At 48.2% G+C, this 72,089-nt stretch overlaps 1 long non-coding RNA gene across 2 annotated transcripts; it reads left to right on the forward strand.

The window, feature by feature from the left end:
* The first annotated feature begins 10,517 nt into the window (after positions 1 to 10,517).
* On the forward strand, positions 10,518 to 56,325 carry LOC147727574 (uncharacterized). Of its 2 annotated transcripts, XR_015309492.1 has the most exons (4): positions 10,518 to 10,631; positions 35,001 to 35,107; positions 35,731 to 36,095; positions 55,417 to 56,325. It is a non-coding gene; the product is annotated as an uncharacterized LOC147727574 (long non-coding RNA). The 2 variants fall into 2 exon arrangements; XR_015309491.1 differs by lacking the exon at positions 35,731 to 36,095.
* Positions 56,326 to 72,089: the final 15,764 nt, after the last annotated feature.

A 72,089-nucleotide genomic window follows, 5' to 3' on the forward strand; every position in this document is an offset into this window, starting at 1 on the left:
AAGAAAAATACGTTTAAGTTGCACAAAAGACAATGGTGCCCTAGGGGCACGTCAAACCATATACTAAGTAAGCGGATTGAGAAAGTCGATAGAAGGAATGGAGCTGTCCAGAGGCTGTAGGTTCGCTGGGACTACACTACCCTAACCTTAGGTAAGGAGCAGGAGGCCCACGGGACGCGTGTGCAGAGTGTGAACTCACCCGTGAGATGCGTAACAAAGTCAATGGACACTACAGAATACAAAAAGGTAAGTATTAGATAGTTTCGACTAGTTAGGACTAAAACGACGGGATAACTGGACACTAGGAGAGTCAATCTATCCTTGAGCACCGAAATGCTCTTGTTACCTCACCCACGGGCTGCGGGTGCATAGGTGCCAAAGTGTGTTGGGTTTCCGCGTTGAAGTCTATGGAGCCTTGAAGAAAAGATGCTGCAGGCGACCAGGAGGAAGATGTCCGGAGTGATCCAAGGGTGGAACCAGGAAGGAACCAGATGATGTCGTCGCGATCAGGTGAAGAGTGGACGCTTGACTCTGCAGCCACGTGGACCAGGAGGTGTCTACGACAACCAGGATAGAGGCACGAGCTGTCCCACGCAGGCTCTCACTGTCGGCGGTGTTGGTTCCGGATTCGGCATCAACAGGCCTTGGCAAAGGCAACCCACGCGGTGAGTGGAAAAGGCATCTCGTGCGGACCAGGAGGATCCGGGGTGCTTCTCCTTTGCAGGGAAGCAAGGGCCCGTCTGGAGCAACCAGACCAGCAGTGTGATTTTCAAGGATCGTCGTCTAGGAGGCTACTAGCCAGCCAGCAAGTGACCAGACAACGCGTCTGTGGTTCCGTGAAAATGGTCCTCGTTACGAAAGGTCATGGTTCCGTCAGGATTTTGGTGATGTCGGACCGCATTTTGTGAGTGCGGCTAATGTGGAGTGAATTTGTCACGTTAGCTAGCGAATTCATCGTGTATTTGGAGATTTAGTCTCGAACATGGGTTCCATTTTGTTTAGGCCTCCATTTTGTCTTGAGAAACAAACAAAGGTGGAGAGGGTCTGAGGGGGGTACGAGATTAAAAACCTGACAACACCCTACCCCTATTGAACTAATGAAAACACATACAAGGGGTGCTAAGGTCAGTAGTGGCCTCAAATGTCTAACGTGTACTCAAAAAGTAAAGGTATAGACTGCAAGGGTGAGAGAGCAAAGCAGAAGTGAACCCATCAGCCCACCCATTGGCAGAACTTCATCATCTGGGTTTTAGAAACACCAGCCTGGTATCCACTAGGTGTCTCACCTTGAGAGGAATGTGAGTACAACAGGTAGTGTATGGTACACCAGTGATGGAAATCTGGGTAGTAGTGTATGAAGAGTTGTGGGAGGTGTAGAAAGTTGCAGTGTACAAAGCATATGGGCTATTGAGAAAGTGGTGAGATAAAATTGACTAGCATGGTGCCTAATAAACCTTTATTCAGACGGTCACCATGGTGCAAAAATTAAAAGCAGAGTGTGAATGGATGTAAGCATATATTACCATTCATAGATGAATCAATCGGTCGACATGTTTCAGCCTAAGAAGGCTTTCTTCAGGACCTAATACGACACTACTGCAACTGTGGTAGTAAAGATAAAGGTACATACCATGCCAGAGACAATACCCTACCAGTCTTATGTGAGTAAATTGGTAGGAGATGAAGCCATGGCTTATTGAAACCAACTGCTCCTGAAACACATAAACAGTGTATACAGACAAACGGGTACACATGTTGTGAATACTAACAAAGAATTAATGTGAAAGATGAGACATGAAGGACCACAGAGACATTGCTCTATTACTATGAATTGATTAGTTAATTAATCACTCACCCGCAATTTTGCTAGGAGATGGCCTCACCTCGCCTGGCGCTCGCTCAGGACAATGAGGCCCCGCTCTAGTAAGAAATAAAGAAAGGAAAAACACCAACATAATAACTAATTATTCTGGGAACCTATCTATTTCTTAGACCACTTAGTGTTTAAAAAGGCAAATGTGGCAGAACAATAGTATTCACTGGCCATATTTAGTCGATGTTGAGATGTTAATGGAAATAAAAATTTCAAAAGTTTCTGGTGACAGTTTTCCTGTAAGCTATTTGATATAAAGTAGTTCAGTGTATAGACTCACCATTCATATCGTAATGAGCAGGCAAGAGCAGACAAAATATTAAATCTACTCATGTCTAGTAAGTAGGTTCATAAAGCTTAAGTAGATTCACGATGTATAGCTGAAGAACATGAAAAAATGGAGAAATAGAAAGCATGCCAGTAAAGTCAGAGAGATAGCAAGTATGCCAAAAAAGTCACTCGTGGGATACAGCAACAAGCTAACAGCCAAGAGCTATTGAGCACTCACCTGTCCGTCGGTACCTCAAATCCCTTCTGAGTCGAGGGGAAGGTAACTCGACGGACAGGGAGGTCTGTCTAAATGTCAGTGCGGCGGACCAGATAGTAAACACTAATTAGCGTCATCCCCGACACATAAACAAGGCCAATGCGTGCCTCACGGAGAGCTGGATGTGTGCAGAGGCTGAAAAATGCGTCCAGACAACTGATTGGGTAAAGACGTGTACAGGCAGTATTGATTGGTCGAGTCACTAGCCAATCGAGGAACAAGAACCTCGAAGAGGACTCATCCACCATGCAGGAAAACCACATCGTTTTTGATTTATTTGCTACAAGAAAACACATTGAGAAGTAGCTTCAAGATATTGTATTATATTTAGTTGTGACGCGAGCGCGTCTATACAGTGCCGATCGGTAAATGCACCTAATTCAAGGCAGCGGCGCACGCAACCTGCTAAACGGGCCAGCTTCGTCTATCTCATATGCGTGTAATACATCCGCTACAGTGTGCGTAGTGGCCTCCGATATCATGTTGTTGCATACACGGGAAAAAGAAATGCAGGGAGTGTATGGGCTACGATAGCGGACAGACCGGCTGATAGGAAAAGACTAAAAGCTGATAGGATCAGAGGCTGGCCAATCCTGTCGCGCAACCTGTCTTGGGCGCCAATGAGGAAAGCCCCGGCAATGTCCTGTGTTTGCCGGAGTTCCTCAGTACGGGGGATCCTTGTTTATATAAACAAAGGGACTGAGTGTGTTTACATCTCTGTGTTTTAAAGAGCCCCTTGACGGCATCCATCTGGAAAACCGCGCATCTTCAAACAACATGGGGTGGTTAGTTTAACCATAGTCTGAAAGGGGTTATCAGACAGTTGGTGAGAGTGAACTGCATTGAGGAACTGATACTCTTATTTGTGTAAGTGCGCTATCGTTAGAGGGCAGTGTGGCGTACGAACAAAATAAGAAATACTCAAGGCATGTAGGATAGAGGCTCCGAAAACATGGAATGATTGTTATGAACATAATCTATAAGAGATTATCAGACAGTGTGCTGAGCTCTCTAGATTTGGATCCATGGGATCTCGTCATTCAGCCCTCCTGTTGCGCAATTCAGCCTAAAAATCCACTTCTGTTCCTTAACGAACAGATAGTGTGAAACATCACTGATGTGTGGTGGAATGAAAGGTTTTTCAATCACTATCCACTCCAAGTCTTCAACGTTGTGTCTCATGGTAAGAAAATGGTTAGTGAGACGTGTTGCCTGGTGATTACACCTAATGGTGCTCTTGTGCTCCAGTATCCTGAGTCTCACCTTTCTTGTTGTCATCCCTATCTATCGTAGGGAACACGGACAAGAAATCATATATATCACCTTTTCGCTGTTACAATTAGTGTGATGTTTCAAGATCCAGGGACGTGCTGTGCCAATATCCACTGTTAAGGTTTTCTCAGTTTGGGGACATACGGAACAGCAGCCACAGGGATGATGACCCTGAACTGGCGGAAGATTCCATAGGGTGTAAGTAGACTCCTGTGGAAGCATGCGCGGCCTGGTGTGTACTAGGCCATGACGGAGATTTTGACTCCGCTTAAATGAAAACATAGGGCAGGGTACTGAAACTCCAGTGGTGTTCAATCAATCAATCAATGACATTTATAGAGCGCGCTACATACCCGTAGGGTCTCAAGGCGCTGGGGGTGGGGGGGGTGCCGCTACTGCTCGAACAGCCAGGTCTTCAGCTTCTTCCTGAAGGAGAGGTGGTCTTGGGTCAGGCGCAGGTCGGTCGGGAGGGAGTTCCAGGTCTTGGCCGCCAGGTAGGAGAAGGACCTTCCTCCTGTAGTTTGCTCTTCGGATGCGGGGGACGGCGGCGAGGGCGTGGTTGGCTGATCGGAGGTGGCGTTTGGGAGCGTAGAAGTTGACTCGGCTGTTGAGGTAGCTCGGGCCTTGGTCGTGTAGGGCTTTGTGTGCGTGGGTGAGGAGGCGGAAGGTGATTCTTTTGTTGACGGGGAGCCAGTGAAGGTCTCTCAGATGTCCGGAGATGTGGCTGGTTCGTGGGATGTCGAGGATGAGTCTGGCTGAGGCGTTCTGGATCCGCTGGAGTCTCTTCTGGAGCTTGGCGGTGGTACCGGCGTAGAGGGCGTTGCCGTAGTCCAGTCGGCTGGTGACGAGGGCCTGGGTGACGGTCTTCCTGGTCTCGGTGGGGATCCACCAGAAGATCTTCCGTAGCATGCGTAGGATGTTGAAGCACGCCGAGGAGACGTTGTTGACTTGCCTGGTCATGGAGAGGGAGGAGTCCAGGATGAAGCCCAGGTTGCGTGCATGGTCTGTCGGTTTGGGTGCGGTGCCCAGGGCGGGAGGCCACCAGGAGTCGTCCCAGGCGGAGGGTGAGGAGCCCAGGATGAGGACCTCCGTCTTGTCCGAGTTCAGTTTCAGGCGGCTGGTCGTCATCCACTCGGCTACCTCTTTCATCCCTTCGTGCAGGTTGGCTCTGGCGGTGGCGGGGTCGTTGGTCAGGGAGAGGATCAGCTGGGTGTCGTCGGCGTAGGAGATTATGTTGAGGTTGTGCTGGCGTGCGATGGCCGCGAGGGGGCTCATGTAGACGTTGAAGAGGGTGGGGCTCAGAGAGGATCCTTGAGGGATGCCGCAGATGACTTCGGTGGCCTCTGACTTGTACGGTTGTAGGCGGACTCTCTGTGTTCTTCCGTCGAGGAAGGAGATGATCCATTCCAGCGCCTTGTCCTGGATTCCGACGTTGCTGAGGCGCTGTACTAGGGTGCGGTGGCAGACAGTGTCGAATGCCGCGGAGAGGTCTAGGAGGATGAGGGCCGCTGTTTCTTCGTTGTCCATCAGGGCTCGGATGTCATCGGTGGCGGCGATGAGGGCGGTCTCGGTGCTGTGGTTGGCTCGGAAGCCGGACTGTGAGGGGTCGAGGGATCCATTCGTCTCGAGGAAGGCGGCCATCTGCTTGTTGACGGTCTTCTCGATGACTTTGGCTGGAAACGGGAGGAGCGAGATGGGGCGGTAATTCTTGAGTTCGCTGGGGTCCGCTGTGGGTTTCTTGAGTAGAGAGCTGAGTTCGGCGTGCTTCCAGCTCTCAGGGAAGGTGGCGGTGTCGAAGGATGTGTTGATGATGTCTCGCAGGTGGGGTGCGATGACAGCGTCAGCCTTGTTGAAGACGTGGTGAGGGCAGGGGTCGGTCGGTGATGCGGAGTGGATGGAGTTCATCGTGCGGATGGTGTCTTCGGTGCTGATCGGGGTCCAGGCGTGGAGGGTGGTGGTGGGGGGTGGTTGTTCGGTCTTGGTGTGCGTTGGTTGGTTGTTGAAGCTGTTGTGTATGTCCGCGATCTTGTTGTGGAAGTATGAAGCGAGGGAGTTGCAGAGGTCTTGCGATGGGGTGATGTCGTTGTTTCCTGCGCTGGGGTTGGATAGCTCTTTCACGATGTTGAAGAGTTCCTTGCAGTTGTGTGCGTTGTTGTCCAGCCGGTCCTTGAATGCAGTTTTCTTGGCGGCGCGGATCAGCTGGTGGTGCTTCCGGTTGGCAAGCTTGAAGGAGGTCCTGTTGTCCGGTGTAGGTTCCCTTCTCCAGACTTTCTCGAGGGCTCGGCAGTTCTTCTTGGAGCTCTTGAGTTCGTCGGTGAACCATGGGGCTTTCTTGCTGCCGGGTCTGCTGGGCGGGGTCCTCAGCGGGGCGAGCTCGTCCGCGCAGTTGCTGATCCACTTCGTGAGGTTGTCGGCGGCCTGGCTGGGGTTCGCTGAGCTGGCAGGAGGGTGCTGGCTCAGGGAGGTGGCGAGCTGGTCTGCTGTGATCTTGTTCCAGCTTCTGCGGGCAGCCTGTTGCTGGTGTTAAGAATTCGCCAATGTTTTCTGATTATTTTTTGTACTTGAGTCGAATCTGTGCTGAAGGTGGTTACAAACGTCAAGTTTGCCAGAGGAGGTTTTGGAACTGGTGGAGCAAGCAGGGCATCATGGTGATTGTTGGAAGCCCTCTGACCTCCTGCTGCTGCGAGTCCTTCCAGCGAGGGAGGCCTGGACAAAGGGTTTCCTGCCTTGGGGGTGCTAGCACCACCCCAGACAGGATTTTGTGTGTTGAGGTAGGCCAGGCTGAAAGGAATACCACATGCCTGGGGCACACAAGGTGTCCCTGTGCATACCCCGGTTCAAACCGGTTGCTGGGGCTCTCCAGCCCCATCTCTGGTGCGAAACCTGACAAAGGATAGGGGGTGTAACCACCCCCCTTCCTGGTCCCACCCATAGGAGGGACCTAGTCGCAGTACAGCCCCCTTTAGGAGAATAAAGGTAGGAGCTGGTCCCATTCCAGATTAGATTATCCTTAATTGAATCGACAAGAAGAAACTCTGGACTTCAACGTTCTGCTTTTCAGAAGACTGAAGAAATCTCCCTTGTGGCCAAGGAGTGACCACCCTGCACAAGCAGGCACCATCAAGCGTCCTAGCGGTTCACTTTGTCGTCCTTCCTGCCAGAACCAGACTTCAGAACCCAATGAGATCCGGACTTCCAGACCTCTCCGACCTCTACCTACATCTGCAGCACAGCTGAGATCCGTGGGTGCGACGAGACACATGGGACCGGCCATCTTGAAGAATTTGCACTTCGCTTCCAGCACGACTTCAGAGGCAACTCCGAGAAAGTGCTTTGGGGATTGAGAAGCCCCAGCCCCGAGCAGCTCCTGCACAGAAGACCAGCCCTCCAGCATCCACGAGATCTGCGTGGGGCCCTTTTGCTTGATTGCTGCTCGACGTGAAGAACCGGGCTTTTAGAACCCAGTGGCGCCAGGGGCACGCCCAAAGTCTTCGGATTCACCTGTCTTGGTTTACAGAGACACGGAATACTTCTGGGTGGCGTCAGAGACCAAGTTTATTAGCTGCAGCTAGTAAACGTGATCCTAAAAATACTGCATGGTAGTGTTTCAGGAGACTGCTCAAATTCGTAGAGCAAGACATCCCTTTTTATACAAAATAATCACATTTTATGAGGATACACTCCCACTGCGCCAAAAGTTAACCAATGAAACACATTCTCAAACAAAGTATCACATGACGAAAAGCTCAGTTTGCAATGTCCCAACCCAAAGTTATTCATTGGGAATGTCCTAAATCCAATTTCCACAAGCAGGACAAACCCAAAATTGAAAAGCACAATGCATGTAATAAAGAACATAGGAAAGGAAACAATGTCTGATAGTGAGCAGGATTAAGCATGTGTAAGGTGACTAAAAGTTAACGATGTCCTGAACAATGATTGGTAATCTCAGACAACGATCAAGCCAGGGAAATTGACTCGGCAGGGTCAGCTTCAGGCGAAGGAATCAGGTTCTTGCAGTTCACCTCGAAGCCAAGAAAGACCCTGTTAATGTGTAGGAGTACGTGAAGGCCAGGTTGCTTCGTTCGTTTGACCACATTTGTCGGCCTGCGTGATGGCAAGACAAAATGGAGCATGGTGGCAGCATCCATTTTGTGATGCTGAGGCTCGAATTAACTTTAACCGGGCTTCACAGTTACATACATGTCGTGTGCCTCTAGAAGAGTGGAATGCTACCCCTGTCGCCAGAACTGGTGAGGGGGTAGTATTCCAATTTGTATGACACCTTACTCGACATGTTTTGATAATGCTATGCCAAAGTTAGCAATAACTGTGGGGATTATAATGCACTTAAGAGTATATGGTATAGCATTATCATGGAAACAGCTAAAGGACTTTGTTCCGAAAGCTGCAGACAGGCTCAGCTCATGCTAGAGCACCATCTCACATAATTCCAAGTACTCTGCCTCCAGGATTGTTAAGGCCTGCCATAGGAGTGACTTATAGGAGTATATGTGTCCATTTTAAGGTTAGATATAGGTATACTATATCTAAAGCAAAGGGTGATTAAACCACCTTGCCCCAGCTGTGTTACCAGCCAGTTGTGTCAGTTTTGGATGGCCAGCCAGGTGTGGCATAATACATGCTGCAGCCCCTGGTAGGCCTTGGGTACACTTATGCCCTGGGTACCTAGGGTACACTGTACAAGGACTTACAATAGTGACCCAATACCAATTGGTTAATGCACCTAAGGTACATGGAGTCCATTTTAACAGAGAGAGCAGGAAGCCTGGGGTCCTGGATAGCAGGATCCGAGGCCAACTATGTCGAAAACCAGCAAAACACTAGGCAAAAAGTTGGGGGCAACAATAGTCAGATATCCATCTTCCTACACTGAACTTTCTCCTCCCATAGCTCAAGCCCAGCTTTGTAGCTGGTAGAATTTAAACCTAGATACTTTCTTCTTAGTTATATTCTGAAATTGATCCCACAAGGAAAGTTTCCCACCTTGAAGGATCTGACCCCATTCAATAACATCTACTTACCTTAGATCTACAGACAGCCTGTCTTTCAAACATTTCGGGTGTCCGGGGAGTTCCAGATTGGAGCACATCTTTTACAGTGTGGGAGATTCATTGTTTGCCTGATCTGAGCCCGCAGTTGGGCAGCCGCCTGCAGCACTTCTAGTCTCACTTTTTTAACGTATCTTAGGTCACCACGGGAAAATGACGCATCGCTGCGCGAAAGCAGCGATGCGTCACTTCTCAGCGCGCACTCCGTGCGACATACCTGATGCGTCATATTTAATGTATGACGCATCTTGTCGCAAGGAGTTACAGATACGTCCGTATTTCTGACGTATCTGTAAGCGCAAAAGTGACGCATTGCTGGAGTTTGTCATAAAAGTACCCAACTCCTGCAATGCGTCCTTTCACATGGGGCAAGCCCCATGTGAAAGCGCCTGTGCCAGTCTTACGCCTGCTGTGAGGCAGGCCCAAGATTTTGACGCAACGGCGTCCTAGAAGTGACGCAGTGAAATCTCATACATTTCACTGCGTCACTTCTACGAGGCTTTTTGCAAGGGAACGCCCCCCCTACATACATTATACCTGACGCAGGTATAATGTAGCACAGGGGTTTACAAAGTGACACATCTGCTTAGATGCGTCCCTTTGTAAATAGTGTGGAACAGGAGGCATGTTTTACGCCGCCGATGCGTCATAAAAAGTGACGCATCGGAAGCGCAAAACTGACGCAAGGCCTCAATAAATGAGGCCATAAATTTTTAAACACATTTAGATCCTTCACATTCCACTTCATTTAGCATGGCCTCCCATAACTGGTCTACTCCAGACCCACACTTAATCCGACATAAGGGACTAAAAAGAATGTCAACCAGTTATGGCAAGTGTCTTTTCGTCTTTTATATAGCGTGGCTAAACCTGCATATCGTAGAAGAAACTCCCTTTTTTCACTCCACAGAGCTTTTTGGTCACCAAAAAGACTATCGAAATGGAAGGGTTTAGAAGAGGCATGTTGTAAGAAGTATAGCTTACAGAATGCTGACGTTCGTGCTCTGTCCCAAAATTCAGGACTTTTGGAAAGATGTTAGTAAATTTCTGAATGCCATCCTTTATATCCAAATCCAGATAAGCCCTGAACTATTGATTGGAAACAGGATACCATCAGGGCTATGGCAGCAATCTGTTGTTCTGTTTCTTAGTGCTGGGGAAAACACAGATCTGTAAGCAGTGGATTCAACGTGTGCCCTCCTCAAAAGCAGAATGGCTTGACTCTGTGATATATGTATACAGGATGGATATGAGTTGACCCCTTGCCAAAAAAAGAGTAAAGTTGTGAGCCCCATATACCATCTGGCTATAGACACTGACACATGGACGGCACTGTTTTGGGGGCGATGGGCACGTGTGGTGGCTGTTGCTTAGCAGTCAGTACCACCACACGTGTATCTAAAAGTGCAAGCGCACCTGCTTGCAAGGAAATTCTGCACCACCTAGCCTAGTGGTGTTGCGCCGCAGACCGTACAGTTTAAGTGGGTCTCAGGGCCGTCAATCTAGTAGCGCGCGAAAGCGCTACCAATGACGGCCCTGGGCATCTTTTTTTGCCAGCCCACGCGCCACTACAGTGACGCCTCGACTCCAGAGTCACTGCTTTCCCTTTGCTTCACTTCATGAGGAGGTGATGACCTCTGAAATGGCTCCTAGCTTGAGCCTGAGGTCACAGCCGGAGAGGCGACAGCGAGGTAATCAATCATGTGGCCCGCTGCATCAAGACAAGCGCGCCCGACGACCCAGCTTGACGGCCATGACGGCCAGTGCAGCTGAGCCAGCCAGAGCGAGCCTGATGTGGGAGGCCGGTCGCTACAGGGAGAGAGAGAGGCGAGCCCTCGAGATGGCCACAGCTGCAATTTCTTTTAAAGTAAGTGTGTGCTTAAATTTTCTGGACGTTAGAGAGGGGCTGAATGGTCCAAAATGATCTGTGCCCCCGGCTTTACTCTGTGTCACCGCACGAAGTTTTGATATGCCAACTCCGGTGCACGTTTTAATTTGAGAACTCGAGCTTCTATATTTCTTGTTTCTTTTACCCATTAGTTCATATTAACTCAGGTGTTGATTTACAGGGAATTACATGTTTCTTTGACTCATGCAAGCATTACCGTTTCTAAACGTTCATCACTATCTGACTAACAGCAGCTGCATGTCATTTCGGTTTCTGTTCAGCAGATAATTTCACCCATTTTTTAAACTTCAAGCACGTTTGTGAACAATGCGCACTTAAGATTTGTGGCATATTACTGAAGCACGGTATCACGAGTATTTTTTTAATTTTCATGTTGACAAGTCACTTTTTGCGGCACACTGAGGACATTTTTAGTTAGACAAACATTCTTTGGAGGTTATAGTGTCCTTACTTTTTTGCATACTGCAGTGTCACAATTTGTTTTCACTTCGTGGTGGGCCAGCCAACAACTGTGCTTTACTTAAGTCACGATAGGCAATTAAATGCGGCTCAGGAGAGGCTGGTGGGTGTCACTTGAAGGTGGTGCCCATGCTTGTGAATGGCTAGCCTAACTAAACTGTGCATCAAAAATACGCTAGTTATTGAAGCACACGAATGGAAAGTGGAGCAGGACGTTTTTATCTGTATATTAACTTATTCATGCTGGCAGTTTCAAGCCATTCCTTGAAGAACTTAAAAACAACTGTGTAAGTATTGAGAGTGACTCATTTATAAAATGATAAACACTACAGTGCCCTAGCTGCTGGATATGCCTTAGACTTCTCTGTCTCTCAGCCTGAGGCTTAATGCATTTCAGGTGCTTTGCAGCATTTTTATAATTTGCTTTTTGCTCTACTTTAATTTAATATATTTCCCTCCTTCATTGATGGATTTTGCTCTGGAGAAAGTGTCAATCATAGTCGTTGAAATTGTACTCATAATTACACTGAAATTCTGAAAATGTCACACGTAGCAGTCTGAAACCTTGGCTGCTGTGACGTTGACAGCCTAAACAAGGTAAGTTAAAATGAATTAAATTAGAATTTTTATTCCTCTGTCCTAAACAGCTGCAGTAGGAACTTAACTTAAGGGTGGCTGTCAGTTTAAGGTATCACTTTTTGGATATGGGTGACACTGACAGTTGGAAGGATCTCTAGTTTTGACCTGGGGGCCACAGGTGGGCCGGTGATGGTGCTTTTCAAAGGAGTCTCGAATGACTGCTGTATGCGGTGCTGGCTGACTGACACCACATGAAGTTACCCGGAGGTAAGCGCCTGGTGCAGGCCTTTTTGGAATGCATGTGGTAGATGAGAACGATTGAAACTGCCTTCGCTCTGGGGAAAAATATGTAAATAGATTTTTTTTATGCTATGGACTTTCTTGCAGCTCCAGCATGTGGGGGGGACTAACCTAGTTAGTCAGTATGCAGTGACATCATAGTGTGTGCCATCACAGCCTGTGATGTCACAATGTATGACCTCACACGTGGCATCACAGTAAGTGACATCACATATCATGAGTGCATTTAGGCGTATTATGAGATTTAACAAATTAGATTTTGCTTTGAGTTGTGCTAAAAAAAAGTGGTGCAATCCTGATGCATAATCTGAGCCTCAACTAATTTTACACATTTTCTATGCTTATTGGTTACAAAGTCTGCATTTTCTAATATTTTCATGGGGAAAGACATCTGCTGCAGAGGTGCCCAGTATATATCATGGAATAATATTTGGTGAGATAACCCAGGCGGTTAAAGTATTTCTTGGAGACATTTCTGTTTTGTGTAGTCCCAGATCTGACTTGAAGTAGTATTGAAGGTTAATGTGCTTGCAAAGCAAAATTATGTAATATGAAGATGATAGTGTTTTTTAATGTAGCAAGGTAAGTGGGTTACTGCTTTGAACACAGATCCTTTCATTACTTGCAGTTCATAAATAGTAAGCCTTTCAATATAGCACAGAGATGTATGTATGTATGTGTGTTCTTATATAGCGCTCGACTTACCCTAGGGCATCTCGGCGCTTGCATTGGGAACCCGTCCTGGCTTTTCCCTGTGAGATAACCCGTACTGGGCATCCCCAAGGTGAAAGCTAGGCATCCCGCCGCAGGGGGGCCGTAGTGGAGATTAAGCAAGCCTATTTCCCAGAGTTGCAGAGTGTGAACCCGTGATTAGAGTGGCCACCGAAGCGAGAATTATCGAGTCCGTGGACAATTGGGCTCAAGACCCTGCCGCGTCGGGAATTGAACCCTGGTCCCGGGTCTGACCTCTGCTTCAGGGTAAGCCTCCTCTAACCAGTGAGCCACACTTCCCCATGTAGGATCTATGTAGGATATGTGACTGCTACACCTTTTAACCCTCACTGACTCCTGCAACACATCTTGTACACTGATTTACACACAATCATAATAGTGCTATTTAAATTGTGTGTAAATACTGGGACAGACCAACACATATGACATTCTTACAGTTCATGCACTCACATAAGGGACCTAACAAAGTCAAAAGCATGCCTCTCTTAAGTACCTGTGAAGAGATAACAAGCTGTGTGCTTTTGTTTCCCTCTGTTGCATTTACATTCAAGTGTGCGTTTCCAGGCCACTCCATCAAAAGGAGGCCTAATGGCCCCTTAACTTGGCCTTTATCTTTGGCCCAGCTGGAGGGGAAGATTAAAAAAAGAAACCCTTGCTGCCAGCGCGTTGCTGAGGGGAATGAAAATCAGACAATGTGCAGGTGCTGCTGAACGTGTCCAGGAGTCTGAAAATGACACCGGCACAAGTTCAACATATTTCTGTGTGGCCCAACTTCTTGGCAGGGTGGAAGACGTTCACCCTGTGAAAATAGTGGGTGGACCCACGCAGCACCTCCGCTCCGACCTTTGCTTTCGCCTGCAGTGGAGCAGAGTGGTGTTGTAACTTGAACCCTGCCAATCCACCCGCTGCTCGCCGTCCTTTTACCCCAGCCCCCCGGCCAGGGGCGGCAATCTGAGGGATAGCCCCGGGTGCCAGAAGCTCTAGCTACGCCTCTGGCTATAGAGGACGACAGTATGAAACTTCTAGGAACAAATATGAAGTGAATGAAACTGGCTAGTTTCATGATTTGCTCTTATGTTTTAAGCAGTTTGAGGACACAATATGGCAGTCGTACCCTTTTTACTAAGCTGAGGTCTCTAGTTTTTTCCTCAAGGGCAGAAGACTATGGCAGAGGGAGAGCTTGAAGACCAGCTGGAAGTGAGCAAGGCAAATGAGGACAAAAAAACGTGAAAAAAACCCAGATAGCATTCTGCTGACTATGGGTACTAATCTCTGGACGCAATCTAAGAACAAACTGAGACACAAAATTGCTCAATTTTTCTCTTTCTGGGTTCTCGACATCACTATACTGTCTTAACACCTGAATGAGGTGTTCTTAGTAGGAATGTACTGGCTCTTTATATTCTTTCATACTACAAGTTATCTTTAACCAATCAATCTCTTTCTGCTGGGCCTGATCCTTCAGGAAAGGTACTATATGATAATACTTCGGCATGACCTCGGGCTGGAACATTTGTCTGAGCTTTCCCAGAGGCTCTGCGTTTGGCTATTGTACCGCCGCTTTACATTCCGTCCACAAATCACAAGGAGCCACGAAATTGCAGTTGCAGACCTGAAACAGGTTTCAAAGGCGATTGGCGTAATCAGCGAAGTAAATTTAATATGCCAGGCGCAAACCAATCCTATCATGTTTATAGGGGAGAGCACGTGCACTTGAGCACTGATTAGCAGTGGTAAAGTGCCCAGAGTAAATGTAAATGTATTTGAGCTTATATAGCGCACAGCTACCCACAAAGGGTTTCCCGGCGCTTGCTTAGGGAACCCGTCCTGGTATTCCCCTGTGAGATAACCCCGGCAGGGTATCCACAAGGTGAAAGCCAGGCATCCCGCCGCGAGGGGCCGTTGTGGAGATTAAGCAAGCTATTGCCCAGAGTCGCAGAGTGTGAACCCGTGAGTCGAGAAGGCACCGGAGCGAGAATTATCGAGTCCGTGGAATTTTTGAGCCCAAGACCCACCGAGGCGGGGAATTGAACCCTGGTCCAGGGCCGATCTCAGCTTCCGGGTCTGCCGCCTCTAACCCCTGAGCCACACTTCTCCACAGAGTCCTAAAGCCAACAAAAAGAGGGTCAGAAAAATAGGGGGAAGATGGCAAAGGTATGGGGATAACCCTGCAAAAAGGGCCAGGTCCAACAGCCGTGATTAACTATAGCGTCCATTGATGTGCATTTTGCCCCCATGAGCACAAAAACCTGCCTAGGCCTCTGCACTGATAGTCTAATGAGAAGCTTAGGGACAGGTGAGAATGGAATGAACCTATTTTGTGTAAAATGCAATGGATATAAGGTTTGCGCCTTCTTTGATGTTTAAGCACATTATAAACAGCCTTAATCATAACTATAAAATGCCTCAAAGGGAAAAACGATATGGTTGCCATAACGTACAGTAGTCACTTGGCCGGTGGTAAGTGACAGAAGGAGGGACTTGGGTGACCAGAAAAGTCACAATCTGGAACATTAGGCTTTTGCAGCTGAGCTGTGCTGCAACATAGCCAAATTTTGGTTGTATGGTGGATTTTCTTACATACATTGTGACACTGTGGATTGCACGGTGTCAGACATAGAGCACGCTGGAGAATATCCTTGTATATAAAAAAAAATGGACTGTTGTTACAAACTGCTACAGGGGCGCTGGCAAGAATATACCACTGCCATATTGCATTCAGTATTCTGCAACATAGCCATGTTTATACCTTGCTGCTTGTCATTCTACACGCACACAGATTACCTGCATGGCCGGTTATTAGTGTCTATTAGGAATTAAGGTTATCGCTTAAAAACAATGTCAAATGCTTTGGAGATTAATTTCCTGTCAGGACAAAGAGTGATAAAAACAACCCGCGCGTTCTTTCATGGAGATACGAGCCACAGCATTAACAAATAAAACAGTTCTATACAAAAGAATGAAAACGCATTTTACTGTATGCATCTATTAAGACCTAAGATGACAAGCAGGCCGCGTATTGATTCGAGGCGCATATTTTTAAGGCAGCCTGCACGGGGAACCCTACCTGACTCCTTTCGAGAATGAGGCTACGGATATCCCCTGGGGACAAGGGAGAGAAATCACGCTCCGAAGAATAATGAACTTTCCCTGGAACGAGTTGGATAACAAAGGAGGATATTAAAGTAGATTTTCACCCAGACAAGCCTCGCAAATAATGCGCAGGTGGCTTTGTAATTTGAAGTAGAAATGCTGAAAAAGGACGGGGGACAAAAGATGCTTTTATCTTTCTTACAATCAGGCGGATATGCATTAACTCTGATTAGTGCTGTTTAGAACATGGTTGCCCAGGGATTCAAAATGCAGATGAAAATTGCAGTCTGCACGTAGCTCGAGCGCTGATAATCTCACAATTTTTGGAGATGAAATTGGCAGGGAGGGGCGTTGTTACATAGCTTGGTGGAATAAGCAAGCATTGATAAAGTCAGTGGGTTAGGCATTTGTAAAGTGTAAACACACACACAAGCGCATGTAGGCGTAGGTGAGCACAGATCGATGTATGGGTATGGATATATGAAGCAAGGCACCTACACATTCGGGCAACTTTCTTATCATTGCCGTTTTCCTCTCTTTCACACTCATAAAGATATATGCACCAGTATCAGCGAAAATAGTTATAGGACTATATTTACAAGGTGTAATTGCAACCAAAACGTCTATTTTTTTTAAACGTTTTGTTGGTGATAACTCCTTTGCCTTATTTACAAGCCGGCGTTAAGCCATTTACTGTGGCTTAAAACTGTCATGTCAATAATGTCCCTATCCATGCTGCACTTAGCGTGAAAGGGGCAGGCTACGGGTGTTGCGGTGGGCGTTTTGCTGCAACACCTATTGCTTTTTGAAGCAGCTCTCTATTTACAAGACTGGTGTAAATATGGGGCAGCGCCAAAATTAAGACCAGGGTAAACCCGGTCTTAAACTGGCGCAAAGAGGAGAAATTATTAATTTCTCCTAATTTTTGCTGTTTCTATGAGCAAATCGCCATTAGTGATTGTTCATGTGCAGGAAGGGACACCTTCCTGCGCACGATCAATCATTCCCTGCAACTCAGGCACCCTTGCAACATTAGGGTGCCTAGGTTGATGCTGTAGCTGAATTTAGCGCCAGCGCTAGGGGAAACGCGGTGATAATGACGTATTATTGTAAATACGGCGCATCCCTCCGTTTCAGATTGTCGGACCACAGCGTTACCAATTGTGGCGTAACACAGCTCTGCGACAATCTGTTGTGAATGTACCCCTAAGTATCATATTCAATTAATTCGTAATAACATCACAGGCAGTGATGTCACAAGAAGAAATATCATTACATTTTTATTTTTTTTCACAACAAAATTTATTAAGTGATTAGGCAGCGTAAGACACGTGGCTCCCCACAGTCAGGAGATCACCACCAAGCATCATGATACAGTTTTATCACTTGTATTTGGTTCAATCGGAAGAAGGAGAAACAGGTCTTAAGAATATAAACAAAACAAAACCCCCCTCCTCCCCTCCCCCGCCACCCAACCACCCTTACCCCCAACTACCCGGCTACCCACCCCTTATCCCTCCCTAACCCTCTGCACGTGAGAGTTGCAAGTACTGTACATTGTGGTTGTAGTGTGTTCGGCATGACACAGTTCATGGGCCCATACAATATTTCTCTCCTACGGTTCTTCCTCATGTTCCACTGGGGGATCCAGTTCCAACCCCCTATAATCCGCCCACCGCTTCCAAATTTTAAAGTGTTTGCGGGGGCATCCTCTCGCTTCAAACACCGGGCGTTCCAATCCCATGAAGAAATCCAATCCAGCCTTCCATGCACACAGGGGGGGGGGCTCGTACTCCCTTCCATGCCCGGGCTAGGTCCCTCTTGGCCACGACCAGACCCAGGAGCAACAAGTGATGTTTATATATATTCCCACCAACACCCTCCAGTACATGAAGCAACCCTAGTCGAGGGGTGCGGGGAAGATCCCAGCCCAGCACTTCTGACAGGCAGCTCCATACGCCCCTCCAGAAACCAGTCAGTCTAGCACACGTCCATACCGTATGCAGCAGCGTACCCGTTGCAGCCCCGCAGCGCAAACACTCCGGAGAACCAATCAATCCCGCTTTCCACAGCCGCTCACTGGTATAATAGGCTCTGTGCAAATACTTAAATTGGATGAGCCTAAGCTGCATCGCAACAGCAGTCCCTCGCGGGGACTCCAGGGCCTCCTTCCAATCATCCTCATCAAGGGGACCAACATCTGCCTCCCAGGCCTCCCTGAGGGGAAGTAGGGTGGACGAGCAGTGGGTGACCAGCGTCTGATAAATTCGAGAGACTTTCTTATCACCAAGATCCCCCATAAAGACCTAAGCTTCGATTGGGCTAAATTCCGGGAGCGTCGCCATGTCAGCGATGCTGGGCGCGAGCGCATGGCGAAGCTGCAGGTATCGGAAAAACTGGGTCCGTGGCATGTGGAACTCAGTACTGAGCTCTTGGAACGATTTGAGTGTAACCCCGGTCAGCACATGTCCCAGTGACGAGATCCCAATTGCGTCCCAGCTATCGAACCCCGCAAGGGATGCCAGTTCTGGGAGCAACCCGTTGTTCCACAACGGGGTCTCCGCCATCAGTTTACCCCACCAGCCCGTGCGACGCAATTCTTGTCGCCATACCACGAAAACAATTCTCGTGACACACGGCAGTGTCCGCCGCAGCTGAGCAGAGTACAGTATCGTGTGCAGTGCAGTGTCCCCCATCAGCGAGCGTTCCAGGGCATACGCCGGGTCCCCTCTGTCTCCATACCTCCACTCATTAAGCACCAATAATTGGGAGGCTTGATAATAGGACAATAAATCCGATGTGGCAAGACCGCCGCAGTATGTGGACAGGAATCATGTCCGCAGCGCCACCCTGGCTACTCCCCCGGCCCAGAGAAATCGGCTCAAGACTGAGTTGACCTGTTGAAACCACCGGGGACTGATCTGGTGAGGATAGCTTTGCAGTTGGTATAAGAGACGTGGGAGCGCAACCATTTTGAATATTGCTGACCTACCAAAGATTGTTAGGGGCATCCGAGACCACTTCTTCACGTCTATTTGAACCCTCTCCCAAACCGGTACAATGTTACGCTCCCAGGCGATGTCCACGGACTCCGAAAGAAAGACTCCTAAATACTGCAATCCTCTGGTCGCGATCTGCAATCCCGACGCCCAGGGGTCCTCCACAACACCACCTCCCAACACCCACAGAGTGGACTTGCGTGGGTTCAGACAAAGGCCCGACACTTCCCCGAAAATCCGCATAATTTCCAACACCCGGGGTCCGGAGTGACGCAGATCCGTGAGAAAAAATAGGACGTCATCTGCATATAATGCAATTCTGTCCGTGAGGTTCCTGTTCCATACAAAGCCCCGCATCTGAGCATCTATACGTACCCAAGAGGCCAGCGGCTCCATCGCTAGGGCAAAAAGGTAAGGGGATAGTGGACATCCCTGTCGGGTCCCCCGACCAATCGGAAACTTCTCGGAGACCGCCCCAGCGACGCGCACCGAGGCCGTAATGTCAGTATAGAGAAGTTTGATGTATGAAAGGAACACCGGGCCCAGGTATAGACGAGACAGGAACGCAAACAAGTACGTCCAACTCACCGAATCGAACGCTTTATCTATATCCGCTAACAGCAAAGCCGCTTGTTCCCCTGTGGCTCCCATTGCATCGACTGCCGCTTGCGCCCGTCGGTTATTGTGCCTCGCTGCCCTACGAGGCATAATGCCGGCCTGGTCCGGGTGGACCAGATCTGTCACATACGCAAGTAGTCGGTTTGCTAGAGCCTTAGCCAGAATTTTAGCTTCTATATTCAACAAGGATATCGGGCGGTATGAGGCGGGGCTATCTGGGGGTCTGCCCGGCTTCTGAAAGACCACAACTTCGGCGTGTCGCCAGTCTGGTGGCAATCTACCCTGCGTTCGCGCTTCCTCAAGTGCCCGTCAGTAATGTGATCCCAACTGGAGCTGAAACTTTTTATAAAATTTGCATGGGAAGCCACTGGGCCCAGGTGCTTTCCCGGTGTTGAGCTGTCCCAACGCAGGTGTTGAGCTGTCCCAACGCATCACTAAGTTCTTCCGCTGTAAGGGGGATATCAAGAGCCTTCCTGGTCTCCTCGGAGACCGCCGTCGGGGGCAGGTCGTCGATAAATTTAGCTACATCGTCCGCCGATAGGCACTCTCTCGGAGCATATTGCGCCGCGAGAAATCTAGCAAAGGTCGCCGCCAGCTCAGCCGGGTCTGTAATCGCCACCCCATCTTCCGAAGTGAGGCCCGGCAGAGCAACTGGTTGGAACGCACGCTGACACAGCCGATGAAGCATGGTGCAGGACTTATCCCCCCACTGGTATATTCTGCTCCGCGTGGCCAGCCACGCTTGTCTAGCCTCATCAAGCAGGATAGTTGCATAAGACTGCTGTGCCTGTAGGAGCAACCGCACCGCAATCTCGTCACCCCCTCCCCGACCTCGTCGTTCCAGGGATTCCACCAAAGCCGCAGCCTCCACATTCGCCTCCCGGCGTCGCCGACGGGCTGCCGCACACCATGCAATGTCCACACCTCGTATAGTGGGTTTCAGCGCCTCCCACACCACCACAGCGTCGATATCATCCACCAGGTTTTCCTGCCAATAATAGAAAATTGCCCCCCTCAAATGTTGGACATAGCCAGGCTGCTGAAGGTGCCACGAGGACATCCTCCACCGGAACGGCTGTGGCTGCTTAAGCAACTCGACTCTGACCGCCACTGGGGAATGGTCTGACAGCCCTCTCAGTAAGATCTCAGCCTCTCGCACCCTGCTCAGGTGGACACTGGGCACAAATACATAATCCAGCCTCGAGAAGGAGCCATGCACGGCGGAAACTTACGTGTACTCGCGCACCTTGGGATGCATATGGCGCCACACATCCACCCAGCCAATCCCTTCCACCATAGCATTCAATCGGGTTGTCGGGGCTGCTGTCTGCACCTCCTGCCGTCTCTGGCGATCCATACACACATCCATCACCTCATTCCAATCGCCCCCAACCACTGCCAAGGACTCAGGGATATCCTCCCACACCGTGAACAGCTTCTCGGACAAGGCCCACTGTAAGGGTGGAGGGGCGTAAACACTACCAAACACTACAGGTTCAACACCTACCATTCCTTTAATAAAAACGTAGCGACCCTGTGTGTCTGCCCACTGCTTCTCATGAACATAGGCCAACCTGCGATGCATCAGAATAGCCACTCCCCTGGACCCTCTAGAGAACCCGGCATGGAAGACCTGCTGGTACCCAAACCTCTGCAAGCTAAGCACCTTGGAACCCATCATGTGTGTTTCTTGCAGCAAGAGTACATCCGCCGCCTCCCTCTTCCCCCATCGTAGGATCGCCCCCGTTTGATCTTATCGAGCTGAACTAGCCGGAGTCTGGAGGAGATGGCAATTTTTCGGGGAGAGGCCACCGCAGCCCACTACTCCTCATCATCCAGGCCGGCCACGTCATGGTCCCACTTATCACGTTGTCGTGTCAGGGGTCGGTCATATTGTTGATAAGCTTTTTGTATATGAGAGATTTGGCAAGTCAGATATGGCAAGTCACCACCTAAATCCCTATCCTCTAAGGGGATGGAAGACTGTACCCCTAGGGAGAGCCGAAAGTAGTGCATGTCAGATTTGGAGATAACGGAACTGCTCTGAGTTGGCCATCTCAAATTCTTGACGTAGTTGAGAAAATGGCATGACGCTCCCTGACCTCCAAAGGTCTCCGATTTTGGAGATACCGATGATGTCCCATTTGTCGAACCCCAAAGAACGTGACAACCGACCCAGCTGATCACAATTCCAGAGTGGCTTGGCAAGAGTAAGCTTGCCCTCCCAACCCAGGCTCCTAGTGGCATGCCTCCATATTTGCACAGCATGTTTAGTCGGGCCGGACAAGGCGTTTTTCAGAGACTTCATATAGAGTGAGCCCAAAAACCCACCCCCGCGAAGGAGCCACCGATCTATCCGAAATGCAGGGTCATCATGCCGCCTGTAAGTGCATTGGTTAATGGCCGCGAGTTGCGAAGCCCAGTAGTATTTTTTCACGTTAAAGAGTCCGATACCCCCATCGAACCATCCCAACGTGAGTTTGTGTGTAGCAATGCGGGGTGGCTTTCCCTCCCATAGCAGATCCTGCACTGCGCCCTCCAGTTCTTTGAAATATGACGGTGCGACCGGAAGGGGTGTGTTCTGCAACACATACAGGAAACGGCGGATGGACATCATCTTGAAGAGAGATGCCCATCCCAGGAGGGTCAAGGGGAGCGATTTTTCAGTGTTGGATGTCGGATTTAAAACGCGCTAGCGGCGACTGGAGGTTGGCGTCATGAAAGCGTGTCAGGTCTTTAGATCCCCCAGATATTTAAAGCCATGCACTGCCTCAGTCAGCTGGCAGCCACAGGGAAGTCGAGGCCTCTGCCCACTAAGGACGTAAAATGCCGACTTAGATCAGTTGATCTTATAGCCTGTAAATCGGCCAAAAATGTGAAATATGTACTTCACTACATTAAGAGATTTCGCCGGGGATGCAAGGTAGAGCAGGAGATCATCTGCATACAATGATATGTGATCTTCCCAACCATGTGCTCATTTGAGGCTGCAAATGATGGGTCTTGACGGATCCAAGCCGCTAGCGGTTCCAAGGCCAGGGCAGAGAGAAGCAGCGATAAGGGGCATCCCTGCCTGGTGCCCCTACCCAGAAAAAAGACTGGGGACTTCCGATTAATCACTACCACCTGCGCCAGTGGTTGGCAATATAGCAGTCGCACCCACTTAGTACATTCCGGACCAAATCCTAGCCTGCGAAGCACTGCAAACATATATGGCCATTCAATGGCGTCGAAGGCCGAAGCAACGTCTAATGACACCACCATGGCGTCTTCCCTGATCGTTTCTTACCATTTTTTGATCCTCGGGAAGGATTCCCACCTCCTTGCTTTCTTTATACATGCCAGTGAGAAAAGCGGTGGTCAAGACCACCGTAAGTTAAAATAATTCTACGGGGATCCCATTAGGGCCCAACGCTTTCCCCCCTCCGCAGGTCATGGATGGCCCTCTCTACTTCGGTTACCCTAATATCGCGGTCCAAGTCGAGACTCTCCTCCTCTGTTATGACTGGCATTCTAATATTACGCAAGAGGGAAGAAGCCTCTTCCTCCGAATAGTTTGTATTTGAAGAGTATAGGGAGTGGAAGTATTTGCCAAATGCGTCTGCAATGTCCTGCGGGGCTGTGAGTCTTCAATGGGAATCTGTTGCTATTTTTGCCACCACACGCCGATCCTCCTTCTGCGGTCCAGCCAGGCCAACTACCTGCCTGCCTTATCACCTACATCACAGATTGTACTTAGGGTAGCATGATGCAGTGCCTTTGTTGCCTCCGTGGCGAGGTCTGAGAGTTCCTTAGTTTTAACTCTAAGCTGTTGGTGCACTTCCTCCAAATCTTGTAATCTACCTGCACTCTCCAATTCTAGGATCTCTTCCTTCATACGCCTCATGGCGGCCACCTTCTCCTTACGCTGCCCTGTGATTTGTTCCAAAACCACCCCACGAACAACCGTCTTATATGCCTCCCAGAGTGAGACGGAGGAACTGACTGAGCCCAGGTTTTCCTGGAAATACAGGTCAGTTTTGGTCAAGACTTTATCCCTTATAGGGGGGGTTGTGAGATACCACAAATTAAGCGGTGCCACACGGCCTATCGTGGGTTCTCCTACCTCCAGTCTACACAGAACGGGGAGTGGTCTGAAATTCCCCTGGCCAAGTGTCATATTTCGTTAACAGTGTGTAGATGATGTGTGAGTGTGAGTACATGCATGATATGGTGCCGTGGGAGCCTGACAGATGTGTGTATTGGAGTTCCTCTGGTTGCTGACATCTGCAGACATCCGCCAATCCCATTGCACCTAGGGAGGTATGGATTAGTTTACGGGATAATGGCAGGTCTTTATGGGGCCAGCGGTCCAGGGAGTCTGAGACAATGGAGTCGAAGTCCTTCCCGATCAATAAACGCCCGTCCGGGAGGCCCAAGAGAAGGGCGCCAAGATCAGTAAAGGCCTGCGTATGGATGCCCGGCGGACTATAAACTGAGACCAGGTTAAGGGTGGCACCCTCCCAAGTTCCAGACAGGGCCAAGAACCTTCCATACTGTATCAAACTTTAAGGGAAGGGACTTGCAAATAAGGATTCACACCCCCCTGGAGCCAGAGCCAAAGGCAGAGAATGCGGCCCGTTGGAAACCCCATCGTGACATGGCCTTAAAGCCGTTTCCCAACAGGTGGGTCTCCTGGAGAAACACAACATCTGGCGAGTGTCACTTCAGAAATTGGAGAACCACCCCTCTTTTGATTTTGTCCCCCAGCCCATTCACATTCCATGACAGCAACGTAAGTTTCTGCCTACCTGTAGTCCTCATCACTCGGCCTTGAAATATAAGATACCTCATGAAGGAGCATATCAGGGGGAAAAGAAGGAAGGAGTTTCTAACACTGCTAAACTCTGTGATCATCGAAAGTGCTCATACCACCGTTTCTGCTGCAATCAATATCTGACTCCAGAATGATAGGACCTTCCTGGCCGACAACCGCACTCAGACCATCCAAGCTGAGAAAACATGCCCAAATGACAACCATTTCAAAACTAAAACCCAAATACCCAGACAACATTCCCCAAATCCCCCACCCTGCAGCCCTGCTTGGCGGTAACAAAACCTCCCGCCCCCCAAACTAGCACAGCGCCTATCGCCCACCCTTCCAAGAACCTGACGGGTGGTGTAGCCAGACCGAGCCTCGGCCTTGAGAAATTTAGAGTTAGTCAATAAACAATATAAAGGGCCCAACAGGTGTCTAATGCGAACAGAACATAACAGAAGGAGAGACCCCACACATTATCGGCTAATGACCACATGCGAGCAAGGAAGCAGACAATATTAAAATGGAACAGGTTGACAGAGCTTTCTTCAGCGTTCTAACCCACCACGGCAAATACTTGGCACGGTTAACAATAAGGAGTCAATAATCACATTCCACCGGCACCTTAGAGTCACTCAACCTCCCTAAGTGAATTATACAGACCAGTCACTCAACACCACCCGCTGTTGCAGTCGACTCATGGAGTGGTGGGCCGCCACTGGAGGCCCGGGTTTCTCTGTCCATCCTTGTGCTCCGGGCCTGGTTGTTACGGCGGCCCGCTGTGCGCCAGCCCTCCAGCCAGTCCCAGGTCTCCTCTGGGCTGGCAAAGAAACAAGTTGTACCCTCCGATTCCACCCTCAGTTTGGCCGGATACATCATGGCATACTTCAAATTTTTGTCTCGGAGTGCCTTCTTCACTTCCAGGGAGCTCCGTCGCTGTCGCTGTACCGTGAGGGTGAAGTCCGGGAAGAAGGTAATGCAGCTGTTTTGGAATTCCACTGGCAGGGCGGAGCGGGCACACTGTCGCGAAAATTGAAGATCCTAGCTAGGAGTGGTCGCGGGGGACTCCAGGCCTTAGTCGACCTCCTTGTACTCGGTGCGCTCGTTCCACTGAAAAGAACTTGGAGAGTCCCCTTGGCTTGAGGTAAGTAGTGATCAGGTCTTCCACGAATAGGTCCACCGATGGCCCCTCAATTCGCTCCGGTACACCAATAATGCGAACATTATTGCGTCTGGAGCGTCCCTCATAGTCATCCAGCTGCGCCTCCAGTTTTGTGGCATGCGTTTGCAGCTCTTCCACCTTTCTCTGCAGTGCTGACGTGTCTTCCACCAAGGAGGTCGCCTTGACTTCGGCGTCTTTTAGTCGCGAGTTCATGGAGCCATATCTTCTCTGAAGTGGGAAACCTCGGTGAACACAGTATCGATATGCGACTCCAATGACGTTCGAACCGTGGTGATGGCTTCGAGGATGTCTTGCAGAGTCGGCTCTTTCTGATTTCTGCCAGGGTCAGGTTTGTCAGGAGCTGGCGACCCCCCTTTGGGGCTGGCTCCAGGGCCACCCTCCCAGCCGTACTTTGTCAATTTCACCTGGAGCGCAGCTTTTGAACTGCGACCCCCACCATGTTGTGCACCAGACCTTTCAACTGACCAGTTGTGGCCGGCGCAAGGCACCGCGCTGGACAGTCAGCAGCAGGCTCGCTAACTTTTGCCTCTGTATGCAATACTGCCTGTCAATGGCCAGAGCCCCAGTAGCCAAAATCACACCTCCAGGGCCCCTCTCTGCACTAGGGCGTTCGCACATGCGCAGCAACTTGCACCAAAAACCTGCCCTGACGATGTCCCGTGAGCCAAGTCAAGTGAGGGGGTGTAGAAGTCCTACGTCACAGGTGCTCCAGAGAGGTAAGCAGTGTTTCCCTGCACAGCTGCTTTTTTCTTTGCACATTGCACCCAGGTGAACGTGAGAGGCTACAGTGCTGCCCCAATGTAGCAAGCTTCTCAAAGGGGGTGCTTCAGGCCAGGAAAGTGCCCCAGGCACACACCCAATCACTTCCAGGGGTTAATACTACATTCGTGCAGCCGTGCTCCTATATCTCCTGCACGGCAGCGCAATGAGCTCCACCCTCTGATGTCTGCGTATGGTGGGGTCTCGTAGAAGCCTGTCACTCACTCTGCTGGCCTGATGATACTGCACTCCTCCATTCTGCCTGGGGCCACCTTCCCCTCCTAGTCTCTGAAGTACCTTAAACACCTCACCGGAGGCCAATGCTGGGGACTATATCCGCAGGAGCTGCCCACACCTGCCAGCCCGCCGGAAGTCCACACCGTTCCTCGCTCTGGAAACGCCCGAAGCACCAGCGGCACTCCTGTGGATGTAGGAACGGTCCTGGTGCTGCCGTCGGAGTCTGTGGGGAGTCCCCTCGCGTGCACGCCTTCACCTCACGCCGCAGATGAGACCGCTGGTGGGGGTGCTCCGCCAGCAACGTTGTAAGTCATGGGGCCTCGCAATCTTCTTTCACCTTCAAGACGGCCCGCTGTCGTCGATCCTGCCGTTTCTGCCCAGTGCCACAGATCGGGCAGCGGAAGGCAACAAAATGGGCAGGAGTCCCTCTGACGTTGGAAGCTCGCAGTTGTGGCCTTGGATAAGGCGAGGTAAGCGGATATGGTGCAAGATATATTCTCCGTCGGCAGAGGCGACAGACTACAAGGCCATCTTGTAGTTCGGCTTGGCCACGCCCCCCTTTAAACTGCTTTTAGTAAGTAAGCTAAATTAGTATTTTGCTTCCTAATGGTGTTCTGAAAGCGCAAAAGTGTTTCACTTTGCAGTTCGTTGAGGAATGGAAGGGTTAACAGCATAACCCCCTCTTGCTTCATTTCAGAAATGAAGGGGATGCTGCCAGTAGAATAGAAGTATGGAAATATACTGAGGCCAGGTTAACCGCTTGCAGTGTTTGCAAATGCAAGCAGCTTCAGCGCTTGGGCACTCGGGGACACCTCCTGCACTTGACTAAGGGAACACAGTCCCCTTTATAAAACAAGCATTGGCATAGCCAATAGGTCTCGCCTTTGGGATCTTAGAAGTGTTTAGCCATGCAGCACAGTATCCTGGGTGCTGTGCCAACAGGGATTGAAGAGCCATACAATTACTACACAATGGGTCATGATGTTTGATTCAGGAATACATACTTGCCTGAGGAAACATTTATGGACACACTCCAAGGCTTTTTAACTCACAGACAGAAAGACAAGTGTCTCGTTGCAAGTCAACAGCACTATAACATTCTGTGTGCAACTTCATTACTAGAGTATTGAACAGCCTATAAAGGTGATTGAAAACTTTCAACAATGCAAAGCACATACAATTTGTTGGTTTCTCATTTATTCCCTTAAGAGATTAAAAAAGTATTATTGGACATCTCAGGTTGCATATAAAACAAGCCCCAAGCTTTGACGGTCAACCTAATGCACGCTGGGAAATGTAGTGTGTTTGATTCCACTGAGCCAATGAGAGAGCAGCAACAGTCATGCTGGTGTTTATTTTGCATTTTAAGAGGTTTTTCTTAATTACATATAGAGGAGCTATACTGAAAGTCCCGCTCATCTTTGTTATTTTTTAAAAGAAACCTCATCAAGTATAAGAAAGTAATCTTCAGGTGCACAAACATGATTCATCACTCAGGTTCCTGCAGAAGGTAGACACTGCCAAGGAAAAGAGACCCACCGCACTAGTGCGAGCAGGACACACTACAGGCAGAAGAGTGCTACACACAGGCTTGCTTCATCAAATGAAACTGAGTTTCACCTGCGCTGGTTCACAGGGTTAAAACAGATCTGAAACTTGTAAAAGGTAATACAAGTGACCTGTTTTGTACCCCTAAGAAATCAGTGCTTTGCCACCAATTTCTGCATGCCATTGTCAAATTCCTGGACATTTTCTAGGGACTCATTGTACCAGGTAACTTTTCTCCTGGGAACACCTGCAAAATTGCACATGCTATGTAGAGTTACAACATAACCCAGTTTACAATTTTGGAGGAAGCTTCTACTTACAAACAAAAAGATATTAAAAGGCCCCCTGGACTGATAGACCGAGACTATAGAGAAACCACATCCATACACAGGAACCTACACATGAAAATGCATCATTGAAACGTGTATTTTAAAATTTTTGACATCTAAATATTTTGTGGAGAGGCCCTTACCTAGGTGTGGGCTGAGAGAGGCACAAACATTGAAGATCTCTTGGTTTCCAGAACTTACAGAAGAATGTTGAATTAATCATACAATGTGCGAATAAGTGCACATATATAAATAAAGCACAATAGCCATTGCAACTGATCTAGGGATCTTCGGGAACCAGCCCACTTCCCAATATTTCCCTTAATTTCAAAGCCCAGTCTCTGGTTGAAAAGAAATTGAGCAACAAGTGTGCAGTGAGGCTGGGAGCATAAACTAGTGTTTGTCATAGGAAAGGCATGGGGATAGTGTGACAAGGCAGGCTCATGCAATGCACCACCACATAAACCCCTGCCGGGTCACAGGTTAACAGCTATGGACATTGAAATGGAGCACTGAAAAAGCAGTGAAGCAGACGAAGGGCGGAAGATGGCCTCACTTTTCACAAGGACACTCACAAATAAAGCAGCCATCTTTGAAGTGCTATTTTCAGTTACAGAGCACACATTTACAATTACAATCTGCTATGGGAATGGAAAGGATTTTGGACTGCCCAAATGCAGGGACAGAGTACCGAAGAGCAGAGACAAAAGCAGTTATTAATTTTCATACAAATGCATTTTTTTTTAACTCTGACCGGGAAACAGCTGTAGATGTCTTGAAAGCCTCAAAAAAAAAAAAGAGTAGGAGGAGTAGAGACTAGCAAAATCGGAGATGGAGTGTGAAAACAAAGAAAGCCCGAAGTTCCATAAGATTTACTGCCCTGTTTACAGAAACAGCAGTCCGGGAACTGGGGCTACTGAAAACATCCAGCACTTTTGTGGAGTGCTCTTACACAAAGGAAAAGTATGCCCTTTTCCAGTTGCTGAAGTGGCACAAGTGGAAGGGTACTAGTAATGTGATGCTGCTCCTTGGGAGTGAACAACCCAAGAAAAGGAGGGACAAATAGGAAAGATTAACTACTTGGAATCAAGGATTTTTAAAGGACACTGAAACAAACAAATGAAAAGCAATGAGTAGGCTTGAAACCCACAAAATATATACAACATGTCTGTGCTGTCTCTTTGTGACATGTTGTATATACATTATAGGCTCAACCTAAATAGTGTGGGGCTCTTTGCACCTGCTCTCATCCCTGACTTGTCCCCTAATAGTTTGCATGTTTTTTGGGGAAAGAGTGTATTTTGCTGATGGTTGCTGTCAAACTGTGATGATGATACCTCACTTTGACATGAGAAGCCCTCTATGATATAAAAACTGCCCTCCCACACTAGATAGTGTCATGCTTCTGAGTATTCTCTTCACAAATGCTGTATGTGTAGACTAAAGAAACTGCCCTTTAACAACAAAGCTCAGTCTACTCCCAAAGTCTACTCCCAAAACACCAACTCAACCATCCTCTGGGTACTCCTTGAAGGAAAATTTCATATCAACCTTCAAAATGGTGCACTTAGCTACTCCTCATTCTACATTTACGCCTCTCACTTCCGTAAAGACTCAGTCACCTTCTTCTACAAATAAGAGACTCAAGCATGACCCTTCTTCACCAGAAAAAAAACACCATCTACTATATCATCAGAGATTTTATTGGAAGAAATTAAAGCCCTTTGCCCTTTTGTTGAAGAGATCAACAAACATATCCAACATCTTGATGAGAAATGGTCCCTCATTAAGACAAGGATGTCTTTGGTGTAGCAGCAGGCCAGTGACTTGCATGATGAAACTAATAAAATTGAGATATTGTAGAAAGAGGTCACCCAATTCAAGAAACTATCAGAAGACTTGGAAAACAGAAATGGGCAAAATAATCTTTGTATTTATGGTCCTCTGGAAGGTATAGAATGAGATAATTCAGATTTTTTTGGTATCCTTTCTTCCACAACTGTTGGATTTACCTCCTTCCATTAATAACAATATACAACAAGCACATCGGCTGGGTCCTCGTCTTTCTTCTTCTGTGCCATCTACTAAACAGAGATATTTTTTTGGGGGGGGGAGTTCACAGATCTTTTGAAAGTTCTTACTGTGGCCAAATCAAAAAAACAAATCACATGGTCAGGCAGGAAGATGGATGTATCAAATGCTTCAGCTAATAGCTGAAATCGAGTAAAGAATGAATTGAAATCCAACATCGACTCGCCTTTGGAACAATTTCCTTATTACTGATTGTGTATCTGTAAAATTTGTATATTGAGTGTGCTGGGCTACTATGTATGTGTATATTTGAGGACGCCAGGTTCTTTTGAACCAGCTTCTGAATTGAGGAGGTATAGGGAAGTGTGCCTCCAGTTTGTGTTTTGCACCTTTTGTTTCTTCAGTACTGATACTTGCTGAACCTAAAACATCTTTACCCTGAGGCGGAAGCCGGGGCCCTTAGCGCTCTCTTGCGCACTCTTTTACCTAATTTGAATATTAGCAGGTCGGATCGGAACACTACTAGAAGCACAGGCTCTATTGGGTAGTTTCGCTCGAGCACACGCTAGTTGGTGCCGAGACCCTTTTAAAATCTGTAAATATTTTAAAACTGTTGTTTTAAACTCGGACTTGCCTTACTTGCAGCGAGATAGCTTCGCCAGGCAGCATCTTCGGGACAGGCGCTGTTAATCGCCTCACCGAACGGACCCGCCATCTTGGGTAGGGAAGGTCGACGGTCCAGTTGACCGCCCCTCCCGCCCTCCCTGGATATTTAAGGGCGGTCCCCCACATCTCTGGGATACTTGCTGAACCTAAAACATCTTTACCCTGAGGCGGAAGCCGGGGCCCTTAGCGCTCTCTTGCGCACTCTTTTACCTAATTTGAATATTAGCAGGTCGGATCGGAACACTACTAGAAGCACAGGCTCTATTGGGTAGTTTCGCTCGAGCACACGCTAGTTGGTGCCGAGACCCTTTTAAAATCTGTAAATATTTTAAAACTGTTGTTTTAAACTCGGACTTGCCTTACTTGCAGCGAGATAGCTTCGCCAGGCAGCATCTTCGGGACAGGCGCTGTTAATCGCCTCACCGAACGGACCCGCCATCTTGGGTAGGGAAGGTCGACGGTCCAGTTGACCGCCCCTCCCACCCTCCTCCCTCCCTCACCATGTATAAAAATAACGGACTTGCACGTCCGCGCAGCGGGCGGGCGCAGCGGGCGCGCCGGCGGCGCGCCAAAGGCGCGCCAAAGGCACGCCCGTCTGTGCCCGTCCGGGCAAGGCCGGGCACAGGGCCACCCACTATGCCCGTTTTGCACGAGCATCGCACTAGATATTCAAGGGACTACCTCCTTCAATTCTGTGAGGTAAATTCTCCCCCTACCCCGATCCCTTTAATTACCTTCCATAACGATGCTCCTGTGACCTCCTCCAACCAGACATCCAACAGCTTCAGTCTGGCCCTATTGAACTGCAGATCGGCTGTCAAACATGCGTTAGAGATAAAAACACTTATTCATGACCTACAACTTGATACTCTTTTCCTCACGGAAACCTGGCTAACGCCCCATTCAGATGCTGATATTGTGAGCATGCTACCCAAGGATTACCTCATACACCATCAAAATAGAATAAAAGGCATAGGAGGCGGATTAGCGATTATTTACAGGAATTCCATTACTTGTAGGTTACAAGAAGGAGGGATTGAGGATTGTGAAAGTGCTTACTTCTCACTCCAATTAACTCCCAATAAATCCATGTCTGGTCTTTTGATTTACCGCCCGCCGGGGGCCACAGGTAATTTCGTCAGATCATTACTGGACACCACCACTTCCTCTTGCACCGTGACCCCTAATTTTATCCTGCTCGGCGATTTAAACCTACATTGCGAGGACAGTACTAATAATACTGCGAGGGACCTTATATCAGAACTGAAAGTACTTGACCTCCATCTGCTCAACTCCGAGGCAACCCACACCAAGGGTCACCTCCTTGATCCTATATTTGCCAACTTAACAAAAATTGAAACTCGCCCTGCACTCCCTCTCCCCTGGTCTGATCACTTTCTCATCCCTTTTATGTGGCAAACCAGTAAACCCATTTGCCACCTGCAAACGCCTAGAGAACGCGACAGACCTTGGTCTAAAATACCTCTTGAAGAATGGACACAGGAGTTGACACGATCTACCCCCTACGCAGATCCTGATCCTGTGTTAGCCAACGATAACTTCACCAACTGGATTACTTCCACCTTGGATATAGTTGCCCCGAAGATAGATCTAAAGAAAAGAAGTACCACTTTTAAAACACCATGGTTCTCACAGGAACTCAGGAACCTTAAGAAAACCTGTAAAATCCATGAGCGTAAATGGAGGAAAACATGGGACCCTATTACCAAGGATGAATATAAAGCAGCGATGAGGACCTATAAGGCGGCGCGGAAAGCAGCCCAAACCTCCTTCTTTGATAAAAAAATTAAAGCTGCCTCTAACTCTTCTCGTGAGACTTACAAAATAGTTAAAGAGCTCCTCACTTTACCCAACACCCTCCCAAACCAACAACCCACAACTGACAGATGCAACCAAGTAGCTTGTTTCTTTCAAAATAAAATCATCAAGATCCTACAGTCACTTCCTCCTTTACACGATGACAATCCCCTGACTGCCCCATCAGTCACTGTCAGTGGCCCTACCTTAGACAATTTCAGTTTACTTTCTGAGGACGACTTTGAAAAAACCCTTTCAGACTTGAAAAGTGGTTCCCCCAATGATCCTGCACCTATCCACATTCTCAAACAAGTTGGACCCACCATTTCATACCTGGCCACCAACCTTATTAACGCTTCGTTTAATCAGGGAGTGGTTCCCCCTAATTGGAAACATGCCATAGTTAAAGCCCTGCATAAAAAACCGGGTATGGACCCCACAGACTTGACTAACCTCCGCCCAATTTCACTCCTTCCTGGTTTAAGTAAGATAGCAGAGAAGGTAGTTAACAAGCAATTGTCTGCCTTCCTTGAAACCAACAACCTCCTTCGACCCACTCAGACAGGATTCCGCCCAGGCCAAGGGACGGAAACAGCCCTTTTGAAGGTTGTTGAAGAGGCAAGATGCATCTTGGATTCAGGAGGATCAGTGCTACTGATCCTCCTGGATCTAAGCGCTGCTTTCGATACGGTGGACCACAAAACCCTCATTAAACGCCTCTCCGGTGTGGGTGTAAGAGGCACAGCCCTTTGCTGGTTCTCGTCCTTCTTAAAAGACAGAACATTTCAGGTCTGTGAAGGAAATGTGCGATCCGACACTCTCCCTCTCCAGTGTGGGGTCCCCCAGGGCTCTTCATTGAGCCCTACACTCTTCAATATATACATGGCCCCCCTGGATGACGTGGTCTCCCCTTTTGGGATAAAAGCCGTCACATACGCTGACGACACCCAAATGATCGTATCATTCTCTCTGGAAGAGGACAAGGTAAAAAATCTCCATGACTGTTTAGAGGGTATTTATGCATGGATGTCCGCCTCGAGGCTTAAGCTCAATGGTTCGAAAACTGAGCTCATGCTGTTGGGAAACAAAATATCTTCTCTTCCATCTGCCATGTGGCCAGCATGCTTAGGTCCTCTCCCTCAACCCAAGACAGAATTAAAAAGTCTAGGTTTCTGGCTTGAACAGGACCTTTCCCTCAAAACGCAAGCGAAAAAAACTGCCGGTACCTGTGTGGGGCTACTGCGTTCCATCAGAAAGATCCTCCCTTTACTTCCAGGACCCTCTCAGAAACTGCTTGTTCAAGGACTAGTCTTATCAAGACTAGATTATTGTAATGCTCTCTTTCTTGCTGCCCCGGAATCCACGATCAACATTCTGCAAAGAACACAGAATGCCGCAGCCAGGATTCTCACTGGGACCTCTCGTAGGGTCTCAGCTAAACCTGCCCTCAAGGCACTACATTGGCTGCCGATCCGCGAAAGGGTCAAGTTTAAGGCCCTCTGCACGGCCCATAAAGCTTTGCAAAATCTAGGGCCCCCAATGATAAAAAACATGATCTTTCCATACAGACCTAATAGGCCCCTTCGCTCAGCTCAAGGCCATCTAGCCACGGTCCATAAAATCAAAAAAGCCCGGACTGGAGGACGCCGTTTTTCGGTCACTGCGGCCACCTCCTGGAATGCTCTGCCATTCCACCTCCGCTCTGAGGCCAATCTGCTGAAATTTCGCAAGCTCCTAAAAACCCACCTCTTCCCGCAATAATCTTCTTCTCTTTCCCCGTCTTTCCCCCTCAGTAGTTCTGCAATATCAGCGCTGGGACGCTCACGGGCAGCCATGCGCTATATAAATCCCAAATTTCATTTCATTTCATTTCATAAGGGATTTTAAGACTGGTGCAGGCATTTATGCTTTGATTCCCGTTTTCTATATATTTTGACTTTTTCATCCATGCCTCTTTAAAGTCACTTACCAGAATAAATCCGCATCAGATGAAGAACCGGCTGAACTTAGGACATTTATTATCTTTAACCTGGTGGATACGATGGATGCAGCTGAGTCCTCTATGCCCTAATATTTTCTGAAATGCTTTATCAAGTCTTCATTTTGTGATTTTAGATGTATTATTTTTCCTAATTACGTTATATCTCTGTTAACATTTTATTTCCTTTTTCCTTACAGATTCAAAGTATGTATTTACCTTGTTCACCCCGCCTAATTATATACCGTTCCGTGCCATCATCATATTTGTTCTCTCCACCCTATTCGCCCTTTTGCCGCATATTCAGGTATGTATCTTCAGTCGTCAGTCTTTGACATGCGCTGTCTCTTCTTGTTCTCCTCTCTTCTTTACCTTACCCCTCCCTTTCTTCTTTTTCCCTTCTCCCCTCTGCATTATCATATATTCCTTTTCTCTTTTCTCTTTTTCTATATACTACATACTTCCTCATTGCTAAATTGTCAGTTATTGGATAGTTCTTATAAGTTATTTAATTTCTTTCTGTTTTAAAATTCAGAGTAATTTCTTGGACTATAAAATGTTTTATTAGTCCTATCAAACGACAGAGAATATTATCCCATTTAGCCAAATCAGATCCTGATCTAGTCTTATTTAAAGAAACTCGCCTTACCCAGCCCGTAGCATTAAAACTCAAACATGGAGCGGTAGATTCAGTATTTGTGTCTCCTACTGCTAATAAGAAGAATGGCGTTATCATTTTGTGTCAGAAAACTTTAAATCTTGTTGTTTTATCACACAGTGACATGGACAGATGGATTATTACTGAACGTTCAATCGATAATATCCCTTTAAATATTTTTAATAATTATGTCCCAACACAACCTGATCATCTTTTTTGGCCTGAAGTCACTCAAAAATGCACATAATATAATGATGTTTACTTTATTTTAGCTTTAGGTTCAGGTCATAGGTGGATCCACCACCTATGAGGTTCAGAGAGCTTTAAACAATCTGCCTAGAAGATCCTTGGGTGTTCAGACTCCCAAGTTCTGTTTGGGATCAAGATGTGCGTTCCAGACTTTGACAATCCTTGCACAGTGGCGGCAGAAATGCCTTAAGATGTCAGTGAACTTTTAGCTGTCGTGCAGGAGACTTCCGTGATGAGCAAAGCAATAAGCTTGAGAAACGTCCTGCCGCTGGAGAAAAGAAGCTACACGCAGCAACTCCTGGCTGCATTCCAAAGATCGGGGACGTGGTCCAAAGAAAAGATTGTGGACAAAAAGGAGTTTGACCAATATTCCAGAGCGCAGTTGAAGGTACCAGAACTGTACTTTTTTATCGCCCCTTGCTGGTTGTAAAAACACAAGATTTGTGCCGATTGATCTGATCAAACCACACCATGTGGCCGGTTCTACATAGTAGGCCATGAGGGCAGTAGTTTCTACCTCCTCTCACTACCTTACAGGAAATCCCTTTACAAGCTTTTTTACCAACATAGAGGTTTCTACTCCCCGGCTGGAGATATGAGACACTGAAATCTTGTTGGTTCCAGTTACATCTACCAACACCATACAAATACCATATGCGAATTCTCAGAATGAGGTTCCTGTTTTTGCACAAACTGCCTCTGGATACTTTGCTAACATTGATGACTTTTAAATGAGTGGCCTGATCAAACCACACCATGTAGCCAGTCCTAACCAGTAGGCCATGAGTGCTTTTGGGTAGTTACCTGCCTCCGCTCACTATCATACAGAAGGTTGCATATTTTGCCCCTTCCCCTTCCACTTTCCCCAGTGTTGCTGGCAATAATTCCGTAGACCCAGAGCCTTACTATTATAGATGTTGCTCTTCCCAGCAAAGAAATATATGCGTAGCACAGGGAATTCATTTTTTGTGCCCCCTTTATTTCCCAGTTGTCAAAACAAGGGTACGAATTTTGGAAAGACAATAGTGATTTAAAAACTCTTTGGGAAACCAAAGACTGGCACGTTCAAGGTAACAAGCCTTTGTTTAGAGTATGCAAAAAGAACAATTGATAAGCAGAATGCAGAACAATGTCATACATTCACCCCAGTACAGAGATCTGAGTCAAAATCCATCATTGTTTTCCTCACCATGCCATTCCAGTTTGGAACCAGCCGTATGCAAATCAGTCTTGACCCTGCACTCAATGGGAACAGTCCAACCCGAACTGCCAGGCCAGGTCCTCCCTGGACTGGAAACAAGCATCCTAGGACCGGCTTTGGGCTTTCAGGCCTCATCAGCCAGGATAACTTGACTCCAAAGGCATGGAGAGCACAGGACCCACGTCTGGGCATACCCGTCCCACTCCAGGTAACAAATGCAAAAAGAACAATTGATGGACAGAATGCAGAACAATGTCAGACATTCACCCCAGTACAGAGATCTGGGCCCAAATCCATTGTTTTTTTGCTCACCATGCCACTCTAGTTTGGACCCAGCCATATGCAAATCAGTCTTGACCCTGCATCCAATGCGAACAGTCCAGCCCGATTTGCCAGGCTAGGTCCTCCCTGGACTGGAAAGAAGCATCCTAGGACCGGTTCAGGCTTGTGATTGCTTTGTTTAGAGCATATCTAATACCAAGACTGATGATTTTGACGAACAAAACTCTTCAACAAATATCCTGCCTAGGCTTGGCTAAGATAAAGTATGTGAATACATCAAACATTCCCACATTTCCATGTTTTGAAAATTGGCAACAATCACAAATCATATAGAGGAAAAGCTCAACAGTATGCTTAGGAAAGGTTCATACAGTTATCCAGTATTATGGGTATCTTTCATAGATTCACATGTCTGAATCATTCCCTGTCGTCGGGGTGGGAGTCCCCGGTATATAAAAATAGTAATGTCATAAAGACATATATATACACTAATAGTCCGGAGGCCTCACATTAGTAACCTATCTGAGCCCTTTTGTAAAAAGGGACCAAACTTTGGCCAAGAGCCAATCAGCTACTACCACCCTCTAGAACCTTCCTGGAAGGAGCCCTAGTCCCTCAGATTTTCCCCGCACGTCGTGCTAAGGGAGTCTCCTGAGCTCTGCTCAGGTTTCTGGTATTTCTGGATTTATTCCATATTTTTCTCTTCATATTTACTCTTGTGGAGGAGAGCTATAGTCTACTATGTCTACCACTCCTAAAAAAGGGCTCTTTAGACCTTGTGCCTCGTGTAGTAAGCTGAGACTGCATGTAGATGACAAACATGAAGACTGCCTCTACTGTCTCTACCCTGACCATTCTGCCAAGGATTGTAAGGTCTGCCGCGCTTTCTCTGTCAAGACTCTTAAAGACAGAGAGGGACGCCTGCTTCTCTGGCTTCAGAGATTGAAGGACAAGGATCAAACAGTCTCTTCAGGTGAGAGCGAGTGTTCCTTCAGGAGCTTACACTCCTCTTCTAAAAGGCCAAGACCGACATCTCCAGGTCCGTCTAATATGCCACCTCAAAAGAAGACGCCAAAGTCTTCAGAGGGTCGTCCAAAAGCCATGGCAGTTAAGACTCCTCTTTAGGAAGCCACCTTCAAGAAGCCAGTGCTGGTGTCTTCTGCCATGCCTGTGACAGCGTCGACAGTAACCATCTCTACGTCGACAGCATCGGCCTTCACCACCTTGACGACATCTACTTCAACATCGTCGTCGTCGGGTAGGTCTATCACATCTATTATTCCTGTCAAAAGAGCGTCGACGACGCCTCCGTCGACGACAGCTCCTTCGTCGACGAAGTCGAAACCATCGACGTCGACGACCACCTCGTCGACTATGTCATTGACGACGAAGCCGTCGATGTCGACACCAGCGTCGACGAAGCCGTCGACGATAAGATCGTTGACGAAGACGTCGACGGCAACTCCAACGTCGACACTGCCGTCGAAGAAGAAACCACCGTCGACGACATCGTGGTTGGTGAAGACGACGGAGAAGTCTGCTGTGGCCGTCAGCATCCCACCGTCGACGACCACCCTGTCGACGGGCCCGTCGACGGAAGGCTCTCCCAAGCTGAAGTATACCTATACACACTTCAGGATGTCAACGCGTACGCTGACGCCAGAGGCTACGTCTCCTAGCAGAGTCCAGCCACTGCCACCGGCCCATTTACTGGAGACTGAGGACTCTGATGATGGCACCATGTTCCCCACTGCAACAAGTCCATCACAGCTACATGTCAAGGTCCATGAGAGTTCGGATTACGAAGATATGGGTCAGGCAGAAGTCCCATAAAAGGAGGAATATCAATCGCCTCCTCCTTCACAACCTATAGTGTGCCTCCCGGCCTCAATTGTCACGGACCTACAATTCCTCATAGCGGACTACAAACAGCGGTTTCCGCCTACTCCGCCACCTCCAGTAGTGCCACCACAACCTGTGACACCAGTTCCTCCTCCTCGCCCTAGACCACCTCCGCTGGTCATTACTCCGGATCCTGTATCTTTGTCTCCACAAAAATCTTCGTATGAAGAGGAAGCAGTGGAAGAAGACAAGGAGGGTCAACAGGAAGAAGCAGAAATACAGGATGATGAGTGGAATGACTATATCATTTCACATCCGGCATCCCCAGACCAGGCACAGGCGGATTCACCTCCGGGAGATATTGGGGGGTTTCATAATGTTATAGAGCGAGCAGCAGCAAGGTTCAAAATAGAGATGATCACGCAACCTCAGGACTGCTTCCTTTATGACTTTAAGGAGCCATTCAAGAAGACGATCCGGTCAATCCCTATCATTGACCACATCTAGGACATGGGGCTAAAGATAATGCAAAATCCCTCATCTCTACTTCCAGTGCCGATCAGGCTCGATAAGAATTAAAAGGCCCCGGACGCGGCTCCGGCATGCCTTACAGGCCATACTAAACCGGACTGTGTGATTACACAGGCCGCGCAGCGGAAATCCAACAACCCAGCTGCTGCACTGGCTGCGCCTCCGGATAAGGAAGGCCTTAAACTAGATAACATCGGGAAGAGGTTCATGCGATGTCGGCCATTAATGTCAGGGTGGCAAACTCGCTTGCGCTCTTGGGACGTGACAATCGCCAGATGTGGGGAGATGTTGCCCCATACCTAGGCACACTGCCAGAGGAGCAGAAAGAAGAGGTAAAGAAGATCCTCCTTGAGGGAGAGCGGTCCCCCTCGGAGATTATTGACGTGGCGATGGATATCGCCTCTACAGGATTTCGCCAGCTGGCGGGGGCAGTTGTCCTTAGGCGCCAAGGCTGGCTGAAAGCGACATCTTTCCGGCCGGAAGTCCAAGTCAAGGTAATGGACATGCCGTTCGACGGAGAGCTTCTCTTTGGGAAGCATATTGATGAGATGCTGCAGGGTATCAAGAAGGATACCAAGACCGCAAAAGCCCTGGGTACCCTCCAGTACAAGAATACTTCCTTTCGGGGCTCCAGAGGAAGAGGCCAGCAGACAAGAGGTGGATATCAGGGATACTAATCCTCCTATGGCTCGTCCCAGCAATACAAGCCTCAATACCAACAGAGGCAGCAACAAGGCCAATCTTCGTATAATAAGTCTTCCTTTCGAGGAAGAGGAGGAAAGAAAGATTCCGCCAGAAGGCAATGACTTTTTTCTCCAACAGGCCTCCACTTCTTCTCCACGTTACATAGTTGGAGGGAAAATTTCCAACTTCCTCCACAATTGGCAAAAAATAACTACGGATCGTTGGGTTCTCCAACTGGTTCGGTTCTGGCATACTCTGGAGTTTGTGGACACTCCTCCTACGAACCCCCCCCCATGTCCCATGCAACACAAGAATCTTCATCTTCTTCAAGCGGAACTCTCACTAATGCTTCAGAAAAGAGCCGTAGAAAGAGTTCCCAGAGGTCAGAGGGGGAAAGGATTCTATTCACGGTTCTTCGTGATACGAAAAAAGGAGAAGAAATGGAGACCTATACTGGATTTAAGGAACCTCAACACATACCTCAAAAAACAATCGTTCCCTATGGTATCCATTCAAGAGGTGTTACAGCTACTCAATTCCTGGGATTTCATGGTGTCCTTAGACCTCCAGGATGCCTATTTTCACATACTCATCCACAAAAGTCACCGCCAATTCCTAAGGTTCACTGTGGCGGGCAGACATTACCAGTTCAGAGTGTTGCCATTCGGCCTGAAGTCGGCGCCATGCATTTTTACAACATGCCTATCTCCAGTGGCAGCTTACTTTCGCCAGCACCATCACCAGGAATTCCCCTACTTGGACGACTGGCTCATCAAGTCTCCCACTCTAAAAGGCGTGAACAGATCTTCCAATGCCTGTCTTCAGCTCTTCGAGAGTCTAGGACTTACACTCAACCAGGAAAAGTCAGTACTGCAACCCTCTCAACGCCTCACTTTCCTCGGAGCAATTCTAGACACACATCAGGAGAAGGCCTTTCCATCACAGGAGCGTCAGGTCAAACTGAGGTCGCTGGCAGCACACATTCAGGTCAAAAAGACCATCAAGGTGCGACTTTTCAAGTCACTGCTAGGAATGATGTCCTCCAACATCCTTCTAATACCACACTGCCGCCTCCGTATGCGTCCCTTACAGGAGGCGTTATCATCTCAGTGGATCCAGTGTACGGGATCCTTCGACAATCTACTCAGGATCACTCCATTCACGATGAAGGCCCTGCACTGGTGGTTTCAAACAAAAAACCTGAACCAGGGCCTTCCATTCCTGCTTCCAATCTCCCCACACGTGATTACAACAGATGCCTCATTGGAAGGATGGGGTGCGTTCCTGCAGGAACTTCAGATACACGGTCAGTGGTCGCCAGCCGAAAAACTGCTCCATATCAACCTGTTAGAATTGAGGGCAGTATACCTGGCTCTTCGAGCTTTCCTGCCCAGAATCGGGAACTCCCCAGTGCTTGTGAGGACGGACAACACCACCACAATGCACTACTTAAACAAGCAAGGGGGAACTCGATCCATTACGTTGTCTCAAGAATCGCAGCGAATTTGGAAGTGGCTACTCCAACACAACTTTTCGCTGAGGGCGGAGTACGTCCCAGGAGCAGACAACACCCTGGCAGACTCACTGAGCAGGCAACGCTCCATTTGCCACGAGTGGGAGCTCGACCAACATGCTCTCGAAGCAGTATTCTCCCGATGGGGCAGACCTCACCTGGATCTATTTGCGACGGAGAGCAACGCAAAATGCCAACATTATGCAAGCTGGCTTCCCCAGAAAGGATCTGTAGGGGATGCATTTTCGATCGCATGGTGCAACGTATTTGCTTACGCTTTTCCTCCATTTCCCCTGATCCCCAGGGTCCTTCGGAAACTGAAAGCAGAGCATTGCACACTGATCCTGGTCGCCCCAGCGTGGCCACGCCAACACTGGTTTACAGAACTCCATCTTATATCGCTGGAGCCTCTGATTCCTTTCAGGTCTTACCCGCATCTCCTCACTATGAACCAGGGACAAGTCCAGCATCCAGATCTGACATCTCTCAGATTATCGGCTTGGCTCCTGAGTTCAGAGAATTTCAGGACTTAGATATCCCTCAGGACTGCAGGGTCGTCTTAGCCCGGGCCCGGGCTGACAGTACCAATAAGACATATTCTCTTAAGTGGAAGAGATTCTGTTTATGGTGTAAAGCTAACAAACTGCACCTGTTCTCGTCATCTCCGGCACAACTGCTGCCCTACCTGCTTTACCTGGCCAACTCGGGATTGGCTCATGCCTCAATCAAAGTCCACCTGGCAGCTATATCTTGGTTCAGACGCTCTTCGTCTGGTGTTTCCCTATGGTCCAATAGAGTGGTCAAGCAGTTTCTGAAAGGCTTATTCAGGACTTATCCTCCAGTGATACCTTTACCATCTACATGGCAGCTCAATATTGCACTGGTGCAGTTGATGAAACACCCCTTTGAGCCGATGCATAAAGCGGATCTCAAATACTTGTCATGGAAAACAGCTCTCTTGCTGGCTCTCACGTCAGTAAGGAGGGTTAGCGAGCTGCAGGCTTTCTGTATTCAGGACCCGTTCCTTCAGTTTAAACAGGACCGAGTCATTCTACTGACTAACCCCAAATTCATACCAAAGGTTCCGTCTACTTTTCATCTAAACGAACCTATTGTCCTGAGATCTTTCTTCCCTAATCCATCTCCAACAGCGGAGAGATATCTACATTCCTTAGATCTGGAAAGATGTCTGAAATTCTACCTTCATAGAACAGAACAATTTTGCAAATCCAACCAATTATTTATTGCCTTCAGCAGGCCCAGGAAGGGCCTACCATTGACAAAGCAGAGCATTTCAAGGTGGATCTCTGCGGCCATCGCCTTCTGCCACCAACAGGCGGGACATCCTCTGCCCGCCAAGGTTCGGGCTCATTCCACTAGAGCTATTTCCACTTCCATGGCGCTCTTTTCTGGGGTGCCCATTGTTGACATTTGCAGAGCGGCGACATGGAAGACACCACATACGTTCACCAAGCCCTACTGCTTAGATTCGGAACTTATGAAGGATGCAGCAGTGGGACAGGTGGTGCTCCATAATCTATTTCATTAGAGGTGAGCCTTCTTCCTTTCATCCCACCTTTCCTATTTCCTAATTGCACATTTCTTATCCTGCTACTGTTTGCAGTTTATTCTGTTGCACTATTGATAAGGTATTATCAAGTGTCTTGCATGCTATATTATGCGAAATGTACTGCCTACTACTTGCTACTCTGATTCAGGCATGTGAATCTATGAAAGATACCCATAATACTGGATAAGAAATGCGTTGCTTACCTGTAACTGCAGTTATCCAGTATTGGTATCTTTCTAGATTCACATGCAACCCACCCGCCTCCCCTGGAAGGGCTCACCTTGGTTCTCTCAGTAGGTACTACTTAGCACTGGCTTACGAAAATCTGAGGGACTAGGGCTCCTTCCAGGAAGTTTCTAGAGGGTGGTAGTAGCTGATTGGCTCTTGGCCAAAGTTTTGTCCTTTTTTACAAAAGGACTCAGATAGGTTACTAATATGAGGCCTCCGGTTTATTAGTGAATATATGTCTTTATGACGTTACTATTTTTATATACCGGGGACTCCCACCCCGACGACGGGGAATGATTCAGGCATGTGAATCTATGAAAGATACCAATACTGGATAACTGCAGTTACAGGTAAGTAACGCATTTCTTCTTCACATTCCAGTCCATAGGGATGGCTAGAGTGACCATTAGATACTAATGGTTGTCATGCACATATTCTGAACAACATGAAGGGTTTTAGAGTAAATAGACCAGACCCACGTCATGTGCAGACACAACACTCGGGGTGGTTACATCATACAGAGTGAGAAAGTTATGCCTTCAATGGCAATGACATTCACATTGGTTGAGGCGTAGGATTTTTTGTTAGGTCCTAGAAAGTCACACTATAAACGCTTTTTTATACCATGTACAATAAATTGTGGAAAGAGTCGCAGCAGGAAGCTGCTGAGCTAATATGTGAGTTGGACAGAGTGAATTTAGAAAAGGCTCTAGCAGTAGTTGATAATGGCATGACTACATTATCCACTAGAAATAACATTGTGTTGTCAGCTATTGACATCATACTGAGTGACATGTCCCTCTTACAACAAGGACAAAATCAGCTTAGATCCTTCATGCTATTGAGCTAGACTTTGCGAACTCTGCAGAGTGGTCAAAGCGTACAAAACGTAGAGCTTCTATACTGTGGGTCCCACTTAATTTGGATGCCTCTTGGTGGCTAGACTCTTTGGGGGATTTGCCCACCCCAAAGAAATCTGCAAAGAATCCTGGAATCATCATCAACAAATCCCTTTCCATGCAAGAACACTTTAAAGTTACCTGCAGGAAATGTTTTGGAATCCACAAATTACTGAGAAGGGTTTTTAAGTGGTTGCCAAGAGCTTGGCTGAAAAATCATCGTTCAAGCTTCGATCACCAGCCACCTGGACTATGGCAATGCCCTCTTTGTGGACATGGGAGATTACTTGTTTTAGAGATTGCATGCTATTCAAAATGCAACCACCAAGCCAATATGCAACATGGATAGATTCAGACCCGCTCAGCATGTTTGTCCTCTTGACATTGGCTACCAATTCAGAAAAGAGCTGGTTTCAAACTCCTAGGCTATGTGCATAAGGCCTTGTTTAACACTGGTCCCTAAATTCTACAGGCTAGAGTGGAGTTTTACCAACCATCTCGTGATTTGGGATTGCATAATTTAACTTTGTAAAAGCAATCTGAATAAAGAAAGCTAGAACAGAAGGTCGCCCTTTTTCGCCTCGGGCTGTATCCCAGTGGAAATTGTTACCCTTGGAGCTTTGCCTTACGGAGAATCATTTATGGTTTAGAAAGAAACTGAAAACCTGGTTGTTCTCAAGTTAGTGCTTTTCTGCATATGATACTTCTTATGAGGTTCTCTCGGCTGAACTTTAGGGAGTTTAACAGTGTCAAGTTATTCCTTAAGGGTTGAGTGTTTCGCTTTATAAATATTTTAAATAAATAAGTAGTTGCTTGCCTTGGAAGCACTTGAATATTACTTATTTATTTATGCGCTATAATTTGACCAGAGAGCAGAAAATAATGGGAAAGAAGGACTTCATGAACGCAATGTTAAACATAGAACATCTTGTGAAATGACCATTCACTGTGGCTGGAACACCATCAGCTGATTGGATAATTCAAGGGTTATATCTCTGCAATTTCAACATTCCACTTTATGACCTGCTTAAAACTGTATCAGACAGGCAGATATGAAAGGTTAGGGGAGAGATTTGCACAAGAGACATGGGTCCTACTTTTCGACTGCAGGTGTAGAAATGGCGAGACCGAGGTATTTCTTAGCGGCACAGACTGCAAGAACACTTTATGTTGTTATTTAGTTTGCAGGGAAGTTACTCTTCATGGGGCATGTAATGCGTCAAAGGCAATCTTAGCTTGTTAACTGAAGGGTTCCCCAGCTGCTGTAATTCGTCCAGCATTCAGATTGCTTTCTAATGGAAGCTACTTCATGTTGAATGACTGAGCCGCTGTGGGATGAAACTGGCAATATCCTGTGTGCTGATGGCTTCCAGGGTCATGACCTGTTGTACAAATGTGCTTTTTCTACCTGCCTGTACAGCTAGGAGAGTGATGGTTTGGCCTTTGCAACTTGGGGATCAAATGTCTCTGTTGCAGAAACAATTGGCTTTCAATTTCCTTTTTTAGTGTGAACTTTGAGCAGATTGAAAGCCTTTTTGTTTCTGCAACAGAGACATTTGATCCACAAGATGCAAAGTCTTCTTCTGAAATGCAATGGCTACTACTCACTAACCTCCCACAACAATTCAGAGAACTTGTGCATTGCATTGTCAATGACTGCTGCACCTCTCACCAGGCCGGGTCACCCCCTTGCTCCTCCTGCCGCCTCCTGCTCCTGCCCAGCCAGCCTTTGCCACCTTTTTCCGCCGCCGACGCCCCCCTGCCCCCGAGCGGCCCAGCCACAGCTGAGCCGCCCGCTCGCCAGTTTTCCCGCCGCTGCTCTCCCCAGGCCCCGCCCACCACCGGCCCATTGGCCGAACCGCTCCCGCCGCCCAGCTGACCCGCCCTCCCGTCCCCCTTCTTATGACGCCCCCAGAGCGACCGCACAGCGGACGCGCGCAGCGGGAGCGCCGATTGAGCACCGAAGGTGCGCCAAAGGTAAGCCCGTCTGCGCCCGTCCGCGCCTGGACTGCGCCCAGCGCCAGGACCCCTGGCCCCCGCAGAAACCAGCCCACCCGCCGGACCTACGACCCCACCGAACTCTACGCATTCAATGCCGGCCGAATCCCGGGCTGCTACCGAGCCACCCCGAGACGCACCCACGGACCCTTCTTCTGCCACTCCTGCAAGTTCACCTGCATCCGGACCTGCACTACTCCAGCACTGACCAAGACCAAGACGAGCAACAGCAGCAGCCACCTGAAATGCATCCTGCTCAACACCCGCTCCGCCCACAGACACGCCGTCGAGCTCTGGAACCTGCTCGACACAACTTCACCAGACGTCGCCTTCCTCACGGAAACCTGGATGAACGCCTCTTCAGCGCCCGACATCGCCATGGCCATCCCAGACGGCTACAAGATCATCCGAAGGGACCGCATCAACCAGACCGGAGGAGGCATCCCCATCATCCACAAGAACACCATCCGCATCACGACCAACACCGACGACACCCTCGCACCCGCCTAGCACCTGCACTTCCAGGTCCACATCAACCCCAGGACCACCCTCAGAGGCACCCTCATCTACAGACCCCCGGGACCACGCACACAATTCAGCGAAGACATCGCCGACTTCATCAGCCCGCACGCCCTCCTCTCCGCTGACTACATCCTCCTCGGGGACCTCAACTTCCACCTGGAGAACAAAAACGACCGCAACACCACCACCCTGCTGGACAACCTCGCAAACCTGGGACTCAAGCAGCTGGTGACCACCCCCACCCACTACACCGGACACACACTCGACCCCGTCTTCTCATCCAACAAGGACATCACCTTCAGCCACGCCACCGGACTCCACTGGACAGACCACAGCTGCGTCCACTTCAGCTTCAGAAGGACCACGACCCACCACCACCAGCAACAGGTTGCACGCAGAAGCTGGAACAAGATCACAGCCGACCAGCTCGCGACTTCCCTGAGCAAGAACCCACCCACAAGCGCAACGAACCCCAGCCAAGCGGCCACCAACCTCACGAAGTGGATCAGCGACTGCGCAGACGACCTCGCCCCCCTGAGGACCCCGCCTAGCAGACCCGGTCGCAAGAAAGCCCCATGGTTCACCGACGAACTCAAGAGCTCCACGAAGAACTGCCGAGCCCTCGAGAGAACCTGGCGCAGAGACCCAACACCGGACAACATGACTGCCCCCAAGCTCGCCACCCGAAAACACCACCAACTCATCCACGCCACCAAGAAAACTGCATTCAAGGAACGACTGGACAACAACGCACACAACAGCAAGGAACTCTTCAACATCGTGAAGGAGCTCTCCAACCCCAACGCCGGAAACCACGACATCACCCCTTCGCAAGACCTCTGCAACTCCCTCGCCTCCTACTTCCACAACAAGATCGCGGACATACACAACAGCTTCAGCACTCAACCGACACACGCCACGACCGAACCACCGCCCCCCACCACCACCCTCCGCGCCTGGACCCCGATCAGCACCGAAGACACCGTCCGCACGATGAACTCCATCCACTCCGGATCTCCTACCGACCCCTGCCCTCACCACGTCTTCAACAAGGCCAACGCTGTCATCGCACCCCACCTGCGGGACATCATCAACACCGCTACCTTCCCGGAGAGCTGGAAGCATGCCGAACTCAGCGCTCTACTAAAGAAGCCATCAGCCGACCCCACCGACCTCAAGAACTACCGCCCCATCTCGCTGCTCCCGTTCCCTGCAAAAGTCATCGAGAAGACCGTCAACAAGCAGCTGGCTGCCTTCCTCGAGACGAACGGATCCCTCGACCTCTCGCAGTCTGGCTTCCGGGCCAACCACAGCACCGAGACCGCCCTGATCGCAGCCACAGATGACATCCGCGCACTGCTTGACAACGGAGAAACAGCAGCCCTCATCCTCCTAGACCTCTCCGCGGCCTTCGACACTGTCTGCCACCGTACACTAGTGCAGCGACTCGGCAACGTCGGAATCCAGGAGAAGGCACTGGAGTGGATCATCTCCTTCCTTGCCGGAAGGACACAGAGTCCGCCTCTCCCCGTTCAGATCTGAAGCCACCGAAGTCCTCTGCGGCATTCCTCAAGGCTCCCCGTTCAGTCCAACCCTCTTCAACGTCTACATGAGCCCCCTCGCAGACATCGCACACCAGCACAACCTCAACATCATCTCCTACGCCGACGACACCCAGCTGATCCTCTCCCTCACCAACGACCCCGCCACCGCCAGAGCCAACCTCCACGAAGGGATGAAAGAGGTAGCCGAATGGATGAAAAACAGCCGCCTGAAACTGAACTCGGACAAGACAGAAGTCCTCATCCTGGGATCCTCACCCTCCGCCTGGGACGACTCCTGGTGGCCCCCGCCCTAGGCAGCGCACCCAAACCAACAGACCACGCACGCAATCTGGGCTTCATCCTGGACTCCTCCCTCTCCATGACCAGACAAGTCAACGCCGTCTCCTCGTCGTGCTTCAACATCCTGCGCATGCTACGTAAGATCTATCGGTGGATCCCCACCGAGACCAGAAAGACGGTCACCCAGGCCCTCGTCACCAGCCGTCTGGACTACGGCAACGCCCTCTACGCCGGAACCACCGCCAAACTCCAGAAGAGACTCCAGCAGATCCAGAACGCCTCAGCACGACTCATCCTGGACATCCCCCCATCGCAGCCACATCTCCGGACACCTGAGAGACCTGCACTGGCTCCCGGTCAACAAGAGAATCACCTTCCGACTCCTCACCCACGCACACAAAGCCCTACACAACCAAGGCCCAGGATACCTCAACAGCCGCCTCAACTTCTACGCTTCCAAACGCCAGCTTCGATCGACCGGCCACGCCCTCGCCGCCATCCCCCGCATCCGAAGAGCCACCACAGGGGGACGGTCCTTCTCCTACCTCGCCGCCAAGACATGGAACTCCCTCCCGACCCACCTCCGCCTGACCCAGGACCACCTCGCCTTCAGGAAGCAACTCAAGACCTGGCTGTTCGAGCAGTAGCGGACCCCCCTCCCATAGCGCCTTGAGACCCTCTGGGTGAGTAGTGCCCTATATAAATGCTTTGATTGATTGATTGATTGAATGCATTTAATACTGTGGGAGTAGTAAATATTTTCAAAACGATTGAGTCTGAGTTTGTTAGCACTTTCCAGGCTGTGTTTGGAGTGATTCCATCTTTCATACACTTGATTGTCAGTGTCTATGGAGGCAATCCTCTTGTTCTATTTCTGATTGCCTGGATCTTATTCTATTTTTGCTGCTCTGCAATGGGTGTCCAGCCAGATGGCCAAATGGGAATAGCACTACTACATGTGCTACTGTGTTGTGATCGCATGATGCAGTTTTCTTGCTTCATGAACTGAATGACATCTGGTCTTTGTCCTTTCGGCCTGTATGGTTTTATTGCGTACAGCCTGTGTTCCACTGAGCACTTTAGAGTGCACCTTGGATATATGGCTTGGGATGCAATTTGTCCAATTCACAGATGTGGAAGTGCTGGTGGAACATTTAGAATCCATTTGTAAAGATATCCTGCCTGATTGCTGTTGCTGCGAAATGCATATTATGAGCCATTCTAGATGCCTCGGCTCCTGAGTTTTCAGATCCTGGTTCGTTCTCTGTGGATGCACTACAGGCTGTCACATCTTCAGTGGCTGCTGATCGGTATTGATACAACTGCTCTTTGGAACTTAAAATTAGAGAGCCAACGGAAACATCATCTGTGGAAGCTGGGAACAACATTGTTTTCTCTTTCTCTCTGAACATTTAAACATTCATGCAGTTTCAAGAACTTTTTAATGCAATGATTCTTAACATGCAGAAATTATGCTTTTAAGTACAGATATTAATTGCGTGTTTTTTAAAATTGGATTGTTAATTAAATTTTGCTTTCTTGATGTTTTATTATTACAGTACAAACTATTTTTAGACTTTTTAGGTTTCATAATCATTTATATTCTTATGGTTATTTATGAAGCTTTTAAGTCACCTTACAGGCAATGCATGTGTGTTGTGAGGTTACATAGGCTATGTCCACAAATACCTCTATTTTACATGCTCATGTTTAAAATTGACATCTTTTTAAACGAAGACTTTTAGCACACATTTCCTTGCACGCAGGCATGCGATGGTGAACCCAGAAAAGGTTTTCTTACAATTACATTTCCTCGTAGGCACATTATCATACCTTAGAAACATTCTGATGAAGGACCCGGTGCACTGCATGCACTGACCTTGGTTGTTGTCGGCGACAGCTCTGGGTGGATAGGATAGACCATGACAGCCAGACCAGAGCTCAGGCACCGTACGCATGGGTTGAGTTTATTAAATAAACTGCGCCAAGCCTTTGTTTAGGCACAGGAGAATTTTGATGGATTGTCGAGGTTGCCTGTGTCTGAGTTTTAGCCCAGCTGAATCTCATCAGTATCCTGAGAGGGACGAAGTCCTGTTCTACACTAGACTAGCTACCAAAAGACACACGCATGCAGGTAAATAGGGAGTTAGACCACTCAAAAGTATCTGGCAAAATCACACCCACACTACGCTCTCTAGGCATGGCAGTGCTAGGTAGGAGTACAAATTTATGTATTCATATAATCAATGCACATGCACAATGGTTGAATTGTTTATCTTCTTCACCAGTCTTGCACTGCTAGTAACTTTTCTTTGTGTTCTTCTTTTAATCATTGCAGCACATTTATTTTATACAAGAATCCAGTTGCTTCCATGAATGTTTGAAATACCAGTTTGTGTACTTCTTGTGTCTCCCTTTGGGCATGCCAGAGCTAACAATGAAAAGGTAGATCTGTTTCCATGATTTCCGTTGGGGAATCAGGGTGGTCATGTTCTGAGGACGCAGACACCATCCGGTACCTAGGAAGGTTTAGCGGTCCAGATGGCACACTGTGAGCTTGCTAGGAAATAGGTCAACATATTCTGATGGTATGGGTGTACTCAGTCCTCCATAGTTTGATGCTTAGGCACAGGACAGCAAACAATCAGTCTTACTGAATTAGAGGGAACTTTACAACACTTTAATTAATCTTAGCTACTGGTAATAACTCTGGCCAAATCCCAATTCCTTGTTATTTTGCACACCATGTCACCTCAGTTTGGACTCAGCTATAGACAATCAGTCTTGACCCTGCTCCAATGGGTGTTCAATAAAGAGGAGCAATAGAGGGAAAAGGAAGCGTCAAGGGCACCCTCCACAAACAATGAACAACCAAAGGAATTCCCTTGTACGTATTACACATATAGTATAAAGCTCTGAGGTTCCCTATTTCTCAACACCAACACCCAGACAAGTCTAAAGAAAGAAAGAATGTTGTACTTGAATGTGACCTAAAGGGTTGCTCGAGACATTGAAACACTGAGCCAGGTGGCTACTGATCTTTGTTGTTTAAATATGTTCACGTCTTTTTCCTTCATGCTGCTGGTAGGCTCCCACCTCGTAGCCACATGGTTCGGTACACTTAATGGCGGAATGGGGTCTCTTGTGTTAAGGTTCCTCCCCCGATGGGGAGGAGACAAATTCCACAGGAGCGAAGATGAAAGTCCCCAACACTTCCAAACAGCAATGACCCGAGTGGAAATAAAACACACTCAATGCCAACTGCTCCCAAAAAGTGTGGGGGGGAAAATCCAAAGAGTATACCAACTCTCCCCCAGCTGGACTTTTGTAGCTGCAGTCTCGAAGGCGGGAGAAAGCTGTAACAAACATACAATAATGCTATACTTTAAAGATAACCTCCAGGATTAATAAACAAGTGTTCAACATGAAGTTCCACTTACCCCACGATCGTGAGCGTCAGGACTTGAGTGAGCAGCCACGGGGGTAATTCTGAAGAGGGCACGTGCCAGGTGGGAAAGGAGGGGTACCTGGCTACAACAATAGTTAGGCTCACTCACCAGGGGATGTCCTCCAAGCTCTGCTAACAAACACAGCATGGTAAGAACACACCCAGTCCTAAACTGAAGACAGCGCAGGACTGGACCACCAGAGATGCAGATGACTGACTCGGTCCACTTATAGAGCTAAGGACAAAGTGGCACGGATTACACACACCACGTCAGACTCTTAAGCTTAAGACAGCGGAGCGGGTGTACACAAAACACACGCTCAAAAGAGAAACCCCGCCCGCTCATAAACTAATGACAGAGCGGAACGAAGCTCTCAATTGGCCAGCGTGACGTAAACAAACACAAAACACAAATGCGTGTCGTTCAACTCGTAAACTAAAGACAGAGCTGAACGAGCACGAACTGAACAAACACACAAAAGACTGTACTTCACGAGCACAATAAAACAATGCCAGTTGACAGTGCTAGAGGTCGGAACCATGAGAGGTCGTAAAACAGACCTAGCAGTGGAGTGCAAGCAAAACTCTCCACCCCTGGGGAAAGGGAATATCGGGGAAAGGGAATACCGGGGAAAGGGAATTGAGACAGCAAGATGCCAATAAATACCGTCAAGCAAAAGGGTTCAGGAAACAAGGTCAGTAACTTGAACAGGCAGGGAAGCAGATACCAAAAACGCTACGAGAGCTTCACAAAGCAGAACGCTGAGTAAAGGGGCGTGGTCACTAAACCATTCAGTAAGCCAAGCGGGGATTCGCGGGAGAGACTTACTTTTCAGTTCGTCAGGGAGCGTCTCGAACAAGGCACAACAGAACCCACGGAGCTCTACTAGGGACTGTATAGAAACATGCAATTCTTTACACATGTGGAACAGAATGCTGAACACTCGTCATAGCGGTTCAGTGAATTCGACCACCCCTGACATCTTGAGCCCTGGAGTAAAAGGCATTAAATGCGTTGGCAATGAAACATATCTGCTGCTCTGCTAAAAATGGCCTAAACATGGCTTGAACATTTAACCATGAGTGTGGGCACAACAAATTAAAGATTAATACACTGTGCTTTCGCAACTCATTTTTAATTTGTGGAGAAGAAGTTTCTCCTCCTGTTATAGGGCCCGCAGAGAATGGTTTTGATGTGCAGTATACGTAACAGATATTTTAGGTCACATACACATACAACGTTCTTTCTTTCTTTACATTTGTCTGGGTGGTCGTTCTGTTCATTATATAGAGAGAGTTGGCAGTGATGACAGAGTGAGCAAGTTGGCGAGAACCTGCAAACTGCTCGTAGGTGGCTGCTTACCTGAGGCACTTCCTAGATGTTCACATTTACATTTTTCCAATTTGGTATATCCACTGTGAGGCACTGGATCTGGTTTTAAGTTAACACACCAAATGGGGGGGTTCATAGATATGTGCTAGGACCTTTTCCCTGTCCGAAATTTGAGAAATAGCAAACCCAAGAGTTCTATACTAGATGTGTAATGCATACAAGGGCATTCATTTGGTTATTCCTGCTCCAATGAGAACAATCCAGCCTGAACTGCCAAGCCAGGTCCTCCCTGAACAGGTACTCACAAAAAGAAGGGAAAGTGTCTGTATAATACCACTTGCATTCTTTCGGTAGAAATTGCAGAGTGGGAAAACCCAAGGGGTTTCTAATACTGCCCTCACCAACTAAATTCTGGCATGCTTCATCATAGGGCTGCTGACACACCCTGCTGCAGACCAACAAACAGAGTGGACCTCAAACATTTTTGTTGATTGTGCTAGGGATCCACTTTGCAGAAGCATAGTAAGTTGGGTCTTTCTTGACAAAAAGTGATGGCTGAAATGCTTAACTTAGTCTCAGCCACTGGTAATTACTCGGGCTGCATCCCAGTCCATTGTTATTTTGCACACCATGCCATCTCAATTTGGACCCGGCTATCTGCAAATCCATCTTGACCCTGCTCCAATGGGAACAGTCCAGCCAAATCTGACAAGCCAGGCGCTCCCTGTGTCAAAACACAAGCAACTTAGTACCATTTTAACCTTAGTTATGGGCTCCTCAGCCGGGTACAGCTTAGTTCCTGTGACCAAGTGTGCACAGGACCCACGTCTTGGAATACCCATTCCAATTAGAGCGACATACTAGCATACAAAAATTGATAGCTGAAACACTTGAATTAATCTCAGTCACTGGTAATTGCTCAGGATGCATCCCAGTCTATCATTGCTTTGCACACTGTGCCACCTCAGTTTGGACCCAGCTCTATTCAAATCAGTCTTGACCCTGCTCCAATGGGAACAGTCCAACCCGGACTGACAAGCCAGGTCCTCCCTGAACTGGAACACAAGCAACCCAGCACGAGTTTCGCCTTAGTTATGGGCTCCTCAGCCAGGTACAGCTTTGTTCCAGTGACAGAGTGTGCACAAGGACCAAGTCTCAGGAAACCTGGTGCACTTATACCCTCAAATACAAAAACAACAAGGCGATTGATGGAATTTCCTATATTGAATAGAAATGTTGCCTGTGTTACAATTGCAATGGAGTGTATTGCAGTTAAGTTTTTCACCCTATAGAATGTGTTTGTTGTTATTTGGTATCCTCCGTAACTTGACAGTAGATTTGCCTGTCAAATAGCCGAGTTGCCTTCTTCATTATTGTTGGCTGCTGGCCATGATTTTAATGTATGGGTTGTGGGCCCAAATTCAAAACCAGTGGAGGACTTACTTTGAAATTGGAAATTTGTAGACTTTGTCTACTTGTATCTGGCACACCCACAACCTTGGACATACACAAAACCTATAGTGCTGGTGAAAATGTAAAATTCTAACACACCATCTGGCACATGCATCAACATTTCAATTTGCGATTCCTTATTTGCGAAAAATAAGGAATCGCAAATAAAGAATCACAAAATAAAATGCATCAAATTTTTCTTATTTTGTTTGCGAATCGGTAAAAATTGCAATTTTTACGGATTCGCACGATTTATGCGATTCTTTGATTGCGAATTCGCAAATTGATGCATTCAAATGACATCACACCCAGGAAGCCAGGAGACTAATTACACAACACCTGTACCCTTGTTTGAACTACAGGAGTGGCAGTTGGCAGTTGGAGCTCTGCTAGGAGCAACTGGAGCAGTGTGTTTGTCTGTAGCAGAAGGGGAAATGGCCTCAGAAAATGCTGGAGAAGACCTGCATGCCAGGAGAAGAAAAATTTAATTTAGTGACCAGGAGCTGGAAATACTGATTGAGGAGGTCACTATGAGGCAGGACCAGCTTTTTGGGAAGCAATCTTTGAAGGTGCCTGAAGGAGTCAAGAGAAAACTGTGGCTTGCAATACAAGCCAAGGTGAATGCTGTGGGGGTTGCCCACCGGGATATTAATAATTTACAAAAATGCTGGTATGACCTGCGCAGTCGTGCTAAGGAAAGAATTGCAAACCGGATTAAGGCTGCAAAAAGGACTGGTGGTGGAACACCCAGGGACAGGCCTAATACCCCCCTTGAGGACATGGTGGAAGGAACCCTTGCAACTGAAGCAGTAATTGGAGTCATAGAAATTGACACTTCAGAGCATGCTGGCCCATCACAAGGTAAAAATTCATACATATGTTATTATTATTTTTTTTTTTTAAGGAAAACATTATTGAAACCCCTACTAAAGAGATGGGGCCTGAGGTCCTGCAAGGACGCGTATGAGCGCTTACAGATGCTAGAGGATAAAGAAGTTATATGTATCATGGAACAGTACTTGAAGTTGTTGATTAAATTTAGGAAATCTCTGCAAGGCCCTATTTAAATATATTGTTTTTTAGATTTTTATAATAATTCTTAATCATGATAAGATTGGTTCTCCTGATCTTTCTTTTTAAATGGTAATATATTCTTCGATGTACTTTTCCATTTCTATCTATTTTAATGAATTGATCAAATGAATTGTTTTATATTTTTTCTGTAATTGTATGCTTGTATGATATTCTTTGAAATATCGAATAAAGCTTATTTTGACCTTTGACCATACATATGTTTGTCTTTAAAATGTGAGTGAAAGAGACCCCTAATGAGGTCCTAGCTGCTTATTAATAGTCCCCCTCATGTAGTATTTTGTTTGTTGTAAATAGCACTACATAATAACACTTTTAATGAAAGAAGCAATGCATCATGGGAGTTGTAGTCCATGTACCATCAGAAATTCAAATAGTTAGGCAATGAGTATTTCAATTAAATGCACACATCAACACTGTTAGAATAGGAGACTAGCCATGCAACATGTGCTTTTTATTTCAAATTTACTTCAGTTCATGCTACAAAAAGTGCAAAATGCAAAAGTAACATACTGTTTGCACTTTTTTAATCATAGATACAGAACAGGACACTAATAAAAATGAATCAGCCACTTCTTCACCCACTATACAGCCAAAAAGTCAAAGAAACAGAGTGCGCCAACTGATGCACTCAGAGAGTGATGAAGAAACAAATGTCCATACCCAAGAATCAGACTGCTCAAACCCCAGCAACCCAACACACACAGCAGAGCAGGCGGAATAGGATACAACAATTTTATAGGCGCAGGGCACGTCCATTACAACATAGACCAGCAGTAGAAGATGTTAGCAATGCCAGTGTTGTGGAGTTAAAACTCCTGTAAGTCCAACGCCTACAAGGGAAAGACATACGTGTTATGAAGGGCAAACTTATTCACATCATTCATGATATTGGTGCTATACACAACAGTCTGACTCACATGACAAATGTAATAGAAATAGCTCATAGAGCGTCATCTGAGAAACTTGACCGTATGGCAACAGCCATGGAAACAATGTGTACAGCTATACAAGCACAGCAAGTAGGAAGTGCCAGTATGCATAATAGGTCATTGACCAGCAAGCAGGGTCACACCAGGGCAATGAATCGTCTGTCCAGCACTACTGCACAGTTAACCAAGCATACAGTTGCCATGCAAAAGGAGATGACACAATGTTTTTTTTTTTTTTTTTTTAATTTTTTAAAACCTTTATTTTAAAAAAATGCACACAGCTATTCAGCCTTACATCCCGGAGGCGAGGCAGCAGAGCGGACCACAGTAAGTCAAAGTGCAGAATCAGTACTTAAGAACAAATGAAGGTTATTTTCAAATTTTATATAAGAAACATGAGAAAGAGAGAAGGAAAAGAAAGGAGCGCCGAAACTGGCGCAATGAAGAAGGCAATGAAGTTAAATTACAGTGAGGCGTAATGAGGGGGCTGGTCAAGCACAGAGAACACAGTAATAATCAGTATAATAGGGATACTAGGAATGCTGGGGGAGGGAAACACAGGATAGCAGAGTATAAAGTCTCCAGTTGGAACCATAGGCTACGGTGACAAGTGTTCTTCATGTGGAGCAGATTCTTGAGGTACGCAAATGCCACCCCTGTATTCGTTCCAAGCCCCCCACATTTTCTGCCACTTTTTAGGCTTACCCCTGGCAACATACACAGTCTTTTCCCGGAACATACACCAATCCATATTGGCCTTCCACCGTACAACCATCGGAGCCGTTGTGGCTCCCCACCTTTGTGCGATGTCCCGTTTCGCAACTATATTGCCCAGGGTCACCCATCGGGTCTGGGTCACGTTGTGGTCTGTCGGGCCCCATATATTCAGGAGGCATCTTCTGGCTTCTGCATGCACTTCCACCCCTCATAATCGAGTGCATGCGCCGCCAGTAAGAAGCTATTGCATCACATTCCCATATAATATGCATAAATGTGGCGAGGGCACCACAGCCGCGCCTACAGAGGCCATCAGCAGAGTGTCCCATATGTATAAGTCTAGGGCCAGTGACGTAGACTCTGTGCAAGATTTTCAGCTGCACCAACCGAAGACGGGAAGAGATAGCGACCTCCTTTGGGGAAGAAACCGCACTCTGCCAATCCTCGTCGTCAATCTCTATCCCGTCACGCACCCACTGATCCCTCACTCCCAGGAGGAGGTCTGTACGAACATTGATAAGCTTCTTATATGTTTAGAGATGACACAATGTTGTGGAGAGATTGCAAGAGGAATAATGACACTGAAGATTATTGTAGATAAAATACAAAATGATAAAGCAACTGCAAACATACTACCAGTTGGGGGTAGTGATGGATGTGCAAATGTCAGTAGCCAACTGGAACTTGCTGTTCCTGGTGGACGCCGTAGCTCCAGAAAGCAAGACAATGCAAGCAGCATAACCATGGGCGATGTGAGATTTGCAGGCAAGGCATTAGGGGTGCGAGGATGCAAAAGGTAGTATGTGACTTAGGAAAATACGTGGCTGAGTTTTGGAGGACGTCTGAAGATAAAAGCATTTCTATGATTGAAAAAAGTAAATGCCATACAATTTGCTATCAGAACAATGCATGCAGAAAGATGTCCTGAGTACCATGAAACCTTGATGAACATTGAAAAATAAATTGATTAAAGTGTTGCACAAGATTGAGTTGTGTGGTTCTTACCTCTGTTAAAATTAATGTTGATTTATCTCTGCCCTTCTCCTCCCCTCTGCTGCTTCTGGTCATGTAATCTTGGGTGAGGTTGTTGAGGCTGGTTGTCAATGTTAGGTAGTACATCCTCCACCTCCAGTTCTAGGCTCTCCTAGTGGCTAAAATGTTGCAACGATTTTACAACAAACATCTGGACGATATTGTAATGCTCCGCCTGTCTTATGTAGTATGCGAAACCTAGACTTCAGAACACCAAAAGTTCTCTCTATTACATTGCGGGTTGCTATGTGCGCATGGTTGTACTGCTGTCCTTTACGGGTTGCTGGATTAAGATAGGGTGTGAGTATGAATGACCTCACAGCATATACACTGTCACCTATGGAATGGGGGAATGAAGGATACAAAGTATGAGTAAAATGGGACAGCATGGTACAGAGAGTAGTAACAATTGAATGAAATATATTTACCAAGCAAATATCCATCTCCAAAATCTCCAGCAAGCAGTCGTGTGTGGATGGCACTATGTCTAAAAATATAAGAATCATGGGCACTTCCTGGGTAACTTGCAACTAAGTCAGTGATGATAGTTTTAGAATTGCAAATTGCTTGAATGTTAAGAGAATGGTAACATTTCCAGTTGCGGTAGATGTACTCATTTTCAGATGGGGGACAAATGGGAACATGTGTGCCATTTATGCAGCCAATGACATGGAGAAATGTGCCATGTTGTAGAAATCTAACTTTTTTGAAGCAATTACTGTTGTGTGCTTGGAAATGTAATGTGATGCCTTATCCTTTGCTACATGGCATTGAGAAAATCATTCAAAAAACGTTAATGGGAACTCTGGGACACACCACCAGCAATGGCTATGTCACCCTGGAAGGACCCCGAGGCAAGGAGGTGTAGGGAACACAATACCTGTACATGGGTAGGTATGGCTTGTGTCCTACGTGTATGTCCCTGCAAGATTGGGTCCAATTCATCTATCAAATCTAATATTGAGTCAGCATTTAGCCTATACATATCATAGATTTCTGCCTCTGTCTGGCCTTGTAAGGCGACGCGCACTCTAAAAATTCTCTCATGAACCATCCTTCTCCTCATTGCTGCTGCTCTCAACTTCAACCTACGTGCCACGACAATGAGTGCTGCCATTGTGAAACAGTCTTTGATGCATTGTGGAGCCCCTTAAATGCACTCCAAATGAGTTTCACCTGCATTGATTGTTTTTGTAAAATTTACCACCTGGTCTGACTTCTTCTAATAATAAGAATTCGGGGGAGTGGCCAAGATGGCGACCGGAGCAGACGCGAGTCAGAGAAGCTCCTGGCCCAGGCCCCGTAATCGACCCACATTTAGCATCAAATCCCTTCCCCTGTAGCTGAAACCCGCCGCTCAGAGTCCGAGGATAGCAGTACCTCCCTCGATCGAGTTGGAGGACCTGTGACGGAGCCCCGGTGCCATAGCTTTCCCAGAAGCACCATCCCCGAAGAGGTGCTGACGGAGATCAGACTCCGCGATTGCCCGAAGTGGGGACCTACCCTCGAAGGCACAGGGACCGGTAACGAGGGCACATCGGGCCCTTGCAGCAGACGGCGTAGGCGACCCAGCAGCCAGAGGTGAGCTGTGGAGCGCGACTCCGGCCGCGACGGTGGCAGCTGCCGGGGACGCCAAAATCGAGGCCCCGGCTTTCGGGCCTAGCTCCGGAGCAGCGCAGCCGGGGACGCGGCAGCAGGGCGAGAGGCCCTGGTGAAGCCGGTGAGGGGCCTTACAGACACGCTGCGACAGGCGACCACTTCGGCCCTCAGGCACTAGATGGACTCCGGAGCGGAGTGAGAAGGTGAGAGGGGCGCCCTCGCGACGATTTTGATCCCAGCCTAGCAGCGGCCCTCACCGAAGAGAGCGCCAAACATAGCGTGGGGAGACCACAGGCCTTAGAAATTGGGCGGCCGAGCAAGCCCTGACCCTCCGGATGCTGTCTGTACCCGTCAGGGGTCGTACAGTGAGACAGAGGCCAGCTGCGAAGCACTAAGGAGCGCCGCTGCCTGCGGATAGGAGACCGGGAGGAAGGAGGAGGCCAGAGAAAGAGACATTTAGCCCGCAGCCGCATGTCCTAGCCGGACCCCACCGGGGAAAGCCGGAGAGTAACCCCCTGGGAATCGGGGGCCGAGGAACAAAGGCGGCCAGTGGACAGCAGTGGAACAGCGTGGTACCAGAGGGGTCGGAGGGGCGAGAACTCCTGGTGGTCCAGTTCCTCACGTGGTGGGGGGCCCCACGGTGCCCTGGAAATGCAGACACACAGCCACTCCACTAAGCAAGCCCGTGCACTCACTCCATGTCGGGGAGCTAGGACGGGGCGGCCGCACTATACCGGAGATGTTAGCAAAGGGACCCGCCAAGGGTGAGAGGAGTCCGTCAGGAGCAGCACAGGTCAAAGCCTCGACCGAGCGGGAGAAAGGGTGCGCCCCAATCACCAAGGCCTTTATGGAATCCCTCCTTCAATCACTGCGAGACGACATCCAGACACTTCGGCAAGACATGGCAAGCGAACATCGGGAACTGCGGTGCGACATGGACGGCCTGGGAGAAAGAGTAGCGGCAGTCGAAGACGTGGAGCAGTCGCGATGCGGGGAAGTGGTACACCTACAACAGGAGGTGCTGCGATTCCAGGAGCAACAACTAGACTTGCAGGCCCAAGCGGAGGACCTTGAAAACCGCTCTCAGAGGAATAATATAAGGGTCCGAGGCGTGCCATCTAAAGCGGAGGAAAACAATATCACTGCCTACCTGCAGGGCCTCTTTAGGGACATACTGAGGGAGAGGGCAGACTTTGCCATTCGCATTGACAGGGCACATAGGATGGGCCTCGCATGCCGACCAGACGCTCCACCTCCAGATATACTGGCGTTCCTCCCCGACTTCCTGCTGAAGGAGCGCATCATGCGGGAAGCACGCCGGAAACAACCGCTCCGCTAATAAGGGCACCCAGTGGTGCTATTTCAAGACCTTTCGGCGATCACCTTGCAGAAAAGAAGGTCCTTCAAAGTGGCTACGGCCTTCCTACAGGACAAAGGAATCCAATACTCCTGGGGCCACACCTTCAGTCTCGTCTTCAAGTGGAACGGAGTCCTACAGCAACTACAATCCTTGAAGAACACTTGTGCACTTTTGGGAATTGACCTGGCAGACGATTGTGCAAGCAACCCGGGTGGAGACGACTCATGACAGAGGGGGCCCTCTCGATCAGCAGGAAAGGGCTGGCAGCGCGTACGGCGAAGGAGGTCGCCTAAAGCTATCCACAAGCCGGACCCAGCCTTGGTGGCACAGGAGCGAGAAGCCGCCCTCCAGGAGGTCTCCAAGGATACTACGGCCTCGGAACACAAATCTTCCTTGAGCTGAATGTAAGGGGGAGGGGGTTTTCCTTTCTTTAGCCTTCTTCTTTAGCGGGTCTGTGGGGGGCTGACGGGGGGCTGCAAAGGTCGCTGGTGCCACGTTTCCCAATACACACCTGACCTATGGGCCTGCACGAACTTGTGACCGGTCCAGGACAATATTGTTCTTCGGGTAGTTGCCAGTTGGGGTTAGGGGGGGAGACGGGTGGGAGTTGGGGAGGGGTCGGGGGAGTCCAGAGCTCAATTCTTGCACACACACAATGGTCACGCCTCAACACTACCTGGAAGTCGCCAACAGGAGGGGATCCTTCTCCCCCCAGTGCCATGGGTCATTTGCCAGATGTCATAGCCTCATCCCACTACCTCACACACCGAGATGCCTAACACCTTTAAGGTACTGACACTAAACGTGAGGGGGCTCAACAACCCGGTTAAAAGACTGGCGATCCTCTCTTCTTTGGAAAACACACACGCGGATATTTGCCTCCTCCAGGAGACGCACCTGCTGGCTCGGGACTGTCACAGGCTTCGCTCGCGACCGTTCCCGGGACAATACTTCTCCTGCGGGACCACCAAAACTGCTGGGGTAGCACTCCTCGTAGCGAGACACTTCAAGGGGGAAGTCCTCCCCAAAATAGCAGAGCTGAGGGGCAGGCTCCTGGCGTACCGCATTGTCCTGGGGGGAGTGACTTTCACAATAGGCTCTTTGTACAGTCCGAATGAGGGTCAGGAGAAATTCTTACTCACTGTCCTCACAGAAATAGTGGTTACTTCGGACAGACACATTTATAATAGGCGGGGATTTGAATATCGTGTTTGATGCAACCCCTGATCGGTCTAATCCACGTACCTACCATACTGGAAGCCTCTCTACCACATGCACTGATAGGCTACGGGATCACGCCCCGGTCTCCATGACGGTCACCACCCCGCCGTCTCTCCCATCTCCCAGAGTGTGGCGACTCCGCGACACGCTTTTACACAGACAGGGTGTGGTGAAACAGGTTCAGGAATCCATACAGGACTTCCTACAGCACAATGTGAACTCAGACACCACGCTAGCGACCCAATGGGCCGCATTGAAGGCAGTCCTTCGGGGGGAGTTCATTGCAATTTCCTCAGCCGACAACCGAATGCGACAAGAAAAAAGAGAGGAACTCACTTTGAAAGTGCAGGAACTCGAACACATGCACCAACGGACAGGGGCCCAGAGAGTCTGGAAACAACTTAAGGTAGCACTGGCTCACCTTGCGGCTCTAGATACTGACTGTGCGGAATATTCGGCACTGAGACTGAAGCATGCCTATTACACCGGCGGGGATCGGTGCGGGCGGTTACTGGCCAATCGGCTCAGAATAGCGCGACAACCTCAGAAAGTGAAAGAAATCACTCGCACTGATGGGTCTATCGTGTCAGAGGATGCGCAAATAGCGGAGACGTTCCAAGACTTTTATGCTGAACTCTATGAGGGCATGCCTCCGAATGTCACTGCCGCAACACAGTACTTGGATTCGGTTATACTCCCATCTCTTGCACCGGAACATTCGGAATGGCTAGAGAGGGACATCCGCATTGAGGAGGTAGTCGCTGCAATCGCACGCCTCAAAGCGGGGAGAGCACCTGGGCCAGACGGCTACTCCTCCTCCTTTTACAAGACCTTCTGCACCACCCTGGCGCCGTTCCTCACCCGCCTATTTAATTCGTTCGCTGATCCAGGGGCTATCCCACCGAATCTCCTGCGTGCCTCCATCTCGGTCATCCCAAAACCAGGGAAGGACAGAGCTAAATGCGGGGCATATCGGCCGATTTCCCTCCTTAATGTTGACCTCAAATTGTACACCAGCATACTCGTGACGCGTCTAGCCTCCCATCTGCCAGGCCTAGCAGACCACGATCAAGCGGGATTTGTCCCTCACCGACAAACAGTCGACAACACAAAGAGAGTAGTTCACCTGATCGAAAAAGCCTCCCGAATACCTGGGGAATACATGATATTGGCGGTCGATGCTGAGAAAGCGTTCGACCGCGTTCACTAACCCTACCTGGAAATGGTACTGGCCAGATTCGGACCCTAATTTTCAACTGCTACAATGCGCCCTCTGCAGTGGTGAGAGTTAATGGCTACACATCGTCCGCGTTTCCCATCGAGAGAGGGACGAGGCAGGGGTGCCCATTGGCGCCACTCCTCTTCCCCCTGTATATATAACCCCTCGCCTATCGGATTCGGCACCGTCTGGATGCTCTTGACATTAAATTCGGTGACGATCTTCATACCATCAGTCTTTATGCGGATGATGTCCTACTTACCCTGGACCATCCGCGTTCGGCGTTACGGGCGCGCGTTACTGAACTTAAGGCGTTTGCTACGGTGTCCGGATTCAAGATGAGCATGGACAAATCTATAGCATTGGACCTGTCCCTTAAGCCCCGACACGAGCTTATCTACAGACCTTTCTCCCTGTTCTATGGGCTACGGATACGGTCCCATACTTGGGAATTCAACTCGCTCCGACCCTGGCCAGAATGGCCACTGTCAACTACACTACTCTACACACTCGAATTCGAGGAGAGGTGGACCGGTGGAGACATCTTCCCCTATCTTGGTTGGGTCGCATTGCGGCGGTCAGGATAACCGTCCTGCCGCAAATCTTATACCTCTTTTGTACCCTTCCACTTCGGCCTCCAACAGGCTGGATACGGCAAACCGAATCGGACTTAGCCCAATTTGTTTGGCAAGGTTGGAAACCCAGGTTGAAGAGAACACTTGCTACCTTGGCCCCAGAGGAAGGACGTTTAGGCATTCCTGATCTGTATAAATACTACCAAGCAGCGCAATTGTGCTATTTAGTGGAGTGGAGCAAGTGGGAGTCCGATAAACACTGGCTCTTTCAGGATCAGGCGGTGGGGGGCGCCCGTTGCAGGAGATACCGTTTCTACGACGAGCTTATAGGCCGGCCAACCTCTATGCAGGTGCGTCACTGGGCGTTGCAGCCGCAAGTTCGAGAATCGGCTACTAAGAAATTCACTTCGTATGAACGGTGGCTTTTCTCACGCACGTCGAACTTCAAGCTCATCTCAGACCTTTATAAACTGATTCAGACACCAACCACACACATCTACAATCCGGGCAGGGCCCGATGGGAGAAAGAACTAGGTAGGCCACTAAGCCACAAGGAATGGGGGAACATTGCTTATAGGGTCCGAAATTCAGCATACCACACGGGACTCACCGAGACATTCACAAAAATATCTACATACTGGTACTACACCCCGAGAGGCTTTACAAAATGGATCCTTCAAAGGACAAGCTCTGCTGGAGGGGTTGTGGGCATAGCGGAACCTTGGTACACATCTTGTGGGAATGCCCGCTCATCCAATCATACTGGGCACACATATTAGATGAAGTAGACGTACACTTCCAGACAGAAATACCCCGCTTTCCTGCTTATGTTCTGCTGGGCCTTCCTAATGCATTAACCTACCCACTGCGCTCTCGTAGGGGCCGTCAAATGGCCATAGCCCTTGGGTCTGCTCTGCAGAACATCCTCACACACTGGCACACCACCAACATCCCTACCACTGCAGGCTGGCTCCACAGGATGTGGCATGTGTTGGGTATGGAAAAACTGTCTCTCACTGCAGCAGGGAAGGGGGACCAATTTGAGAAACTCTGGCAGCCTTTTAGAGCCCTGTTGCTGACCGAATTCACGGAGATAACCTGTCCTAGATATCTCAGATTGTTGCGTCTTACGGCACCCATAGCTAAAGACTCTTGAGGTACTCGAGGCGAGAGACACTCAATACTGGAACGAATGAGCTGTAGAGAGACTGTTGGGAGCTCTGGACAGGGTGGGGAAGGGGGAGGGTTTGGAGGGTTGTGTTGGGCTAAGGGTGAGGGGGAAGTTTTTCTTGGTTTTTTCTTATTCTGATATCTTCTTGGTTCAGTGCATTTTCTCTCCCGACAGGATGGACATTGCTGTTATTACTAGTATTGCTTTGAACCTCACGCCCCGCTGACAATTAATACATGTACCTTGTATGGCTATAATACTTATTGTATTGCGTTGCACTGTCCTTCAATAATAAAAAGATTTAAACCTAAAAATAAGAATTCCAAATTGCGATTTTTTAAGGAATCGCTAATTGCGATTTTTGATGCATGCACTTTTTTTTCCAAAATTCTGTGATTACTTACATTTGCGATTTTTTTAAGGAATCGCAAAAAAATAGCGATTCCTTAAATTGCGTAAAAACACTTTCAACATGATACATCCCAGAAGTTGAAATTGCATTCACAAACGAGCGAATTTTGGGATTCGCACGTTTTGCGAATGCAATTTCTAATGATGCATGTGGCTGATCATGTTCTCCTACTTGTTATGACCACTCAAAAGTTTATTTTGACTTATTAGGCATTAATAAACAGAAATGTGTTTGCTGGGTTGGCCTTGAGAGTACCCTGATATATTGCTTGATCAGCTTGTTTTTCTTCTATGCTTCTATATTTTTTTTTGTTGAATTTTTTTTATTTGGAGAACCACATATATATTGCTTCAGAAAGATACAGACATGAGCCTACAACCCTTAGGGCCGGCGCTAGACATAATCAAGATCATGCAAAGCTAAGTGAGCACAGTACAACAACAGCCGGTCCTAGGTTGTAGCAAATCGTAAAATCAGGATTCATATCAAAGCGTGTCCACGAATTAGCAGGATGTGAGAGTACTCCATTTTATAATAAGGGAATGAGGGTCTTAAGAACATACAATCTAGCAAGCTATGTAGCAGGATGTAGGCATTCAGCGTGAAACGATTAGAAAGTTGACTCAAAAACACAAAAAGCAAAATATGCAAGCATACATTAACTGCGCTAACTCGGCGTTCCACCCATGAGATCAACAATCACTGTAAAAACATTAAGCGCACATTGCAAGATTCTTCCCAGAACGAACTGGACTTAAGCCCCCATCAGGTCAAAGGTATATAAAAATAAAAAAAAAGGAAGAAGAATTTTTTTTAAAAAAAAACGAACAGCAAAAGAGAAGAAAGGCCATAGAAACAAAAGAGAAAGGAAAACAAAGCCCCCATCCCCCCGACCCCCCACCCTGCATACCAGCAGAAGGCTACGGCCTACCCCCCCCCTATGGGCATGCCTGTCGCCCCGACAAAGAAAAACCCTGACTATGGGAAAAAATGGAGGAGGAGCCCTCGCGCCCGCCCCCTAGTCCCACCCCCTCTCCACCCCACTACGTCTCAGAAGAGAGTGTAAGCGCCCCAAGAAGAAAGCGGGCATCTTAACTTGTCCATCACATCCCCCCCACAGTTGCAAAACCAAACCGAGTCCCGCATCATCACCGGAATCACCAACGTAGTAGAGCAATCAAGCCCCGGTCATCCTTGGCCAGTTCGAGCATGAGTAAACACAGTCCCCAACTCCTCAGTTCCACCGGCAGACGAACCTGGCGGCCATAACTGCCTCTTAACCACATCGCTGATGTGGTTATTTTTCCCCTGTGCTGAAAATCGGAATTCTCATGTATTCATGACGAGCTCAGCTCGTCATCAGCACAGCTCAACTGTGCCTCATGACGAGCTGAGCTCGTCATGAGCATGGAAGTGGTTAAGAGCCACTCGAGTATTCTGTGTGGACAGCCCCACAATGACGACACCTCTTCTCCAGTAGTCGCTATCTGATAGTGGAAGTGTCTGGCTTTGTCGGTCAGCAGCTATCAATCGAGTCAGGGAAACAAAGGAATTGTCCGTCGTGCAAATATGGCCGATGTACTCACTGTTATCAGGGTCCAGCCCTTTATACCTCTGAGAGTCTACAGTAGCCACAGAGTGAGCATAGCCGGCTGAACAACCCATCACAGTCCCATCCGCGCCCTCCGGCGTCGTACCCGGAGCAATAACCACCAGGGAGTCCGGGATGGCCAGCAGTCCACGGCCCAGGGAGGTGCGGCAGTCCTCAATAGCCAGAAGGACATCTCTCAGGGTGTATTCCCTCTCTCCGCTTTCAGTCGTTGGAACGCTCCTCGCCCCTAGGGGCCCCCCGGACTGGAGGGTACACATCGTGTCGTGCGTTCTGGGTCACTTTACCCCTTAGCAGCAGATGTTGCGATTGTGACGGAGCCCTTCAGAGCATTCCGTATTTTAGCGCCACAGACATCTCACCGGCCATGCAGAGGGAAGGGATCCGTAATACGACACTGGTTACCGCCGCCGAAAACCAGGTCCCCCCGGGCAGCCCATCGACGAAATCCAATACGGGCGTTAAAACTACCGTCAGTTCCCGGGGCAGCCACTGCAGAGAGAGTCAGCCAAAGAACGTTACGATGCTCGGGGCACTTGCCTGATGTTCGCCTGTGGCCGCCGGCAAAATCGAGCGAACTGCAACTCCCGTCGGGGTTCACCGGTCCTTATTGCCCAGCCACTGCCGCTGTTGTTCATCTCGCCGCCGGCAGCGTCACTACTTCAGGCCCCGGAGTACAACCGGCTCAGGCCTCAATCCTTGCGTTGACGCTACTCGGTCATCCGGGGCGATCGCAAGCTCGGAATTGCGCGGTTGAGCACCGCGTCGTCTCAGCTGCAAGGAGATGGGGGTTTGGTGCAGGATCAATGCCAGGATGTTAGGGAGCGAGAGGGCATGCGGCGGAGCCGGGCACCTATGCGGCCATCTTGGTCGACGTCTTGGCTCTTCCCCTATGCTTCTATATTTAAGCAATTCAGGGCCTCATTTATGAGAAATGATGCATCGCTGCGTGAAAGCAGCGATGCATCACTTCTCAGTACGCACTCCTTGCGACATGATTGATGCGTCACATTTATAATATGAAGCATCATGTCGCAAGGAGTTACATATACGTCAGTATTTCTGACATATTTGTAGGCGCAAAAGTGACGCATTGCTGGAGTGTGTCACAAAAGTGACGCAACTCGAGCAATGTGTACTTTCACATGGGCAAGTCCCATGTTGTTAGTGCCTGCGTCAGTCTTACGCCTGCCATGAAGCAGGCGTAAGATTTTGACACATTAGCGGCCAAGAAATGGAGCAGTGAAATCTTTTAGATTTCACTGCGTCACTTTCATGACCCTTTCTTGCGTCAAAACACCCCCTTTGCATACATTATACCTGGCGCAGGTATAATGTGGCGCAGGGGTTTACAAAGTGACGCATCTACCTAGATGCGTCACTTTATAAATATGGTGCAACAAGGCGCATTTTTTGCGCCACTGTTGCGTCACAAAAAGTGACGCATCGGCGGCGTAAAAGTGACGCACAGCCTCATAAATGAGGCCCCCAGAGTTTACACTCACTTGTTATTCATCTCGACTTATTTCTGCTGTCCCTAAATAGTACCAAAGAAGTAAGTCTGTCAGCATGTTTAGAAAACGTAGCTTATCGTTTATCTATCAATTTAGGAAACTTGAAATAACAGTAAAGCTGACTGAACATCAGGGGCCGCTTAAATATTAGGACTCAGTAAAACCTGTATAAAAGTGCTCCTGTTTTACAACTTGATGTCGGTCGATTCAAGCCATTGCTATCCTTTCGGAAGTTTCTTTTCCTGTGACCTTTAACAATAGATGTTCAACTCTTTCTTCAATTTTACAAAAAATGATGGGATTGTATTGATTAAATAGTACAAAATATTACATCTTATATGGAATATTAGCTTTTTTTTTACTTGAGTGGGGAATTCAATATAGAAAGAAGTGCATTTGTTTCCATCTAAACTTACTGATTCTGAATCCATCGAAATCTTAATCTGTGACTTAAAATCTGTTTCTCTTGTTGACTCTTATCTGGTCAAAGCCCTTCATTTTTTGTTCCAAAAATGTTCACCTTGGTTGGCACACACTATAAACTACTCCCTAGAATTGAGCATTATCCCAACTGAATTTAAATGGGCAGTTCTCTCTAGCTTGCCTTCTTTTCAATCCAGTAACACTAACATAGTAGGGTTCAGCCCATTTTGCTATCTAATGCTAATATCCTGTAGAACATCCTGGAGAAAGTGATATCTTCTAATTCAGTTTTTTGGGATCCATCGAGTTTAGTTTTCCCCCTAATCATCGAACAGAGATCACTTTGCTGTCATCTAATGATAACTTGTAGACGGCACTGGAAGTCCACTGCGTTGTGCTTTGGTCCAATACAATCTTTCACCAGCTTTTGTCAATGTCTCCCGTAACATTAAGCTAATCCATCGGAAAAAGACTGATCTGGAAGGATGAATTTTTAATCAATGTAGGTCTTTCACATTTAAAGATCATTAGGTGGTATTTTGCTCCTGATCTCTTGGACTTGTCCTCTGGCACTTGCATAACCAGTTTCATCTATGTCAAGAGCTTACCAGAACTTGTGAACATCTAAAAGAAGACATTGCAGCGTGTTGTAGGATGCAGTACTCAGTGCATGGATGGATGGATGTCCTTGTCACCAGAACGGTGCTTGGCTTTCTGTGGATGTAGCTACAAGATTGACAAGGGAGATTTTTCCCTAGGTTGATTTTCCCTTTTAACTGGGAAACCTTTCACATGAAGTATTCTGTGCAGGTTGGCACTTTTTCTACTGTGGGGAGTTGCCCTATCCTCAGTCTAAAACTCAGCGTCCAGTTCTTGACATAACCCAAGATTCCATGCTGGTACCAGATGTCTTCAATGTCTGTGTTGTGTCTCTGCCTCTCCTCGTCCACTTGTATGATGTCCTATTTTTTATGTCTGGAGATGACACCCAGAATCTCCCGCAAGTGAGAGGTCATGTGTCTGCCATCACCCGTAGGCTCGACCTAGGCATGAATGAGTTGAAGGACAGGCATCAGAAGTCACTATCTCATATTAAATTGTAACTGGACCATGACTGTGGTTGTTGGCATTGGCTGCATTGGCACTATGGCTTGACTTTTTGGCCCTGTGCGTTGGGAAAGTATGATGTTCTAGTGGGGAAAGTCAGAAATCCCGCCTTCAAACCTTCATCCTTTAATTGAAGATTTAAATCAAGTTGGCAATGTGCTATACTTTTTCACCATAGCGTTGTAAGGACAATTCTAGCCTTTTAGCTCAATCTGACCCCATAGCAGCTACAATAGCCATTGTAAGAGTTTGGCTTGACTGTAAAAATCCTACTCACCTGGGTTTGTCCCATTATCTCTCATCTATTGTTCAACTCATCTGGAGCATCAGTCCTTGACAGCTTTCTGCGTCCCGCAGGTTCCACGCTTCTCTTCTCATTCACTACCCATGGTTACCAGTAGCAAAGACAATGCAGCTCCAGGCCTTATGTACTGTTTATCTGAGAATTTAGGGCACCACCCCACACTTACGAAAGAGAAGACAAAACCATCTATTTTATTGTGGTCTCTTCCCTACCAAACCTTATACTTCTTACTGTCAATAGATTGCGAGAAACACTTTGGAAGCAATTTTCTTTTTAACACCAACAGCCTGAATGTCATCTCGGCTTATGTAAGGTGCAGGGCGACACCAGTCGCCCTGCACCTTACCCAGATTAAACCCTGATCTCTTGACTGGGTGTGAGTGTTTGATTGGTTCAGATGCTCCGTCCATCACCACCCCCTTTTGTACCGCTTTGTTCGCCATAAGTTGGCTTTGTATACTCAGACGTGAGTCCCTTGCTCACTTTGCCACTGGATTCAAGCAAGCCTGGCTGAAGATGGCTGTAATGCCAGAAACTGGTCCTAGGAAGCTTGAATCCGGTCCAGGGAAGGCATGGCTTGGCAGTTCGGGCTGGACTGTTCCCAAGAGGCACAGGATCAGACTGATTTGCATATGGCCATGTCTAAACTGGGGTGGCAGAGTGGGCTAAAGAACGGTGATGGATTAAACCCAGATCTGTTGACTGGGTGTGAGTGTTTGATTGGTTCAGATGCTCCGTCCATCACCAC

This window comes from Lissotriton vulgaris, chromosome 3_1 (assembly GCF_964263255.1).
Source record: "Lissotriton vulgaris chromosome 3_1, aLisVul1.2, whole genome shotgun sequence".
Classification (NCBI taxonomy): Eukaryota; Metazoa; Chordata; class Amphibia; order Caudata; family Salamandridae; genus Lissotriton; species Lissotriton vulgaris.